Source organism: Trifolium pratense, linkage group LG3 (assembly GCF_020283565.1).
Source record: "Trifolium pratense cultivar HEN17-A07 linkage group LG3, ARS_RC_1.1, whole genome shotgun sequence".
NCBI classification, from domain to species: Eukaryota; Viridiplantae; Streptophyta; class Magnoliopsida; order Fabales; family Fabaceae; genus Trifolium; species Trifolium pratense.
The window spans coordinates 36,378,887-36,439,114 of record NC_060061.1 but is presented as its reverse complement, the minus strand read 5'-3'; the positions used below and the strand labels follow the sequence as shown (position 1 = coordinate 36,439,114).

Genomic DNA, 60,228 nt, shown 5'->3' with positions numbered 1-60,228 from the left:
GAATGGAGTCTCTGAGAGGAAGAATAGAACCATTATAAATATGGTTAGATGTATGATCAGTGAAAAGAATGTTCCAAAAAGTTTTTGGCCTGAAGCTGTGAATTGGGCTGCTCACATACTCAACAGATCTCCCACTTTTGCAGTCAAAGATGTGACTCCTGAAGAAGCTTGGAGTGGGATTAAACCATCTGTAAGCCATTTCAAAGTGTTTGGATGTATTGCTTATGTACATGTTCCAGATAACTTGAGAAAGAAGTTAGATGAAAAAAGTACAGTCTGCATTCACTTAGGCTTAAGTGAAGAATCTAAGGCTTACAAGTTGTATGATCCAGTTAAAAGGAGAATTGTTGTCAGCAAAGATGTCAAGTTTGATGAAAGCAAACAGTGGAATTGGGATGATAAGAATACTGAGAATTCCAACAAGATGAAACAGTTAGTTGACTGTGATGATGTTGAAATCCCTTCCACAAGTTATGCAAATGAGACAGACAATGATGCTGAAGAACAAGCCAGCAATTCTCAGAGTGAAGATATGGATCTAGTTGTGTCTGATTCAGAAGAGGAAGATGGAAACAATGAAAATCCATTGGGCAAAAGAGTTTCAAAGAGGCCTGACTACTTGAATGATTATGAAACAGGTGACATTGAGATTGGAGAAAGCAGCAACAGTCAAGCTTTTTTCAGTCCAAGTGAAGACCCTATATCATACAATGATGCTGCAAAGCATGATGTCTGGAGGCAAGCCATGGATACTAAAATTACAGCTATTGAAAGTAATGATACTTGGGAATTAACACATCTTCCTTCTAGAGCTAAGAAAATTGGAGTCAAATGGATATATAAAACAAAGTATAATGAACAGGGAAAGATAGATAAATACAAAGCAAGATTGGTGGCAAAGGGATATACTCAGCAGCAGGGCATTGACTACAATGAGGTCTTTGCTCCTGTGGCTAGATGTGGATGAGGAAGTATATGTTGAACAGCCTTTAGGCTATCAGAAAGCAGGGAAAGATATGGTTTACAAGTTGAAAAAGTCTCTCTATGGATTGAAGCAAGCCCCTAGAGCTTGGTATAGCAAAATAGAAGCCTATTTTTGCAAGGAAGGCTTCATGAAGTGTGCTCATGAACACACTCTCTTTGTAAAGAAAGAAGCAGAAAGTAAAGTGATCATTGTAAGTTTGTATGTGGATGATCTGATTTTTACTAGTAATGACCAAAGACTGTTTGATGAATTCAAAAAGTCCGTGGAAGAGAACTTTGCTATGACTGACCTGGGAAGAATGAGGTACTTCCTTGGAGTTGAAGTAAAGCAGACCAAGGAAGGTATATTCATGTCCCAACAGAAATATGCTTTTGAAATTCTCAAGAGGTTCAATATGGAAACATGTAATGGTGTGTGCAACCCAATAGTGCCAGGCAACAAATTAATGAAAGATGAAAATGGAACAGCATGTGATGCAACCAATTACAAACAGATGGTAGGATGTCTAATGTATATGCTTGCTACTAGACCAGACTTGGCTTTTTCAGTCTGCTTAGTTGCAAGGTTTATGGAGAGGCCTACAGATATCCATGTTGCTGTAGTCAAGAGAATTCTCAGGTACTTGAAGGGCACCATTAGCTATGGTCTGTGGTATGAAAAGGGAAATGGTAAGGAACTATCTGGCTGGTCAGATAGTGATTATGCAGGTGACTTAGATGACAGGAAAAGCACATCAGGTTATGTGTTCATGATTGGTTCTAAAGTAGTATCATGGTCCTCTAAGAAACAGCCTATTGTAACACTATCCACCACTGAGGCAGAATTCATAGTAGCAGCCAATTGTGCTTGTCAAGACATTTGGTTGTCTAGGGTTCTTGCTCATATCTGTGCAGGCAAGGAGGAATGCATCACTATATACTGTGATAATAGCTCTTCAATTAAGCTATCAAGGAATCCAGTGATGCATGGAAGAAGCAAGCACATTGATGTCAGATTGCATTTTCTTAGGGGTCTAACCAAGGATGGCAAGATTCAAATGCTGCATTGTTCATCCTTTGAGCAAGTTGCTGATATCATGACTAAGGCTTTGAGCCTTGATAATTTTTGCAGGATCAGAGATATGTTAGGTTTGTATAAGGTTGAAGATGTAATTGTAAACTGAATCTTTGTATAGTATACAGTTTAGGAGAGGCATTGTTAGAGTATGAGCTGCAGGAATGCTCATTGGCAAGCTAAGCCCGCGTGTGAGCCAACTGCAGCTGCTAGGCCTGCGCGCGCGTGGTTGCTTAAGGCCCAAGTTAGTTGGTTAAGTTTGTTAGTTTGTTGTAACCACTTTGCAAGTACTATATAAGGGCTTGCCTATGTCTAATGAGAACTAGTGATTGCATTTGCCTTAACAACCTAGAGTAGATCTTTCGTTGTTCTGATTTTATTTTCACCAAATTTTTTAACATATATATTATCATCATTTATTCTTTCAATTTTTTTGTATGTAGTAACATTTACGGATTTATGTAGTTAAAAGAATATTTAATAATTTATAGCAGAAAATGTTAGATTACAACTTTGAAATTTCACTGCGAAATTTTCCCAATCTAAAAGCAGCGTTTTCTTTCTTGTATATTTAATACATTTTTGTTTTATTTAATAATTTCTTTTTAGAAAAATACACTACCTCCTCTAGTCTCACACCTCCTTTGACTTTTTTTTATCTATATGTAACAAACACTCCTTTATTTTGTCACCGAACACAAACCTCACTCACTCGCCACTTTCATTAATTTTTGGGTATTATCTCATTTTTAATTAATTGAGTGGTGTGTGTGTGTGTTTATTTATGTGATAATTGGGTTAGTGTATAAGGGGGTGTTGGCCCAGAGTGAGGGGATGAGTTTAGAAAGCCCAATTCTAAATAATTTATTGTTTTGTTCTCAGCTTCATCATGATTCTTCCTAAATAATTCACAACTCCTTGGGGATGATTTTTGGGCTTGAATGAACTTAGTGATGAACGGTTATGGATGCTATGAAAATCTAAATTCGGGATTTAGACTAGAGTTTCAATTTGTTTAAATTTTATTTTAGTAATAATAAACCTTGACCTCCTACTATCAAACCCAAAATTCATGCTTCCTCTTTCCAGTGATTTTGGATAACATCTTAACGGTTATAGGTGTCGTTGGTCTCAAAACTCTCACCGATGCGGAAACAGAGCGCGTTGTTTTTTTCTTTTTTTGGTAAAGCAGTCGTATATTTCGTAAATAGATTTTTCGTAGGATTAAACATTATTCAAAACGAAAAGGTATTAATTTTAAATATTGAAAAGTTAAATAAAAATGATAATTTTAAATTAAAAATGAAATGTTTAAAGCCACGTCAACAAAGAAGTATGGTCAACATCTGTCAAATAATTATAAATTGCACTTGTCATAAAAAATTCTAGGTCAGAGACTTTTTTAAAAGTTTTGAGATTTTGCAGAGACTAAAATCAAATTTTTTATTTTACAGGAACTAAAATCAAAACAAGACGTAATTACAGAGACCATTTTCATATTTAAGCAAAAAAAATTATATGTTTATCGTTATTTCTTCCTACTTGATATTTTATATATTTTGCTTGCATTTTAAAAATAAACACAAAAAATAATTGACAACATGTTTTTTTTTATTTTTTTGACAAATATAATTGACAGCGTGTTAAAACATAGTATTCTCTTTAGTATATTGTTGTGGTATGTATCACTAATCACTATAGTGTTAGACTAATTAAAATATGAAATTATGAATGTAATCCAGGGGTGTGAAATGCACTATGTCTATGCCTATAATCCATGTACCTGTAGTGGTCCTCAGAGAAAGAAACAAACCATCTAGACTTGGAGTAATCTCACCATCGTCATTGCTCAAATTGCTGATAAATACAGACATACTATAAAAAACAATACTATACTGTATACAACTAGCTATGATCATGAAAAGATATATTGCATAGTACAAGTATTATTAATTATTGTGAAAAGATATTGCATAGCTATGGAAAATAAGAAATGCTAATTTAGACATTGTTTACGTATGTAAACATAAGATTAATATAAGAGGTGAGCTGCCCTAGAGAATTCTAGAGCACTCAAGAGAATGAGTATTACAATATATTGTTTTTAACCTAGAATGGATCTCCCCTTTTTTCTTCTAAGTGTCTCATTTTATAGTGCAATATTCCTTGACCTAATGGGCCTTGTTTTGGGTTGAGGTGGCTAGGCCCAATAAGCTATAACACTGAGATCCATAAGCAGCTCGTCCGTACAGGACACGTGGAATTAAAACATTCATAGCTCACGTGACTCGTTCATGTAGATCACGTGGAACTGCGTAGCTCACGTCATGATGGAGGTTGGGCTCACCATAACCTGAGGTGAGCTAAAAATGTTTGAAGGTGGAGCTCGTGATGGGGTTGAGTTGGGCTGGAGCTCATGATGAAGTTGAGCTAGCCCTACGGAGGTGGATCTCACGATGACATGGATGATCAAAGTATAATATAATTTGTTCTGGGCCGAGCTTAGAGCTCGAGCATCAGAGGGTGTCGAACACATATACCATCCGAGCACGTCCTAACGGTCAGATACCCTTGCGTATTGTAACGGCCGTAAACCGGAATGATGAGCATTTACTGCGCATCAAGGCCTCCAAGCCGTTTTCCGGCAGCCACTTGATGGCCATTAATGTCATCAAGGGCCTTAGCCCAGCGCTGGGGGCTATATATATGCATCTCCACTTCATTTGCAAGGTACGCATTTTTATAGCTAAGAAAACCTTACACACATACTGACTTGAGCGTCGGAGTGCCTGCAGGTACACAACCCCCCTCCGCTCCAACAGGGGTCTCAAACGCTCTCAACCACCGCAAACGCCGGCGAGGTCGCATCTTTCTGGTCTACACGATCAGTGGCGCCGTCTGTGGGAATCCGCACCTCGAAGTCTTCGGTAGGAGGAGTCTGAATATCCGTGCACATTGTCTCTGGGATGTCACTCTCGCAATCCTGATAAACTGACTCCGTCTCTCGGGGTTCATCCGCCACCCACGAAACGTCGGCTCGGATGCGAATTGAGGAGGAAGGCTGTTGATCTATGAACGTGAAGTCACTTTGAGATCCCTCAGCCATCTAGAAAACCTGAAAAAGCAGAGGAAGGAAAAATGAATTCGACATTCAAATCCACCCTTCCACCGCCAAATCAAGCGAAAGGGCGAGGGTCTCAAACAAAAGATTACTCGGAAACTAAAGGTGACAAATCATCTTTCCGAACGCGAAATTCATGTAAACAACCGAGCACGAAATGCATATGGTGCTCGACACTGTTCTAAGCTAAAACCCAACCGTCAGTTGGTGAAAACAAGCGATTTCTCGCCTAGAAACCGCAAAAAAAAAAAAACCCTTCTTTTGGGGGGAAAAGGGTGCTAATCACCACCTACAACCATCAAAAAGGCTACCCAAACTACACAGGAAACCAAATTACAAAACCCCTACCGTGTAAACTATCTACTCAATCAAAGTAAAATCCAAAGCCAAATCTTCAAAAGATTAACAAGGATAAAACACTTACTTGGTGATTAATGGAAAAGAAGACGCTTGAAGTATAGCAACAACGAAAATGTGAATCGCCGGAAGGAATGGAAGCAAGGAAGTTGGTAAGGAGTGAGTAAGAAACTGTAAAGTTTCAAACGAAAAAAACCTCCCTCCTATATATAGGCCAACGCATCCGTACAGGAAAATCCGCGCCGCTTCCATCTGAACCACGGGATCGATCCAACGGTCCGAATCAATCACGATCAAGTGGCTCAGATTTGATCTCAGGAGAAACGAAAAGGCGCGAAAATCCAACGATTCAGGACGACCTCGAGATTCAAATCTCAGTAATAGCCACTCGAGTACTATTTAATAGTCTTTACACGTGGCGAGAGGAAACGAAGCGACTCGTCCTTTCAAGTCACATCCGTCTGCTCGCGCAAATCTCGCGAAATCCAAGACACCACATCCCGAGAAAATCGCAACCAAAAAAGGTAATGCAAGATCCTCGGAACCCATTCCCCTTATTTCTTTGCTAAAAATACGGGGAAGGCCGCAGCAACCGAATAAGAACACCGCGCTCCTCGACAAATTCGTAAATTCGGAAACATGCTCGAAAAAGGAGTACGGTTTTTCGATCGAAAGTCCGCTCGGAATCGTTCGGAAAATCCACGACGTTATTAAATTAAGAGCATACATAAAGCATGAATGCAAATAAAATGTGCTCGAAATATTTAAAGTAAAAACGGTCTTTTATTAATGATAATCCATTACAAAGGGAAGAGGATTACAAGGGGAACCGAGCACCTAATCCTCATGCTCGGAACCTGAGCTAATTGCGGAATCCGAATCAGTCCACAGCACCTCCTCTGGCCATATCTTAGCCTCCTTCCCGACCTGGGACCCTCCTTCACCAGAGGCAGGGCCAGGAGGATAGAGGTGGGGAGATTGACGAGCCCTCAGGAACTCCTCGATTGCCCCAATGAAATCCGCCGATTCGTCGGAACTTGAGGTATCAGAAGTATCCGAGGAAGGGAACATCACCTTAGCTTCTTTCCCCTTTTGAGAACGAGCCGGCGCAGGCTTAGGAACCTCCGCTCTCTTTTTTCCTCTTCGAGACTCAGAGCCATCAGCAACAACCTTCTTGGAATCCCTATTATCCATCGCTAGCCTTCAAACTCAGGATATGGGAAGCCAAAGGATAAGCAAGTATTTATAGCAAAACTTGCCGCCCAAAGGACCAGTCACCACACCTGACATCCCATAAATGCGAGAGGCGGCTGCAGAAACCTAGGATTGCCTACTTGGAATAAACGATTTTCCCTTTCCAAAGCTTGACTTTGACCACAGGAACACTGCGAAAATTCAGCTGCCCAACTCGGATCTGTTGTGTTCGGTAAATCGAGATGAATCGATAAAGCTTCAAGTCATTACCCTCGTCTACGAGCATAACGACTTGGGGGGCTCCTGTTCTGGGCCGAGCTTAGAGCTCGAGCATCAGAGGGTGTCGAACACATATACCATCCGAGCACGTCCTAACGGTCAGATACCCTTGCGTATTGTAACGGCCGTAAACCGGAATGATGAGCATTTACTGCGCATCAAGGCCTCCAAGCCGTTTTTCGGCAGCCACTTGATGGCCATTAATGTCATCAAGGGCCTTAGCCCAGCGCTGGGGGCTATATATATGCATCTCCACTTCATTTGCAAGGTACGCATTTTTATAGCTAAGAAAACCTTACACACATACTGACTTGAGCGTCGGAGTGCCTGCAGGTACACAACCCCCCTCCGCTCCAACAGGGGTCTCAAACGCTCTCAACCACCGCAAACGCCGGCGAGGTCGCATCTTTCTGGTCTACACGATCAGTGGCGCCGTCTGTGGGAATCCGCACCTCGAAGTCTTCGGTAGGAGGAGTCTAATAACTAATAGAAAGATTCTATTCTAATAAATAATAGAGAGATTCTAATGCTAAATAAGTTGCAAGATTTAGTGAAAAATAAATCAGATACTCAACTAAAATATAATCTGTAATAAAAATCAGATACTCAACTAAAATATAATCTGTAATTCCGTATGAATATTATTATTATTTTTTAACCCGGGTTGGTCTACTGTTGTTGGCTTGAGTCTTTGGAGTATGTTCTTCTCAAGGTCTCAAGTTTGATTCCCCTTGATGCCAATTTCGATTGACTAAGTTTATACCGAGCAAAAAATATCTAGCTTTAAATGGGGTTCCCGCAAGTGGGCGGTGTGATTAATCCCCTTGGACTAGTCGGTCCTATGGCTGGATACTAAGTTTCAAAAAAATATTTTTTTTTGGGTACAATGTATCAATATTATAATAACATAAAGAAATAAAATGATAAATTATACTCCCTCTGAACGGCCAGTGACGGAGCCAGAACTTTTAAGTAGTAGAGGCATTATATATAAATTTGTCAAATTAAATATGTAAATAACATTTTATTTTATTTTTTAAGCCCACTTATATATCATATATTGTTTTCTACATGTTTTATATTCTCAAATAGTTGATAATTTTCTTATTATCAATTAAAAAATTTCACTATGACAATGGAGTTTTCACCGTTACTAACACAAATTCAAGGACGGAAACTAAAAACTTGCGAATTTACAGGGACAAATTGATTATTTAAGCCTTATTGTTGTAAATGGAATTCAAATAACTTTTTTTTTTTGACAAAATCAAACTTAATGCATTTCATTAATAATAATAGGTTTAATACAAGATGGACAATGATTAAAAACTTAGGAGACTAGCATAAAAGCGAGATGCATGAGTTAAATCATGAACAACTCAGTTAGTTTGATTCAAGACTAATAAACTACGACACTTATTCAGTATTATTCTTTTGCCTTAAGTGAATTGCTTGTACTGCATGCAAACAATTAGACTCAATTATTATTGGAGTTGTTTTCTATTTGAGTCACACAACCAATTCAACACATCTATGATCCCATGTGGTTCAGCTTCTGCGATGAGTGGTCTGCCATCAAACATTTTATTTTATTTTTTAAGCCCACTTATATATCATATACTATCCTCAATAATTTCCTTCTAAACTAACTAACATTGCATATTAAAGAAATTCATCACTACTAATTATAATAAAATATGCAGGATCACATGATTTCAAAATATAGCAACAATTATCATATTAATTTGAGCTTCAAAACACGTTCAATTATTTTTAACCAATGGGAGTTGAAATCAATCTTAGCTCTATACTTGCATCCACACATGCTATAGAAAAGCTCTTCATATATGGAACTAGAAAAGCATGACTATATTTTACTGAAGAGTAGTATAGGAACCTGAGCTCTCTTCAGTGAACATGGAAGGATTGGATTTGTATGAGTAAGCTCTCAAAGTCATTTTACTAAGGTTTTGAAGTCGGCATATTGAAGTGTTCAAGGTCCTTTGATATGAGCTGAAGAGTTATGTGTGGACCTTATTGCATTCAAATTCTAAAGCCAACACCAACATGTTGAGGTGTATAGGTGCTCTCAGCCGAGCTGAATAGCTAGCAGGGGATGATGCGCCTTTCTTTTATTTCAATTTTCTACTTCACAGTACGGGGAAATATCACAAGATTCAAAATTCTCCATTTATTTATTTTAGTGAGTGAATTTTTTGTCACTGGATTATTTAACAAAAACAATATCACTTTACATATTAATTTATTAGTAAATACTATATAGTATAATCGCTTTGCAATATTTATTAAATATAAAATACAAAGTTTATCTTCTTTTTTATTTCTTAACTATATATTAGTACTAGTTAACATGAGGTATAAAAATATTGCAAATATATAAATAGAGCTAGGTTTTAGTAAGTCAAATTCCAGTCCAATGAAATCTTAACTTTCATTGGTCCACTTACAAACAAGTCACATTCCAAGAGTTTATATCAAACCAATAAAGACACATAAGACTGATAGGGGTACACTACAGTAGTATAGAGTGAATTATCATTAATAGAAACCTAGAACATTACTTGTAGTAAAGAGTCAATTGCCATTAATAGAAACCTAGACACTACTAAATTACTAATACTCTTTACAATGTAGTGAATTCAAATCTCAAATAAAAAGAAAAAGAGTATATATAACACAATAATCTCATAATGTTTGTTCAGAAAAACAATAATATCATCACAACCACCACAATCTTTCAATCCATAACCAAAAAGAAAAAGAGATGAAAACTGAGCAACCCAAAAATCAAAGAAGCAAACAAAATATGAAAGGTTGAACAAAACACATCTCCACCTCCATTATCTTCAACATCAAACCATCACAACCACTACCATGTCTCACCTCCCTCTACTCTACCAACCTAAAATCATCAACAAACCACCTCTCATTTAAAGTAAAACAAACAAACAGAAGAAAAACCAAACAAACAGAAACAAAATGAAGAAGAAGTGAGAAAGAAGATTTTGTCGCGGAAACCAAACACCACATACACTCGCTGTCATTGTTGCTCCCACGGGTACCTTCTCACTCTCTCTAACGTTCCCGAGTTTGTGTTGTTTGAGATCTGATTTGTTATAATTCATCCACGTTTTTATTTTTTATTTTTTATTTGGTGAGTTTTTCACAATCTTGTGTAGTGAAGTTGTTTCATGCAAAATATGTATGTTTATCATTTTTCATCAGCATGTCTTCTTGTTGGAAAAAATGTAGTCATTAGTTGTTAGATTGTTGATTTAGGAATAGCATAGTATTATACTTTGTAGTGATGTGTTTTTCTTTTTCATGAATGGATTAAATTATTTTTCAGTACCACTAACCAATTTGTTACTCTGTCAAAAAATAAAAAATTGTTTCATGAACATAGAAACTGAATAACTGTAATTTTAGTTTAGAAGCTCATGAAAATCAAATGTTTTGTTAGATCAAGCATTTATTAGAATTGGAGATATTTGTACTTGTTCTTTTGATCTGTGTTGTTGTTGTTGGAATTTACATAGTTTTGTCAATTCTTGTGTGATTTTTTAAAAATCTCCATTTATTCATTTTAGTAAATGAATTTTTATTCATTAAATTATTTAACAAAACATTTATTATTTATTGATCATGTTAAATAGTATCTTTGGAACAATGATCAATGAAACAAAATGAAAATAAAAGAAAAAATTGTAAATAGAAAATATTAAATTTTAAAATTTCATCAAGAAATTGATTATACTATTTTTAAAATTATATTATGATTTTTATTTCTTTAAAAATTATCTCGGAACATTGTTTGACATTTTTTCATTACATAATACATAAAATATTGACGGTTCAAGAGCAAACCATCATGGAAATAAAAATAAAAATTTGAATTTTAAATAATTAACAATATAAGTGGTGTTTAGAAAGTACTGTACATTACTTAGCTAATTTATCTCATGGTACACTATTTTTCTGTAGCAAGCAAACAATCACTCAGTACATTTATTTATTATAAGTAGTTTGAAATTAAAGAAAGAGGGCACCCTAGCTAGGCATGCTCACCAACCTTTTCAACATCAAACACTATATATATCTAAAATTTAATTTAATATCACCACCTAACAGTGCAAATTTAATGCCTATATACGTATATCTAAAGAGTTTTGCAGTTCAGGCATGAAAATGGAAAGTTCATAGGGAATAAAGAATTGATTTTGCTGGCATTTTCATTTGATCTATGATGATTTTAATTAATTAGATTATTTTTCAGTACCACTAACCAATTTGTTACTCTGTCAAAAAAAAAATTAAAATTAAAATTTGTTTCATGAACATAGAAACTGAATAACTGTTGATCTTAACTGTTCTGGACTAGACTAATGCTAGTCCACCTAGACCCTCACAAAGTCCACATGGCTTGCCCAACCACCTCCATGTCAGCATGGCACAACCTCTCCACCAAGATAGGGTAAAATTACTACTCTACCCACTATCTAAGGGTAATATCTTGGCAGTCCCTCTTAATGGGCCTTGGCTAGTCCAGCCCACTAAGAGGACCTTTGGCCCAGAGCTGGGGGCTATAAATACTCTCCCTCTTGGGAGAGCAAGGTAGAACACTATTCAATATCACAATTACTCTCTCTCTCTAACTTCTCTCTAGTATCTCTTTTGCTCTCTACCTTTACTGACTTAGGCATCGGAGCACCTGCAGGTACAACCCCCCCCCTCCGTGGATCATCTGCTCGGACCTGCAGCCTATCACCTGCTCAACGGACTTCCAGCTGGCCTTCTACCTGTTCTGATCAACAGTTAAGATCAGTGGCGCCGACTGTGGGGATCTGAGTTCTCCCCTTCTTTGTTTCGAGCAAGAAAACCAAAGAACAAAACCAATCAATCACTTTTTCATCATGGCCAGTTCATCTCATTTCAACAATGACGTTGAGGACGCTGCTCCTCCATCTTCTCCCCGTCTGTCTCCTGCTCTCATCACTGACCTCCAGGCCCTCCCCGAGTCAGACCCTAGAGACGGGCAGGAAACTTCCTGGACTTCTGAGGATGGCGACTTGGTCGTCTTGACTGAGAAACAGGCAGGGAAGCGCCCTCAGTCCGAGCAGGGCAAATCAGCAGAGACCGACTTGTCCGCTGCTTCAGTTACCAATGCTGAACTAGCAACACTCATAGCTGCCCTGAAACAAACCACCGAAGCTCTCCAAGGCCAGAATCGCCGAATGGACGAGCAGAATCTGAGACTCGATCGCTTGGAAAGGAATCAGCGACTCTCAAGGAACAACTCTCCCCCGAGGAGAACTCCTACTTCTCAATCCCCTCCTCGTCAGGAAACTGTCAGGCAACGACGACCTGCCCTTGAGAGGATTGAGCAACCTGGCAAGAAAAGAGACCATGTCTCCCCTCCCCGCGAGGGTATATCTTCTCCAAATGTGAAAAAAGGAAAAATTGTGGACCGAACACCTCCTCGTCGTCATTCTCCCCAGGGACTCAGCTTGATGACCAAACAAGGGCAGCCAGTAAGCCGCAGCCATCACACTGACCAATTCTCCAGGAGCCCAACTCCTGATCGTGAGGGCTCACCTCCCCTAAACTCACAAGAGAGTGACGAGGATGATCCCCGCTGCCCTTTATCCCACAACATACTTCAAGCACCCGTTCCAAAGGGATGTGAGCGACCACCTCCTCTCCCAGCTTATGATGGACTTACTGACCCAGATGAACACATCGCATCAGTCAATGCTACCCTGAACTTCTTAAGGGTCAGCGGAGCAATTAGATGCAGAATCTTCCCAACGACACTAAGAAAGGGAGCTATGGCCTGGTACCACAGCCTAGCTCCTCGCTCCGTTATCTCATGGATGGATCTGACCGACCAGTTCTGCAGGCACTTCACTGCTTCCCGCAAGCAGCCAAAGACTGAGGCAGTCCTGGACGCCATCTTCCAAGCTGATAATGAATCTCTCCGCAGTTTCATAGAGAGGTTCAACAAGGAAGCCGTCCAGGTAGAAACAACTGATGACATGAAGAAATACCTGCTACAAAGGGGCCTTAGGCCAAACAGTGACTTTGCAAGAGCCGTGGGAATTGAAAAACCACGCACCTTTAGCGACCTCCTCCTTAAATCTCAAGCCTACATCCAATATGAGGAACAACAAGCTGCAGATGCTGCCCGTTATGGGCGAGCAGGAAACAACCAGCCTGCTCCTCATTCAAATGCTGAACAGTCCAGCCGAGGAGGAGGAAGACGAAGAGGCGAAAGGCCTAGAGAACCCCGTGGACCTCCCAGCACTTTCAGCAACTATACTCCCCTTAGTAAAACTCGGGAAGAAATTTGGAAAGAGTGCAACTCAGCTGAGTTCACTAGAGCAGGAATTAAATTTCCAAGACAACAACCCACAAAGCCTGGCCAAGACAAGAGCAAATACTGCAAGTACCACAAAGGCTACGGCCATCTGAATGACGACTGCATCCAATTGAAGGATGCCATTGAAATTTTGATTAGAAATGGGCAAATCAAACAATACGTGAAGAGGGGCAATGCTCCCCGGGCAGAAGCTGCTGAGACCAGCAACACTGAAGAAGCTGCACCAGAAAAATCCGGGCACAAGCCAGTTGCCCTTGCCATCTCCAGACCTGAAGACTTCTTTGTCCCTGACTACTTGGACGACACCTATGTTGCTCCCACACTGAACAAATGGGACGCACTTGCCCAAGCTATGGTTATCTCTGGTGGAGGTTTTGACAAACAGACTGTGGGATCCATCAAGAGAAAGTTTGAAGAATTGATAGATGGCTCCTCCAACCTGAGCGCAACTTTAGATAAACCGAAAGGGCAATCAAAGCCCTTAGCCTTCTATATGGAAGAGCTGCCCGGTGGAACTGCAAACTCCCAGATACCCCTGCTCATCAGAGTGGACATGGCAAATATGGACGTCCGCAGGGTACTGGTCGACCAAGGAAGCTCCTGTGATATCATGTATTCCCAACTTTTCAAGACTCTGCAACTAGATGAAACCTACCTCACTCCTTATTTTGGATCTGATCTCTCCGGATTTAATGGAGCAACAACTAAGCCATGGGGCTATGTAGACCTGCTAGTCACCGTTGGCTCTGAAGAAACTGCAAAAACTATCAAAGTGAAATTCCTGGTAGTAGACTGCCCTTCTCTCTACCAGTGCATCCTGGGCCGAACAGCTATTGCTGACTTAATGGCTGTCCCTTCAACTGCCCACCTCAAGATGAAGTATTATACTCATAAAGGCCAAGTTGCGACACTGCATGGAGACATTGAAGCTGCAAGGAGAGTCTTCAATGCGTCCTCCAAAGGAAATGAATATATCGGGCAGCTCCCCGAGTCCAAGAAGTCCAAGGCAACAACTTCCCTGCCCTTGCCAGAAATCAGCTTCATCGACCTCGACAGCCGCTTTTCCAAACAGGAAAACAAAGATGAGAAGAAGCTCCGCAAGGAGAAGAAGGAAGACGACGAGGCAAGCCAAGAGCACCGTCGTCCGGTTCCAGACGGGGAGTTCGAGCTGATGCCCTTCGGAGAAGACCCGAGCAGGGCAGTGAAGATTGGGACTGGGCTCCCCGAACTTGCTAGGAAGCAACTTGAAGCCTGCTTGAAGGAAAATGCTGATCTGTTCGCCTGGCACGCCTCCGAGATGCCCAGCTTGGACCCCAACATAGCATGTCACCAGCTGACTATTGATCCCGCTGCACTTCCCATTGTACAACGTAGGCGTAGGCAGTCTCCTGAGAAATCGGAGGCTGCAGAAAAATGTGTAAAAGACCTCCTAGAGGCAAATTTTATTTCGGAGGCCAGGTATACAACCTGGCTGTCCAACGTTGTACTCGTCAAAAAATCTAATGGAAAGTGGAGGATGTGTTGCGACTATACCGATCTTAACAGGGCTTGCCCTAAAGACTCTTATCCCTTACCTTGCATTGATAGACTTGTTGATAATTCTTCTGGCTTTAAATTATTGTCTTTTATGGATACTTATTCAGGTTATAACCAAATTCCAATGGCAGTAGCAGATAGAGAAAAAACAGCTTTCATGACCGAGTCGGGCAACTATTACTACAACGTAATGCCCTTCGGTCTCAAAAATGCAGGAGCTACATACCAGCGAATGATGAACAAAGTCTTCCGAGGACAAATAGGAGACATGCTCGAGGTATACATGGACGACATGATCGTAAAATCCCCCGAGGAACTCGACCATGTCGTGCACCTTCGAAAGGTGTTCGAGCAGGCCAGGAAATACAACATGAGGTTCAATCCAGAGAAGTGCACCATCGGGGTCCGAGCAGGAAAATTCCTGGGGTTTTACCTAACCGAGCAAGGAATTGAAGCCAACCCTGACAAGTGCAGAGCTTTTGCCGAGCTCCCCACTCCGAGCGATAAGAAGTCCATACAAACTCTTAATGGAATGCTAACATCGCTTTCCAGATTTGTATCCAAATCAGCACAACATGCACTTCCCTTTTTCAAACTACTAAAGAAAGAAGCAGTCTTCGAATGGACAGATGAATGCGAGCAAGCTCTCCAACATCTGAAAAAGGCCTTATCAGAGCCACCTGTCCTCTCACGACCAAGTGACGAGGAGGTATTATACCTGTACCTTTCCGTCGCCTCGGAGGCTGTAAGTGCAGCTCTTATTCGTGAGACAAACGAAGGGCAGAAACCAGTATACTTTACAAGCAAAGCCTTGCAGGGTCCTGAACTAAGGTACCAACAAATTGAAAAAATAGCCCTTGCACTAGTTTATGCTGCGAGGAGACTAAGACATTATTTCTTGGCTCATACAATTGTGGTCCGAACAGACCAACCAATCAAGTCTTTGCTTGGCCGACCAGATATGGCGGGCAGGATGCTCAAATGGTCCCTCGAACTCTCAGAATTCGACATTCGTTACGAGAGCAGAAAAGCTCTAAAAGCCCAAGTCCTAGCTGACTTCGTCGCAGAGATGACGAGCTCCTCCCCTACAGTGGACGGAGCAGATAAATGGACAATCTTTGTAGACGGAGCATCAAGCGCTACAGGAGCAGGTGCAGGCATCATTCTTGAAAATGAGAATGGCTTACTAATCGAGGTCTCCCTAGCACTATCCTTCCCAACTTCAAACAACCAAGCAGAGTATGAAGCATTCCTCGCTGGACTACGTTTGGCCGAGGACTTGCAAGCCAAGGAGATAAAAATCTACACAGATTCGCAACTGGTCGCCTCACAGGTGCTAGGAGAGTATCAGACCAAGAATGATAACCTCTCTGAATACCTAGTGCTAGTAAAGGAAAAGATCACCAAGTTCAACTCTGTTGAAATATTACATGTCCCCCGCGAGCATAACAAAAGGGCAGATATCCTGTCCAAGCTGGCAAGCACAAAAAGGAAGGGCGGAAACAAATCTGTCATCCAAGAGATACTCCCTCGTCCAAGCATAGAAAAACCAAGCAAGGTTGTGGACATAAACGTCATTGGCGACAAAGACTGCTGGATGACTCCAGTATACAACTTCCTCGAGCACGGAACTCTCCCTGACGACCAGAAACAAGCAGCTGTAGTCAGACGAAGAGCCTGCTCCTATGTCATCCTTGATGGAAAATTATACAGGAGAGGATTTTCCATTCCTCTCCTAAAATGTGTGGACGAGGACACAGCAGATTACATCCTGCGCGAAGTCCATGAGGGCATTAACGCCCAACACCTGGGAGGAAGGTCACTTGCCAGGAAAGCTCTACGAGCAGGGTACTATTGGCCTACTATGCAACAGGACGCCAAAGACCACGTAAAAAAATGTGACAAATGCCAAAGGCATGGGGATATGCACTTAGCTCCCCCTCGAGAACTAAAATCTTTGTCTTCCCCCTGGCCCTTCGCCTGGTGGGGCATGGACTTACTTGGTCCTTTTACCAAAGGACTTTATCAAAATCGTTACTTAATAGTAGCAGTGGACTACTTCACAAAGTGGGTGGAAGCCGAACCCCTCTCCGACATAACGTCGCTCAGAATCCTGCGCTTCTTCAAAAGAAATGTGCTAGCTAGATTCGGAATACCACAGGTGGTAGTCACAGACAACGGAACACAGTTTACAGACAAAGATTTTCAAGCATTCCTTGTTGCCCTGGGCACCAAGCAGCACTTCACATCGGTCGAGCACCCCCAAACCAACGGGCAAGCTGAAGCAGCCAACAGAGTAATCCTGAGAGGGTTACGAAGAAGACTCGACCAAAACAAAAAGAAATGGGTCGAAGAGCTTGACAATGTACTCTGGGCCTATCGAACAACCCCACACTCCACAACCGGAGAGACCCCCTTCCGAATGGTATATGGAACGAAGGCAGTTATCCCCGTAGAGATTGGGGAACCATCTCGTCGGACTGAGCAACCTCTAGACGAGGAGCAAAATGACGAAGCACTTCGAGAGGAGCTTGACCTCGTCGAAGAAATTCAAACGGGAGCTTCCTTAAAAGAGGCCACCCTGAAGCAGAAAATAGCTGCCCGTCATGACACCAAAGTCATCAAAAGAGATTTGGTGTCATGACGGGCAGCTATTTTCTGCTTCAGGGTGGCCTCTTTTAAGGAAGCTCCCGTTCGAATTTCTTCGACGAGGTCAAGCTCCTCTCGAAGTGCTTCGTCATTTTGCTCCTCGTCTAGAGGTTGCTCAGTCCGACGAGATGGTTCCCCAATCTCTACGGGGATAACTGCCTTCGTTCCATATACCATTCGGAAGGGGGTCTCTCCGGTTGTGGAGTGTGGGGTTGTTCGATAGGCCCAGAGTACATTGTCAAGCTCTTCGACCCATTTCTTTTTGTTTTGGTCGAGTCTTCTTCGTAACCCTCTCAGGATTACTCTGTTGGCTGCTTCAGCTTGCCCGTTGGTTTGGGGGTGCTCGACCGATGTGAAGTGCTGCTTGGTGCCCAGGGCAACAAGGAATGCTTGAAAATCTTTGTCTGTAAACTGTGTTCCGTTGTCTGTGACTACCACCTGTGGTATTCCGAATCTAGCTAGCACATTTCTTTTGAAGAAGCGCAGGATTCTGAGCGACGTTATGTCGGAGAGGGGTTCGGCTTCCACCCACTTTGTGAAGTAGTCCACTGCTACTATTAAGTAACGATTTTGATAAAGTCCTTTGGTAAAAGGACCAAGTAAGTCCATGCCCCACCAGGCGAAGGGCCAGGGGGAAGACAAAGATTTTAGTTCTCGAGAGGGAGCTAAGTGCATATCCCCATGCCTTTGGCATTTGTCACATTTTTTTACGTGGTCTTTGGCGTCCTGTTGCATAGTAGGCCAATAGTACCCTGCTCGTAGAGCTTTCCTAGCAAGTGACCTTCCTCCCAGGTGTTGGGCGTTAATGCCTTCATGGACTTCGCACAGGATGTAATCTGCTGTGTCCTCGTCCACACATTTTAGGAGAGGAATGGAAAATCCTCTCCTGTATAATTTTCCATCAAGGATGACATAGGAGCAGGCTCTTCGTCTGACTACAGCTGCTTGTTTCTGGTCGTCAGGGAGAGTTCCGTGCTCGAGGAAGTTGTATACTGGAGTCATCCAGCAGTCTTTGTCGCCAATGACGTTTATGTCCACAACCTTGCTTGGTTTTTCTATGCTTGGACGAGGGAGTATCTCTTGGATGACAGATTTGTTTCCGCCCTTCCTTTTTGTGCTTGCCAGCTTGGACAGGATATCTGCCCTTTTGTTATGCTCGCGGGGGACATGTAATATTTCAACAGAGTTGAACTTGGTGATCTTTTCCTTTACTAGCACTAGGTATTCAGAGAGGTTATCATTCTTGGTCTGATACTCTCCTAGCACATGTGAGGCGACCAGTTGCGAATCTGTGTAGATTTTTATCTCCTTGGCTTGCAAGTCCTCGGCCAAACGTAGTCCAGCGAGGAATGCTTCATACTCTGCTTGGTTGTTTGAAGTTGGGAAGGATAGTGCTAGGGAGACCTCGATTAGTAAGCCATTCTCATTTTCAAGAATGATGCCTGCACCTGCTCCTGTAGCGCTTGATGCTCCGTCTACAAAGATTGTCCATTTATCTGCTCCGTCCACTGTAGGGGAGGAGCTCGTCATCTCTGCGACGAAGTCAGCTAGGACTTGGGCTTTTAGAGCTTTTCTGCTCTCGTAACGAATGTCGAATTCTGAGAGTTCGAGGGACCATTTGAGCATCATGCCCGCCATATCTGGTCGGCCAAGCAAAGACTTGATTGGTTGGTCTGTTCGGACCACAATTGTATGAGCCAAGAAATAATGTCTTAGTCTCCTCGCAGCATAAACTAGTGCAAGGGCTATTTTTTCAATTTGTTGGTACCTTAGTTCAGGACCCTGCAAGGCTTTGCTTGTAAAGTATACTGGTTTCTGCCCTTCGTTTGTCTCACGAATAAGAGCTGCACTTACAGCCTCCGAGGCGACGGAAAGGTACAGGTATAATACCTCCTCGTCACTTGGTCGTGAGAGGACAGGTGGCTCTGATAAGGCCTTTTTCAGATGTTGGAGAGCTTGCTCGCATTCATCTGTCCATTCGAAGACTGCTTCTTTCTTTAGTAGTTTGAAAAAGGGAAGTGCATGTTGTGCTGATTTGGATACAAATCTGGAAAGCGATGTTAGCATTCCATTAAGAGTTTGTATGGACTTCTTATCGCTCGGAGTGGGGAGCTCGGCAAAAGCTCTGCACTTGTCAGGGTTGGCTTCAATTCCTCGCTCGGTTAGGTAAAACCCCAGGAATTTTCCTGCTCGGACCCCGATGGTGCACTTCTCTGGATTGAACCTCATGTTGTATTTCCTGGCCTGCTCGAACACCTTTCGAAGGTGCACGACATGGTCGAGTTCCTCGGGGGATTTTACGATCATGTCGTCCATGTATACCTCGAGCATGTCTCCTATTTGTCCTCGGAAGACTTTGTTCATCATTCGCTGGTATGTAGCTCCTGCATTTTTGAGACCGAAGGGCATTACGTTGTAGTAATAGTTGCCCGACTCGGTCATGAAAGCTGTTTTTTCTCTATCTGCTACTGCCATTGGAATTTGGTTATAACCTGAATAAGCATCCATAAAAGACAATAATTTAAAGCCAGAAGAATTATCAACAAGTCTATCAATGCAAGGTAAGGGATAAGAGTCTTTAGGGCAAGCCCTGTTAAGATCGGTATAGTCGCAACACATCCTCCACTTTCCATTAGATTTTTTGACGAGTACAACGTTGGACAGCCAGGTTGTATACCTGGCCTCCGAAATAAAATTTGCCTCTAGGAGGTCTTTTACACATTTTTCTGCAGCCTCCGATTTCTCAGGAGACTGCCTACGCCTACGTTGTACAATGGGAAGTGCAGCGGGATCAATAGTCAGCTGGTGACATGCTATGTTGGGGTCCAAGCCGGGCATCTCGGAGGCGTGCCAGGCGAACAGATCAGCATTTTCCTTCAAGCAGGCTTCAAGTTGCTTCCTAGCAAGTTCGGGGAGCCCAGTCCCAATCTTCACTGCCCTGCTCGGGTCTTCTCCGAAGGGCATCAGCTCGAACTCCCCGTCTGGAACCGGACGACGGTGCTCTTGGCTTGCCTCGTCGTCTTCCTTCTTCTCCTTGCGGAGCTTCTTCTCATCTTTGTTTTCCTGTTTGGAAAAGCGGCTGTCGAGGTCGATGAAGCTGATTTCTGGCAAGGGCAGGGAAGTTGTTGCCTTGGACTTCTTGGACTCGGGGAGCTGCCCGATATATTCATTTCCTTTGGAGGACGCATTGAAGACTCTCCTTGCAGCTTCAATGTCTCCATGCAGTGTCGCAACTTGGCCTTTATGAGTATAATACTTCATCTTGAGGTGGGCAGTTGAAGGGACAGCCATTAAGTCAGCAATAGCTGTTCGGCCCAGGATGCACTGGTAGAGAGAAGGGCAGTCTACTACCAGGAATTTCACTTTGATAGTTTTTGCAGTTTCTTCAGAGCCAACGGTGACTAGCAGGTCTACATAGCCCCATGGCTTAGTTGTTGCTCCATTAAATCCGGAGAGATCAGATCCAAAATAAGGAGTGAGGTAGGTTTCATCTAGTTGCAGAGTCTTGAAAAGTTGGGAATACATGATATCACAGGAGCTTCCTTGGTCGACCAGTACCCTGCGGACGTCCATATTTGCCATGTCCACTCTGATGAGCAGGGGTATCTGGGAGTTTGCAGTTCCACCGGGCAGCTCTTCCATATAGAAGGCTAAGGGCTTTGATTGCCCTTTCGGTTTATCTAAAGTTGCGCTCAGGTTGGAGGAGCCATCTATCAATTCTTCAAACTTTCTCTTGATGGATCCCACAGTCTGTTTGTCAAAACCTCCACCAGAGATAACCATAGCTTGGGCAAGTGCGTCCCATTTGTTCAGTGTGGGAGCAACATAGGTGTCGTCCAAGTAGTCAGGGACAAAGAAGTCTTCAGGTCTGGAGATGGCAAGGGCAACTGGCTTGTGCCCGGATTTTTCTGGTGCAGCTTCTTCAGTGTTGCTGGTCTCAGCAGCTTCTGCCCGAGGAGCATTGCCCCTCTTCACGTATTGTTTGATTTGCCCATTTCTAATCAAAATTTCAATGGCATCCTTCAATTGGATGCAGTCGTCATTCAGATGGCCGTAGCCTTTGTGGTACTTGCAGTATTTGCTCTTGTCTTGGCCAGGCTTTGTGGGTTGTTGTCTTGGAAATTTAATTCCTGCTCTAGTGAACTCAGCTGAGTTGCACTCTTTCCAAATTTCTTCCCGAGTTTTACTAAGGGGAGTATAGTTGCTGAAAGTGCTGGGAGGTCCACGGGGTTCTCTAGGCCTTTCGCCTCTTCGTCTTCCTCCTCCTCGGCTGGACTGTTCAGCATTTGAATGAGGAGCAGGCTGGTTGTTTCCTGCTCGCCCATAACGGGCAGCATCTGCAGCTTGTTGTTCCTCATATTGGATGTAGGCTTGAGATTTAAGGAGGAGGTCGCTAAAGGTGCGTGGTTTTTCAATTCCCACGGCTCTTGCAAAGTCACTGTTTGGCCTAAGGCCCCTTTGTAGCAGGTATTTCTTCATGTCATCAGTTGTTTCTACCTGGACGGCTTCCTTGTTGAACCTCTCTATGAAACTGCGGAGAGATTCATTATCAGCTTGGAAGATGGCGTCCAGGACTGCCTCAGTCTTTGGCTGCTTGCGGGAAGCAGTGAAGTGCCTGCAGAACTGGTCGGTCAGATCCATCCATGAGATAACGGAGCGAGGAGCTAGGCTGTGGTACCAGGCCATAGCTCCCTTTCTTAGTGTCGTTGGGAAGATTCTGCATCTAATTGCTCCGCTGACCCTTAAGAAGTTCAGGGTAGCATTGACTGATGCGATGTGTTCATCTGGGTCAGTAAGTCCATCATAAGCTGGGAGAGGAGGTGGTCGCTCACATCCCTTTGGAACGGGTGCTTGAAGTATGTCGTGGGATAAAGGGCAGCGGGGATCATCCTCGTCACTCTCTTGTGAGTTTAGGGGAGGTGAGCCCTCACGATCAGGAGTTGGGCTTCTGGAGAATTGGTCAGTGTGATGGCTGCGGCTTACTGGCTGCCCTTGTTTGGTCATCAAGCTGAGTCCCTGGGGAGAATGACGACGAGGAGGTGTTCGGTCCACAATTTTTCCTTTTTTCACATTTGGAGAAGATATACCCTCGCGGGGAGGGGAGACATGGCCTCTTTTCTTGCCAGGTTGCTCAATCCTCTCAAGGGCAGGTCGTCGTTGCCTGACAGTTTCCTGACGAGGAGGGGATTGAGAAGTAGGAGTTCTCCTCGGGGGAGAGTTGTTCTTTGAGAGTCGCTGATTCCTTTCCAAGCGATCGAGTCTCAGATTCTGCTCGTCCATTCGGCGATTCTGGCCTTGGAGAGCTTCGGTGGTTTGTTTCAGGGCAGCTATGAGCGTTGCTAGTTCAGCATTGGTAACTGAAGCAGCGGACAAGTCGGTCTCTGCTGATTTGCCCTGCTCGGACTGAGGGCGCTTCCCTGCCTGTTTCTCAGTCAAGACGATCAAGTCGCCATCCTCAGAAGTCCAGGAAGTTTCCTGCCCGTCTCTAGGGTCTGACTCGGGGAGGGCCTGGAGGTCAGTGATGAGAGCAGGAGCCAGACGGGGAGAAGATGGAGGAGCAGCGTCCTCAACGTCATTGTTGAAATGAGATGAACTGGCCATGATGAAAAAGTGATTGATTGGTTTTGTTCTTTGGTTTTCTTGCTCGAAACAAAGAAGGGGAGAACTCAGATCCCCACAGTCGGCGCCACTGATCTTAACTGTTGATCAGAACAGGTAGAAGGCCAGCTGGAAGTCCGTTGAGCAGGTGATAGGCTGCAGGTCCGAGCAGATGATCCACGGAGGGGGGGGTTGTACCTGCAGGTGCTCCGATGCCTAAGTCAGTAAAGGTAGAGAGCAAAAGAGATACTAGAGAGAAGTTAGAGAGAGAGAGTAATTGTGATAATGAATAGTGTTCTACCTTGCTCTCCCAAGAGGGAGAGTATTTATAGCCCCCAGCTCTGGGCCAAAGGTCCTCTTAGTGGGCTGGACTAGCCAAGGCCCATTAAGAGGGACTGCCAAGATATTACCCTTAGATAGTGGGTAGAGTAGTAATTTTACCCTATCTTGGTGGAGAGGTTGTGCCATGCTGACATGGAGGTGGTTGGGCAAGCCATGTGGACTTTGTGAGGGTCTAGGTGGACTAGCATTAGTCTAGTCCAGAACAACTGTAATTTTAGTTTAGAAGCTCATGAAAATCAAATGTTTTGTTAGATCTAGCATTTATTAGAATTGGAGATATTTGTACTTGTTCTTTTGATCTGTGTTGTTGTTGTTGGAATTTACATAGTTTTGTCAATTCTTGTGTGATTTTTTTTACAAGTGATGCTAAGCTTTTGTCATTGTGGTGATGGAGATGGTGGAGAGAGAGAGAGAGAGAGAGAGAGAGAGGGAGGGAGGGAGGGAGGGAGGGAGGGAGGGAGGGAGGGAGGGAGAGAGAGAGAGAGAGAGAGAGAGAGAGGTGTAGGATAATAAAATATGTCTTAAATGAATCGATGGTTAAAATCAAATCACCCATGGTGGGAGACCTACATCACTCTCCCACCCTAGACTGAGCCTTCATAGCATCCAATATCCATAACCGTTCATCACTATAAGTTCATTCAAGCCCAAAAATCATCCCCAAGGAGTTGTGAATTATTTAGGAAGAATCTTGATGAAGCTGAGAACAAAACAATAAATTATTTAGAATTGGGCTTTCTAAACTCATCCCCTCACTCTGAGCCAACACCCCCTTATACACTAACCCAATTATCACATAAATAAACACACACACACACCACTCAATTAATTAAAAATGAGATAATACCCAAAAATTAAAACTAATAATGCGGAATCAGGGTGTTACATATATATAATTATATAGGACGAGAACGAACTAGATGAAAACATGTCACTAAGATTACGGGGACGGTGAGAACGAACTAAACGAAAAGGACGTTACGACAACAAACTAGACGGAAACGAATTAAACCTTATCGAAAGCACGACGAGAACAAATTAGACGTTATAGATAGGGCGGCAAGAATGAAAGTGGCGAGTGAGTGAGGTTTGTGTTCGGTGAGAAAATAAAGGAGTGTTTGTTACATATAGATTAAAAAAAACAAAATCAAAGGAGGTGTGAGACTAGAGGAGGTAGTGTATTTTTCTAAAAAGAAATTATTAAATAAAACAAAAATGTATTAAATACTACAAGAAAGAAAACGCTGCTTTTAGATTAGGAAACTTTCGTAGTGAAATTTCAAAGTTGTAATCTAACATTTTCTGCTATAAATTATTAAATATTCTTAATTTTCTTAATTTTATAATAAAAAATTAACAATAAATTTCATTGATTTTTTACAAAAAACCCTTCCATATTTAATCATGGTATCACTCCCACAAATTCACACAACAAAATAAGAGCGAACAAGACCAATTTTCTCAAAGGTTGAAAAACCCTAAAAATAGAAGATTAAAGAACACATAAGAGAAATAAGAAAAACCTAAAAGCATTATTTCGGCGGTTGTTCTTCCGTGGAGAGAGACGCCGTTGCCGGAGTGAGGCCAAAACTTAAGAACAGAGAACAGACGAGAGAGAAAGAAACTGTTTCACATAGAATAGAGCTTTTGAAGAAACTACTTAAACATGTTTTAAGCTTTTAAAATTACAATAATCCCCGTGGTATCATTTTGAAAATTTTGTAAATTAAAAGAGTAATTTAGAAAATTTATAAACAAGTCTTGAAATTATATGTTAAATTATCATTACATGTGGATCAATTAAAAATATACACCTTAACGATATACTAGTATACGTCCACCCAAAAAAATGTCACAAGAAAAGTGAATAAATTGGAAGATGAAAATATAAGATGTGTAGCTAATTTGAGACTAAGGGCAATTTAGGTATTACGATAAAATAACATGATATTATTGGGTGTAACGGATGTTTTATAGGTGTAACTAAAAAATCTTTACAAAATTAGATTCCCACATGTAGTTTACATATATATATATATATAGTAAAAAGTTATAATTATATCAAATTTTACTTCATACCTTAAAAATGTAAATTCTGTGGACAAATCAAATCAAATTGACCAGCCCTTCAGAAAAAGTGAGTCAAAGACATTTTCCAGTAATTTATAAACATAGTATGCTTGATTTTCCTCTGTGACAACAGCTAGAGATCGATCCAAAGGTATGACTTCTTCTTCTTCTTCTTCTTCTTCTTCTTCTTCTTCTTTTAATCACTATTAATGTGTTAGTGGAACAGTTTGTAGACTCTCACCAGCTCACATGTTTGTAAAAATTCTTTTGTGCAATACTGTTGTATTCCTTGAACTCATGGACCTTTGCTTTATTAATATCATTTTGCTTTATAACCAAAACCTAAAATTAAAGAATTTTAACTTGTGAAAGTAGGAAATTATAACACTTTAGTCATTGGATGTGATCAACGGATTGAAGTGAGTATAACACTTTTAAAATTACACTGTTGTAATTTTATCTTTCTAGATAAAATTATTGCTATAATTATGTGATTTTAAAATTATAGAATTTAATATCAAAAGCTTCAAATACTACTAACAACTTATTTTCCAAAATTACTACTAACAACTTAATTTCCAAAATTAGAATAATTTGAAATCTTTGTTAATTTAGTTTATACCATGTTTTGTAGCAAGGATAACTATGAATCCTAAAACTGGTAAACGACGTGGCTTTATCACATACAATTCAGTTGAGGAAGCGACGTCAATTGCTCTTCAAGCATCGGATGGGCGGGTAATGCACAAACAAACTTGTCAGTTGTCACTCTTTATTAAATAAATAAATTCTTTAAAATATTAAAAATTTTGATCATTTTCTTTTGATTTTGCATATTTAATTAATTAATAGCAATATGACATCATTATTTGCGTGTGAATATTTTCAGGACCTTCATGGTCGTCAGGTTCAAGTGAATTATGTTGATGTTAGGCCTCATGAAGGAAGGCCTACTAGGGTTTACAAACTCCCCGTCCCATCACCTCCTGCAGTCGATTTGGTCTCTGACCAAGGCAAGGTTAGTGCAGCAGCATACTTCTTCGAACCTTTTTTGTGCCATTTTATCACGTATATACAATAAACCTAAAAATGTGATTTTACTTGTATATTGTAACAATATTTTTGTTTTGATGCATGCATATGCATGTCACACTGTTGTTACTTGTATTGTATGTGTGGATGTTACTATGAGAATGATATTTTGTATGATAAGATATAAATCACGATTATTAGATTTAATAATAATTAATGCTTAAAATTTAAATGTGAAATCATGCGACATTTTTAAAAGTTAAATGATTTTTTTAATTAGTCACATGACTATTTAAATCGATGGCATTCACAACAACAAATTGATGTATAAATTGGTTATGGAATAAAAGATTAATTGTCACGCATCACAATACATCATATAACATGTATGTAATGTATCACAAATTAGTCCACAAAATCACAATTTACACTTGTTAAACTTATTAAGATCTTAAATGTGTAATTCAAATTCAATGGCTTGATCGCTAATTTAATTTGATTGTTGTAATATATGTCAGCAACTTTTTGGTGAAGCTATTCAAGATGGGACTATGGAAGGGTTTTGCAAATTGATGTCATATTTTGTGACGCAGTACGAGGTAACCTTTTGTGGCCTCGCTACCTTATCTATGGTCCTCAATGCTCTTGCCATTGATCCTGGCAAGCCGTGGAAAGGTATATATGCTACTTCTTTGCATTTTTACATCTCTAGAAATAGTTTTTGCATTTGATACATCTCTAGCTTTAGCTTTTGTTTTGAATTAATGTATTTGACTTTGGGTGATTGATCCATCTATAGCACCTTGGAGATGGTTTGACGAGTCTATGTTGAAGTAATTTTAAGTGTTAGGTTGACTAAAACCTGAAACTCAATTTTTTTTTTTTAAAAAGGCCACAAGAAAATCAAATTACATGAGGCTTCATCCTTTCATAAAATAGACAAAGAAGTAACGCAATTTTGTGTCCAAGACAAAAGCAAATTAACCTAAGCCACAAAACAGACAAAAGCAAGACAATAAGTACCATAGCTTGGTTTACTACAACATTCACAATAAGCTCCCAGACCATTTCCAAAGTAATTAACCTAAGCCACCGATTGATGTTCATAACACTAGTGAAGAAAAAAAAAACTAATTAACCTAAGCAATCCTCTACCATTATCCAAACCAAAATCAGCATATCTTTGTTGTTTTCAAGAAGTCCCTAAAAAATTAAAAAGAGAATGATAAAGTTTAGCGGTAGCTTATAAATAATATACATGATAGAGAAACATTTTGATGCATTGTTTTTAAACCACCAACAATTTGAAACTATGATACAAACAATTGTAAAGCAATACCAACAGATAACATCAAAATACCAAGTTATAAGACATTAAAAAAAGAAGTACTATGAATATTCAAAGAAGAACGTAGATACAAAGAAGAACTCCAAAAGTTCTGATTTCCAATTTTGGGAGTCTGTGATTACTTCTCAACACTATGAATATCCAAATTTAGCCAATGAACATTATAATAAATAAATAAATACTAATAATAGTAATAATATTAAATAATACTAATAGTAATACTATTAGGCACGTACCCTATTGAGCAGCTGGTCTACTGTGGGCATTTCCCCATAAAACACATAAAAGGCCCATTGAGATGATCATTGAGCCTATCACACTGTAATATTATATATTTAATTAGTTAACCAAGAAAAAAATCTTTTGAAAACTTAATGATTTCAAATATTACTTAATATAATTATAATTACCTTCCAAGTGAGAGCAAATTGCCAAATAGGAAGGTGCTTGCCACCATAACCATGACCATGCATATGGGACCGAAAGCTGAGGAAAAATTTGCATCTCTAGCTTTGATCACTTTTAATCTCAAAAAGTAACCCAAACCAGAGCAAAATATGCCCTATATGTGAAAAAATATTATCTAATTAAATTAGTTTAATTAATTATTAAAATGGGAATATGCTAGCATAAGTTATTAGAACTATTTTGAGTAGTTTGATTGGATCCTTACCGAATAAAGAGTTGTCTCTCTTCCATGATGAAAGCAACGATTATACCTTCAATAGTCCCAAATAAGCACACCAATGCAGTGATAGAGAGTTTTGGGTAATTATCACTCCAGGGGATCTCAGAATTATTAAATGCACATTTCTAGAAAAAGAAGAGTTGTCTTAGTATCAAATAAATAAATAAATAAATAAAAGAACTTTTTTTTTTAAATTATTTAATTGGTATAATGTAATTGTTCCTAGGAAATTAAGGGCAGATTTTGAAAAATTAATTTTGATCACAATTAAATATAAAATAATTTAGTGACAATATTTTTATTTTCTAAAATCACTTTTATTTCTCTCAAAAATATATTTAAAGATGATTAAAATCTTTTATAAAAATAAACAATGACACAAAATAATTTTCTTTTAATCAACAAACAAAGAAACATATAATAAATTAATCATTGTTATAGCTTAGCACAAAATATGTACAAACTATAGCCAAACAAAACAATTCACATGCAACTAATCTTAAAAATGACCCAATAACTTACAAAGAAGATTGTAGAACTAGCGGTGGATAAACATCCCAATAGAAGGTACAGTGTTCCAAGTAATGAAATACCGCCACCCTGATGATGGTGGCTATTGGCGCCACCACTTCCATACAGCACATGACCTTTAACCAGTGTCATAATCATTACACCGGTAAGAGTGACCAATGTTCCCACCACATTTGCTTGACTGGGTCTATTTCTTATAATTAAATGTTCCCTCCTAAGCACAAACAGTAAGAAAAAGAAAACCAATAAGTAAAAGTTAAAATAAAGTACTTTATGTACCAAAAAAATAAAAAAAAAAATAAAGTATTTGAAAGTTAAAGATATAGATTAATCAAAATATGCAACATTTAGTAATTTACTTGTGATACGGTGCATAGTTGATTTTACAGCAGCGAGTAATTTCAAATATTAAACCATTACTTATTAATAATGAACTAAACCATTTAATAATAAAGAACCATTTTGTAACAAAAAATAATAATAATAAAGAACCATTTACTTATGAACTATTTACTTTTATTTATTGTTAAAATAAATAATAAAATTTAATTATGATCATGTGGATTAATAAAATTTAGACAAAAAAAAATGTATATTAACAAAATAAATGGTTCCATTTATCAGGTGTTTATGGTTATAATCTAACGTTGCAACTAAACTAAACTAATGCTCATTTAGTTGGATCTTAGTCAAACTTAAATTTTTGTTTAGCTAGCTAAGTTATGTTCTTCACCGGTCTTTTACATATTGCTAAAGTGAAAAACAAAAGATTTATATGAAAAGTTAAATTGCTTTCAAATTTGGAGATCTGGTGTGTCAGAGTTGCTTTTGATGCGTATACATTTTGGTATAAGAAGTATTTATACATTGACACACTAACAAAACAGAAAGGTGAGAAGTTCAAATGAAAGTTACCTGAAAATAATAGTCAATACGAAGGTGATGGTAGGGATTGTATTGGACAAAGTCGTGGCAAATGTTGGCGTGGTGAGTTTCATCCCTGCGTAGCATAGATTCTGGTTGAGAATGATCCTGTCCATTGACACATTAAATATTAAAATTAATAAAAAAATGTCCTCGATTAAATAACATCATGTTTAATAAATTAATAATATACCCTAGCAGACTCAGCACAATTATCTTTCCGAATATACGGTTTGTCATTGCTGGCCTTATGTTCCTATTAAATAGAAAGAAAGAAAAACACATTAATGCATTATACTTAATATTTTCACGCATATACAAGATAAAAATAAACATAATAATTAGGTGTTCATCATCATGGTTTGATTATATCAAAAAAAATTATACGAAACTGAAGTTAGCCACAATAATTAGAAGATGATATTATATTGCCTACCTATCAACAAAAAATCCAATTGGCCCCATAAACAAGGACGCAACTCCATTGCGATAAACAACGAAGACATAATAGCTTATGTCGTTGTTTATCGCGAGCTTCATGAGAATATTCATGACGGCATAGAGCACTTGTACTATTAGCATAAATATATAGGGGTACTTCCTCCGCATCAAAGATTGAGGAGGCTCGGATGGCTGGTTCTCTGTGACTGGGAATCAAAAAACAAATAATTGTTATTATCAAAATGTGATAAAAAATAATTAAATTGAAAATTGTACAATTATATACATACCAGTTTGAATTTCAAGAATTGAATGTTGTTGAGAGGAGGTATCATCATGTGAGTAAGTTGGAGCTGGAACAATTTCTTGACAGGAGGTATCATCATGTGAGGAAGTTAGAGCTGAAATAATTTCTCTTTCAGTCCATGTTGTTTGTTGAAAGGAGGAAGTTGGCAGGGAGTTTATTGTTGTGATGATGGACTGTTGTGTGAAGGCTTCTGTCTCTGTTATTGCTTGAGAGAAGGGTGGTGGTGAATGTGGTGGGGAGTTTGTTGTGGTGGTGGTGGTGGTGGAGGAGGAGCGAGGAAGTTCTATTTCTTGTTGAGTGGTTGTTGTGGGGGTGGGGGTGGTGGGTGGTGGAATGTTGTCCACCACCACCACCCCACCACCACCACCCCCACCCCCACAACAACCACTCAACAAGAAATAGAACTTCCTCCCTCCTCCACCACCACCACCACCCCCACCACAACAAACTCCCCACCACATTCACCACCACCTTCTCTCAAGCAATAACAGAGACAGAAGCCTTCACACAATAGTCCATCATCACAACAACAAACTCCCCGCCAACTTCCTCCTTTCAACAAACAACATGGACTGAAAGAGAAATTATTTCAGCTCCAACTTCCTCACATGATGATACCTCCTCTCAAGAAATTGTTCCAGCTCCAACTTACTCACATGATGATACCTCCTCTCAACAACATTCAATTCTTGAAATTCAAACTGGTATGTATATAATTGTACCATTTTCAATTTAATTATTTTTTTATCACATTTTGATAATAACAATAATTTGTTTTTTGATTCCCAGTCACAGAGAACCAGCCATCCGAGCCTCCTCAATCTTTGATGCGGAGGAAGTACCCCTATATATTTATGCTAATAGTACAAGTGCTCTATGCCGTCATGAATATTCTCATGAAGCTCGCGATAAACAACGGCATAAGCAATTATGTCTTCGTTGTTTATCGCAATGGAGTTGCGTCCTTGTTTAGGGGTCCAATTGGATTTTTTGTTGATAGGTAGGCAATATAATATCATCTTCTAATTATTGTGGCTAACTTCAGTTTCGTATAATTTTTTTTGATATAATCAAACCATGATGATGAACACCTAATTATTATGTTTATTTTTATCTTGTATATGCGTGAAAATATGAAGTATAATGCATTAATGTGGTTTTTTTTCTATTTAATAGCAACATAAGGCCAGCAATGACAAGTCGTATATTCGGAAAGATAATTGTGTTGAGTCTGCTAGGGTATATTATTAATTTATTAAACATGATGTTATTTAATCGAAGATATTTTTTATTAATTTTAATATTTAATGTGTCAATGGACAGGATCATTCTCGACCAGAATCTATACTACGCAGGGATGAAACTCACCACGCCAACCTTTGCCACGGTTTTGTCCAATACAATCCCTACCATCACCTTCGTATTGGCTATTATTTTCAGGTAACTTTCATTTGAACTTTTCACCTTTCTGTTTTGTTAGTGTGTCAATGTATAAATACTTCTTATACCAAAATCTATACGCATCAAAAGCAACTCTGACACACCAGATCTCCAAATTTGAAAGCAATTTAACTTTTCGTATAAATTTTTTGTTTATCACTTTAGCAATATGTAAAAGACCAGTGAAGAACTTACCTTAGCTAGCTAAACAAAAATTTAAGTTTGACTAAGATCCAACTAAATGAGCATTGGTTTAGTTTAGTTGCAACGTTAGATTATAACCATAAACACCTGATAAATGGAACCATTTATTTTGTTAATATACATTTTTTTTTGTCTAAATTTTATTAATCCACATGATCATAATTAGATTTTATTATTTATTTTAACAATAAATAAGTAAATGGTTCTTTATTATTATTATTTTTTGTTACAAAATGGTTCTTTATTATTAAATGGTTTAGTTCATTATTAATAAGTAATGGTTCAATATTTGAAATTACTCGCTGCTGTAAAATCAACTATGCACCATATCACAACTAAATTACTAAATGTTGCATATTTTGATTAATCTATATCTTTAACTTTCAAATACTTTATTTTTTTATGGTACATAAAGTACTTTATTTTAACTTTTACTTATTGGTTTTCTTTTTCTTCCTGTTTGTGCTTAGGATGGAACATTTAATTATAAGAAATAGACTCAGTCAAGCAAAGGTGGTGGGAACATTGGTCACTCTTACCGGTGCAATGATTATGACACTGGTTAAAGGTCATGTGCTGTATGGAAGTGGTGGCGCCAATAGCCACCATCATCAGGGTGGCGGTATTTCATTACTTGGAACGGTGTACCTTCTATTGGGATGTTTATCCACCGCTAGTTCTACAATCTTCTCTGTAAGTTATTGTGTCATTTTTAAGATTAGTTGCATGTGAATTGTTTTGTTTGGCTATAGTTTGTACATATTTTGTGCTAAGCTATAACAATGATTAATTTATTATATGTTTCTTTGTTTGTTGATTAAAAGAAAATTATTTTGTGTCATTGTTTATTTTTATAAAAGATTTTAATCATCTTTAAATATATTTTTGAGAGAAATAAAAGTGATTTTAGAAAATAAAAATATTCTCACTAAATTATTTTATATTTAATTGTGATCAAAATTAATTTTTCAAAATTTGCCCTTAATTTCCTAGGAACAATTACATTATACCAATTAAATAATTTTTTAAAAAAAATAGTTATTTTATTTATTTATTTGATACTAAGGCAACTCTTCTTTTTCTAGAAATGTGCATTTAATAATCCTGAGATCCCCTGTAGTGATAATTACTCAGAACTCTCTATCACTGCATTGGTGTGCTTATTTGGGACTATTGAAGGTATAATCGTTGCTTTCATCATGGAAGAGAGATTCCATGGTACACTATGGAACTATTTTAAATGGGATATGTTGTTATTGACAGCTCTTTATTCGGTAAGGATCTAATCAAACTACTCAAAATAGTTCTAATAACTTGTGCTAGCATATTCCCATTTTAATAATTAATTAAACTAATTTAATTAGATAATATTTTTTCACATATAGGGCATATTTTGCTCTGGTTTGGGTTACTTTTTGAGATTAAAAGTGATCAAAGCTAGAGATGCAAATTTTTCCTCAACTTTCGGTCCCATAAACATGGTCATGGTTATGGTGGCAAGTACCTTCCTATTTGGCAATTTGCTCTCACTTGGAAGGTAATTATAATTATATTAAGTAATATTTGAAATCATTAAGTTTTCAAAAGATTTTTTTTCTTGTTTAACTAATTAAATATATAATATTACAGTGTGATAGGCTCAATGATCATCTCAATGGGCCTTTTATGTGTTTTATGGGGAAATGCCCACAGTAGACCAGCTGCTCAATAGGGTACGTGCCTAATAGTATTACTATTAGTATTATTTAATATTATTACTATTATTAGTATTTATTTATTTATTATAATGTTCATTGGCTAAATTTGGATATTCATAGTGTTGAGAAGTAATCACAGACTCCCAAAATTGGAAATCAGAACTTTTGGAGTTCTTCTTTGTATCTACGTTCTTCTTTGAATATTCATAGTACTTCTTTTTTTAATGTCTTATAACTTGGTATTTTGATGTTATCTGTTGGTATTGCTTTACAATTGTTTGTATCATAGTTTCAAATTGTTGGTGGTTTAAAAACAATGCATCAAAATGTTTCTCTATCATGTATATTATTTATAAGCTACCGCTAAACTTTATCATTCTCTTTTTAATTTTTTAGGGACTTCTTGAAAACAACAAAGATATGCTGATTTTGGTTTGGATAATGGCAGAGGATTGCTTAGGTTAATTAGTTTTTTTTTTTTTCTTCACTAGTGTTATGAACATCAATCGGTGGCTTAGGTTAATTACTTTGGAAATGGTCTGGGAGCTTATTGTGAATGTTGTAGTAAACCAAGCTATGGTACATATTGTCTTGCTTTTGTCTGTTTTGTGGCTTAGGTTAATTTGCTTTTGTCTTGGACACAAAATTGCGTTACTTCTTTGTCTATTTTATGAAAGCATGGAGCCTCATGTAATTTGATTTTCTTGTGGCCTTTTTAAAAAAAAAAATAATTGAGTTTCAGGTTTTAGTCAACCTAACACTTAAAATTACTTCAACATTACAATGATAATTAGTACAATGATAACCAACAACTACAGCTAATATAAGCAAGCCCCTACAAATCTTCAACTTAAACTTCAATTCATCATCATGCTTCAACTTCATATTATCATTCTTCTTAAATTTCAAATTATTGAGGGTCAACAATCAGTCAACAAAGGTGTATCAAAGCAGAACTCCTATCTATGAACCCAACAAGGTTGTTGTAGTTATATATTGGGACTCAAATATGCTTCTTATAACATCCCATATCGAATATCTAGAATACGATATAGAATATACATAATGGTACTGGAATACATCAAAAATTACAATAGGATTCACCTACATCCAAAGTTCTTAACACATAAATAGTACTGATGTCTTAAGCTTAATACATAAATGTCACAAGTGTACTACAACATGTCTGAAATACATGATACATAATACAAGGAAATGTGAAAATAAGCAACTGAAGCAACTTCATCAGCTACTATTCCATGGACTTCTCACCACGTCCTGTAGGCCTATCTGAAATCAATAATAGTGGGATGAGACTCCTAAGCCTCAGTGAGTTTCTTACTACCCTCTACTTGGTGTACTAACACCGGGGTTTACTGAACTTAATTGATTATTAGCAATAAGCCAAAACATAAATAACTTTGCATTATAAAGTGTATCACACAAAAATGATCTTATTCATTTTAAAGGAAGCTTCCGAGGTGAGTATATCTCGAAAGATCCACTGAGGATGTACTCCACTGAGGATGTTCTCCACTTAGGATGTTCTCCACTACCCGTTGTGACATATCTATGCCACGTTGGTCTTACATTAATTATTTAACTCATGAACTACTAATAAAATAAGAGTCCTCTCATAGTATGAAACTATGCTAGGTTGTAGTTTGGGATTTACCACCATTACTCTTATGATCTAATCTAATTCTAATTTTCTTACTTAACCATCAGCCCAGGGGTCCTAAATGATCAATTAGATCCATGCATAGTTACTATGTTGTCTAGTGTTAGAGTAACTATGAGTTATTTCTTTGTTAAAGTCACAATGTCAATGGCAAGGGTTTAAATAAATTGAATGATGTTTAAAACGAGTGAACTGTATATTTAAAATAAGCAGCGGCATTAATTCATTGCTTAACAACCAATTAATCCCTTCTGCATCAGTTTTGAAAAAGGATCTGCAGTTTCTATACGCTCGCCGGGCGAGTATTTTAGCTCGCTAGGCAAGAGTTGAAGAAAACAAAGTTTTCTCTGCAGAATCAGTAAAATATTCATTTTATTCACCTACAACATCATTCCATTCATTCTGAGCAATTGATAACTTTAATAAACAATAACTCTAGGTGTGAATTTTGGGATTAAACTCACACAAACACTAACACCCTATTTATTCATAACCAACAAAACTTAATAAACAAAAACCCTATGCTTTGGACTTATGGTTGCCATGACTTTACTTAAACAAACCCACCTTAATTTCTAGCATTGCCGAGTCGTTCAGTACATTCTCGAACATCTGTTCGTGCCGCTTGAAGCGCAAACCCGCAGTCCCAAAACCAGAATTTTGACAGCATCAGTACTCTGACTTCAGAAGCGTCTACCGACTTCAATACTGATCCAAATCTCACGAAACTTGTACCTGAAACGATGGAAATTTCGTTAGCTTTCCAAACATGTAAGTACCATACGAAACAGAGTTACGGTTTGTCATCTACAGCTCAAATACTGGACTCAGGTCTAAACGAAATTATGCAGAAAATTCCTTACCATGTACCTCGGTCATTAATCCCTTCAATTTCTTCTTAGGCTTCGATTCCAATTATGAAATTCTCAATGTTCTTCAAAGCCAGTGTATGCATTATTTCTTAACTTGAACCTTCTCCCTTAACTTCCCAGTATTAAATCCTCATATGCTATCCCATAATGTGTGCGACAAGAATACACGTGTCATTTGTAAATTTTTCCATTGTTCAGACAACTTGTAATTATAATTTACAATCTAATGACAAGAGGAAAATTGATTTAGTTACCCCACTCACGAACTAGGTGAGACCAAAACGAGACTCTTTCATCTTTTCACTTCGAATTTGACCCCTTAAAGCTTAATATTGGAAGAAACAGCCACATGCATCTTGAACATTAAAGAAAGATGAAGATTGGGGGTGGAAGATAGTTGTTTTCCAAGAGGGACAGAATAGAGAAATTGAGAGGTGATTCTTGCTTCATCTTGTCCAATTGATTGTGGATTGAGTGCTAAGTTGCATGCAAGTCTTGTCCAATTGATGTTGTTGTTGTTCCGAGAGAGAGAGAGAGAGAGAGAGAGAGAGAGAGAGAGAGAGAGAGAGGAAGAGTGAATTGAGGGTGAGTTTGTCTCATTTGGTAAATGAGGAGAATGAGTCAAAGTATTTGATTATGTGTGGGTCCCACTAGGTGTAGTGTTTCACTCTTATACATGTGTTGTCTTATTTTTTCCTCCTAATTTAATTATTACTTGTATTGATCAAAGCTGGGATGTTTGTTACACTTCTTTATATATTGGGACTCATCTTTTCCACATATGCGCCGGAGCTCGTGTGCTGCAGCCAATAAGGATTCTGTATAGGAGGAAGACGCAACATAAGAAGCAAGAAATATGTACTCACATAAAGCATCTTGGTTCAACAACATAAATATGTCGTACAAATACACAAAACACAACAAATGTCCTGTTTGGATTGACTTATTTGATCTTATTTACTGGTATAAGCATACACAAGCACTTGTGAGACTGTTTGGAAGAGCTTATGACATGTATATACTATATAAGTCGTTTTCAGCTTTTTTTATTTCTTAAGTTAAACAGCCTATAGCTTATATGACAACATATGACTTTATTTCATTGTTTGCTATAGAAATAGCTTATACATGAGCACTTATATGATAAGTGTGTGTACTATAAGAACTTAATTAAGTTGATTATCCAAACATGGTCTAAGTATTGAACAAGATATATTACCTTTCCAGATGCGGAAGGATTTCTGATTGATAGGTGAACCAGTTATTGTTTGAATAACTTCAAATAACATATAACATATTCTGTGGAGTTATCCTGAGTTCTTGTACCACTCCATATATGGTTTTCCCATTCTCAAAGTAAATATGATTATTTGGGTGCTTTGTCTTGCAACCAGCATGCCGTTCAAACTCGAATGCGTTAATAACCTGAAGAAATGCAATATTAGAGATAGCAAGTTGGCTTCAAAAGGATTCTCCTCTATGATGACTAAACAAACTTGCCTTAGAAAAACTACACGACGGACAGCTGCACAAATACCCAGCACCTTTTATAACAGCTCGAAGTTCCTTCTATCAGGCATAGGAAAAACCAGACATGTGATCAAAGATAAGCTACTGGAAAGATGAACTCGTCAGGAATACTAAATTTTACCTCCCGTGACCATGCTTTATACTTTACAGAGACGCCATCCAGTAATACCAGTGGATAGCAAACTTCTAACGTTTGAAGGGAAGTTATTTGAAGTAGCCTTTTTACACATTTTCATCTCCTCTTTTGTCATGGTAACATTTTCAGTTTCGGATGCAGATGTCTGAGCTGTACTTGGAAGTAGTTTAGTGCTTGATCTAACCAACTCTTTTTCATTCGCAAGTTGTGACATATGCGACATACACAAAGGTGCTTGACCCATAAACAGTCCGTAGTCGGAAACAAATAAGTCAGATGGAGTTACATCGTCATTTTCACAGTCACCAAAGGATATGATAGTCCTTCCACCTTTATTATAAGAATGAGCAAAAAAACAGCATGTCATTTCCCCTCTGATGGTGAATGTGGCCCATTGATATGGTGCCATCTTCAACCTTATTGAATAAGTGGTTACTTAACATAGAATTCCCATGGGCCTTGTTAGGTTGAGCAATAGACATGACATTACTATCTTCATGCCTGTATCCTTGATCCATTGATATTGAATTACAAATATCTTTGCATGTTGAAGGTATTGATAAGTTGCCATCTCCCTTATTATAAGATTGACTCATCAACATTAAATTGTTATCTGCCCTGTAAAAAGCGTCATCCACTAATATTACATCGGCATCCCCTTGGTTGTATGTGAGACTTGTTGATATTGAATGATCGCCTTCCTTGAACGCATGAGTGTTTGACACAGTTTTGCAAACTCCTCCATCATGGGGATTATTAGTTGGAACAGACGAATAATGCTACCAACACACTATTTAACAAACACACTCCAACACACTTTCTTTTATTGGTTGAAATTCACATGGGTCCCATAAAAAAATATGGACCCATATAACTTTTATGGAACCCATATAAATTTTAACTAATAAAAAAGAGCGTGTTAGAGTGTGTTTGTTAAAGAGTGTGTTGCTAGCACTCCTTTAGAACAGACATGAAATTCTCATACTCCTTCACCTCATTAACTTTGACTTTTCTAATACCGTTGTGATTAAAAACTAGTTGAGAATCTTCTAATGTAGTTGACATGGATAAACCAAATGAGACATCACCCCCAAAAGGATCCAAGATATCATAAAAAATGGTTGATTGTCGAACGACTGTCACAAAACAAAAAAATTAGAAAAATGAACCCACCAAAATAAACTTCAGGATGCTTCTTATTACAAATAGGGGAAGAGGACCAGAAATACCAAGGCCATATAAAATCATGAAACTATGCATCAAATTTATTAAGGAACTTTTGAAGTACACTAACAATAAGTCTGAACAAAAAACCTATTTAACTGATAAAACAGTTATTGTTCGGAATTACATGCAACTAAAAGAACTAGTTTTCCATATTGTATAACTAAAAACATGTCAATCTCTAATTAAGAATGAGGTTGGAACTAAAAGTGGATCATAAAGCATATGCAAAATGTTTTTTAATTCTTTCAAGTTATCACATTTAAAACATTGGTAAACACTTGAAATTCAAAGATCAGAAGTTTTAACACCACAAATATAATCCATTTATGGACAACAATGTTAATTTGAAAATGCATCTAAGTGGCATGCAATGGAGTGAGAAACATACCATTTCCTTTCTTAGCTACAAACTCGATCGTATAAGCTCATAAAAAGCACAGTCACACACAACACAACCAGCCCACAAAACCAAAATGAAATCCCTAAGACAGTCCGCTACAGTATGAATTGGAACTGTGCAAAACGGAAAGAGAGACTGAGCAATTGAAACACACCTGAGAGGAACTTCAAAATCGGTGACAAACCGCGACAGCGCCGACGGTCGGAGGAGCTAGAACCCCGATTGGGGATTTAGGGTTCGCAGCATCGCAGTTCAACTGATCGCCGATTCAAGGTTCCTCGGTGAGACTCGGGGTGTTTGTTTCATGGATTATAAATGTATTCCCGGGAATGTGACTTTGGGAATCTTTAATTCCTATGTTTGTTTCAAGTTTTAAAAAATTATGCCTAGGAACTTTTTATTCCTTGGAATATGAATTACACATGATTTTCCCACTTTTTATTCCCATGTTAAATGGTGGGAATCTTACATTCTCATAAGAATAAGAAGTAACCACCCATAACTCCCCACTCTCCAATTATTTTTAACTCATTTATTTTTTTATTTTAATATTTTAAAATATTAATTAATTTATTTTAAAAATGTTCCAAGGAACTTTATTTATTTACCAAACATATTGATAGGAATAATATTCCCAGCAATAATATTCCAAGGAATAATAATCCTAGGATTATAATTTTAATCCCCGAAACAAACACACCCTGATCAGATGAGAAATAAGACTCGCTGATAACTTTTATTCAATTAACTTATCTCAAAAAAAAAAAAATTATGTCAAGTGTTTGTATATCCTTATTAATGATGTAATTGGACCAGTTTTTGAGTGAATCCAATGTTCGAACCAATTAATTCACGATTGGTTCGGTTTTAGTGTTTTTCAAATATGAATTTGAACAAAACTCATCGGTTTTAAGGTTTCGTAAAAAAGCTTCGAGGTGGACTTGAATTACAAAAATAAAATAAAATATGTATATCGATATATGAGTAGAAATATATACTACACTATAAATAACAAAAAAAATCAATTCCCGTAATAATAAAGTAGAAATAAATATAGGTTCCCGTTGAAGTTTAAAAAAAATAGTCTCCCTATTAATATATGACTAAAAATATATATAGATCCCGTAAAAATAATAAAATAATAAATAGGTCTTAGTATTAGTATATTAGTAAAAATATAGTCCTAAGTAGAAAATATAAAAAATAAAATCATCCGTATTAATGCATAAGTAGAAATATATGTTTTCGTAAAAATTACAATAAAAAATAAGCTCTCGTATTAATATATGAAAAGAAATATAAGTTTATGTAGTAATTATAAAAAAAACAGTCCTCATTTTAATAGGAGGAAAAATATAGTTTTAAAAAAAATTATTAAAAAAAAAAGAGATTGGTCTCGTATTAATTAATTAATTAATTAATACAAATATAAGGTTAATTTTGGCTTGAAATCATCCTTCAAATCGTGTATTTTGTTATCCCATCTTTGTTGAAACATTGATATCGATATAGCGTAAATTCAATTAATTTCGACTTTAATTTCTTCAGCTCTACCCTGAAGCATGGGTATTTCGTACACTTCAATATAATAATATTTTGTACACTTCAATACATTAGATTTATCTTTCTTTTTTCATGTAGAGGGACATTAGTTATAAAAAAAAATTATATGACATAAATTTCTCCTTAAAGCAAGAGAAGTCAAAATCGTATAAATTAAAAACATTATGCTAGAAATTCAAATACTATACATTATTAGGTATGCTTAATTTGAATCCGTCATTTCACATGCTAATATAAGATTACAACCATTATGTTTTGATGTCAATGTATTCTGAGTTCAAAGCTTTACCAAACTTCACCATCATGACCATCATTTGCATGTATGAATGTTTCTGTAAAATAAGGGGGTGTATTGGATTAGGATTTTGAAAGACAATTTTTGTATAAAAAAGTCTTGTTGATTTTAAAAGATTGTGCATGATTTTAATGACTTTTAGGATTTTAAAAGACTATTAAGATTTTTAATTTGAATTTCAATGGATTTATATGGTAAAATTTTATAGGATTTGGAAGACTTTATGGATTTATTGGATTTTAAAAGACATTGAATTTTAAATTAAATATAGCAATTTTGTTTAAAAAAATCCAAAATTTTTCTCTTTTTTGTTATCAATAGTGATTTTTTTTTTATCAAAGATGAAGTCATGGAGATTCTTTATCGGTACTCCCTGTTCTGACGGTGGAAGAAGGCATAAACATGATTCACAATGGGTACTTAATAGTTTTTTTTTTTATTGATGATGGGAATACTAATATAAAGGTGACACTATCTATGGTAGCAGAGCAACCATGAGGAGGAAACATGATAGAGAGGTAGGGAGAAAATAAGCGATTATTTAAAAAACATGAGGTAATCAGCAATGACAATCCGTATATTCGGAAACATATTTATTAAACATGATGTTATTTAATGGAAGACATTTTTTTATTAATTTTAATATTTAATGTGTCAATGGACAGGATCATTCTCGACCAGAATCTATACTACGCAGGGATGAAACTCACCACGCCAACCTTTGCCACGACTTTGTCCAATACAATCCCTACCATCACCTTCGTATTGGCTATTATTTTCAGGTAACTTTCATTTGAACTTTTCACCTTTCTGTTTTGTTAGTGTGTCAATGTATAAATATTTCTTATACCAAAATGTATACGCATCAAAAGCAACTCTGACACACCAGATCTCCAATTTTGAAAGCAATTTACCTTTTCATATAAATTTTTTGTTTTTCACTTTAGCAATATGTAAAAGACCGGTGAAGAACTTACCTTAGCTAGCTAAACAAAAATTTAAGTTTGACTAAGATCGAACTAAATGAGCAATAGTTTAGTTTAGTTGCCTCGATTCCCTGTTCGGGAATAGCGGCCTTGGAAGCTTCGCTTCATTTACACAAGCTCCTAATATGAAGGAATTCCGGGGAGTAACCTCCCAATTAGCTCATTATGGAATTCTGGCCCGGTGCGCGCGCGTGCGAGCGTGCGTGCGAGCGCGTGTACACGAGTGTACGCGTGCACCGAGTGCCCTTATTTTAGTTGATATATATTTCTTATCTTTTCAGCAACATTGTTAACTTGAAGATATATGAATATTTCTTATCAACTTTATTGTATAATGTGCTATCAGTTATGATTTTAAATTTTGGTTGATGATTTTGTAAATTTTTCTATTAATTTTAACTTTGGCATTGTTGTAGAATCAAAATAATGGATCATTCATCTCCACAACATTCCACCACCACCACTCCCACCCCCACAACAACCACTCAACAAGAAATAGAACTTCCTCCCTCCTCCACCACCACCACCACCCCCACCACAACAAACTCCCCACCACATTCATCACCACCCTTCTCTCAAGCAATAACAGAGACAAAAGCCTTCACACAACAGTCGATCATCACAACAACAAACTCCCCGCCAACTTCCTCCTTTCAACAAACAACATGGACTGAAAGAGAAATTGTTTTAGCTCCAACTTCCTCACATGATGATACCTCCTCTCAAGAAATTGTTCCAGCTCCAACTTACTCACATGATGATACCTCCTCTCAACAACATTCAATTCTTGAAATTTAAACTGGTATGTATATAATTGTACCATTTTCAATTTAATTATTTTTTATTACATTTTGATAATAACAATAATTTGTTTTTTGATTCCTAGTCACTGAGAACCAGCCATTCGGGCCTGCTCAATCTTTGATGCAGAGGAAGTACCCCTATATATTTATGCTAATAGTACAAGTGCTCTATACCGTCATGAATATTCTCATGAAGCTCGCGATAAATAACGGCATAAGCAATTATGTCTTCGTTGTTTATCGCAGTGGAGTTGCATCCTTGTTTATGGGTCCAATTGGATTTTTTGTTGCTAGGTAGGCAATATAATATCATCTTCTAATTATTGTGGCTAACTTCAGTTTCGTATAATTTTTTTGATAAAATCAAATCATGATGATGAACACCTAATTATTATGTTTATTTTTATTTTGTATATGCGTGAAAATATGAAGTATAATGCATTAATGTGGTTTTTTTTTCTATTTGATAGGAACATAAGCCCAGCAATGACAAGCCGTATATTCAGAAAGATAATTGTACTGAGTCTGCTAGGGTATATTATTAATTTATTAAACATGATGTTATTTAATCGAAGACATTTTTTATTAATTTTAATATTTAATGTGTCAATGGACAGGATCATTCTCGTTGAGAATATATACTACGCAGGGATGAAACTCACCACGTCAACCTTTGCCACGGCTTTGTCCAATACAATCCCTACCATCACCTTCGTATTGGCTATTATTTTCAGGTAACTTTCATTTGAACTTTTCACCTTTCTGTTTTGTTAGTGTGTCAATGTATAAATACTTCTTATAAGAAAATGTATACGCATCAAAAGCACCTCTGACACACCAGATCTCCAAATTTGAAAGCAATTTAACTTTTCATATAAGTTTTTTGTTTTTCACTTTAGCAATATGTAAAAGACCGGTGAAGAACTTACCTTAGCTAGCTAAACAAAAATTTAAGTTTGACTAAGATCGAACTAAATGAGCAATAGTTTAGTTTAGTTGCCTCTATTCCCTGTTCGGGAATAGCGGCCTTGGAAGCTTCGTTTCATTTACACAAGCTCCTAATATGAAGGAATTTCGGGGAGTAACCTCCCAATTAGCTCATTAAGGAATTCTGGCCCGGTGAGCGCGCGTGCGAGCGTGCGTGCGAGCGTGCGTGCGAGCGCGTGTCCACGCGTGTACGCGTGCACCGAGTGCCCTTATTTTAGTTGATATATATTTCTTATCTTTTCAGCAACATTGTTAACTTGAAGATATATGAATATTTCTTATCAACTTTATTGTATAATGTGCTATCAGTTATGATTTTAAATTTTGGTTGATGATTTTGTAAATTTTTCTATTAATTTAACTTTGGCATTGTTGTAGAATCAAAATAATGGATCATTCATCTCCACAACATTCCACCACCACCACTCCCACCCCCACAACAAATACTCAACAAGAAATAGAACTTCCTCCCTCCTCCACCACCACCACCACCCCCACCACAACAAACTCCCCACCACATTCACCACCACCCTTCTCTCAAGCAATAACAGAGACAGAAGCCTTCACACAATAGTCCATCATCACAACAACAAACTCCCCGCCAACTTCCTCCTTTCAACAAACAACATGGACTGAAAGAGAAATTGTTTCAGCTCCAACTTCCTCACATGATAATACCTCCTCTCAAGAAATTGTTCCAGCTCCAACTTACTCACATGATGATACCTCCTCTCAACAACATTCAATTCTTGAAATTCAAACTGGTATGTATATAATTGTACCATTTTCAATTTAATTATTTTTTATTACATTTTTATAATAACAATAATTTGTTTTTTGATTCCCAGTCACTGAGAACCAGCCATCCGGGCCTGCTCAATCTTTGATGCAGAGGAAGTACCCCTATATATTTATGCTAATAGTACAAGTGCTCTATACCGTCATGAATATTCTCATGAAGCTCGCGATAAACAACGGCATAAGCAATTATGTCTTCGTTGTTTATCGCAGTGGAGTTGCATCCTTGTTTATGGGTCCAATTGGATTTTTTGTTGATAGGTAGGCAATATATTATCATCTTCTAATTATTGTGGCTAACTTCAGTTTCGTAAAATTTTTTTGATATAATCAAATCATGAAGATGAACAACTAATTATTATGTTTATTTTTATTTTGTATATGCGTGAAAATATGAAGTATAATGCATTAATGTGGTTTTTTTTTCCTATTTAATAGGAACATAAGGCCAGCAATGACAAGTCGTATATTCGGAAAGATAATTGTGCTGAGTCTGCTAGGGTATATTATTAATTTATTAAACATGATGTTATTTAATCGAAGACATTTTTTATTAATTTTAATATTTAATGTGTCAATGGACAGGATCATTCTCGACGAGAATCTATACTACGCAGGGATGAAACTCACCACGCCAACCTTTGCCACGGCTTTGTCCGATACAATCCCTACCATCACCTTCGTATTGGCTATTATTTTCAGGTAACTTTCATTTGAACTTTTCACCTTTCTGTTTTGTTAGTGTGTCAATGTATAAATACTTCTTATACCAAAATGTATACGCATCAAAAGAACCTCTGACACACCAGATCTCCAAATTTGAAAGCAATTTAACTTTTCATATAAGTTATTTGTTTTTCACTTTAGCAATATGTAAAAGACCGGTGAAGAACTTACCTTAGCTAGCTAAACAAAAATTTAAGTTTGACTAAGATCGAACTAAATGAGCAATAGTTTAGTTTAGTTGCCTCTATTCCCTGTTCGGGAATAGCGGCCTTGGAAGCTTCGCTTCATTTACACAAGCTCCTAATATGAAGGAATTCCGGGGAGTAACCTCCCAATTAGCTCATTATGGAATTCTGGCCCGGTGCGCGCGCGTGCGAGCGTGCGTACACGCGTGTACGCTTGCACCGAGTGCCCTTATTTTAGTTGATATATATTTCTTATCTTTTCAGCAACATTGTTAACTTGAAGATATATGAATATTTCTTATCAACTTTATTGTATAATGTGCTATCAGTTATGATTTTAAATTTTGGTTGATGATTTTGTAAACTTTTCTATTAATTTTAACTTTGGCATTGTTGTAGAATCAAAATAATGGATCATTCATCTCCACAACATTCCACCACCTCCACTCCCACCCCCACAACAACCACTCAACAAGAAATAGAACTTCCTCGCTCCTCCACCACCACCACCACCCCCACCACAACAAACTCCCCACCACATTCACCACCACCCTTCTCTCAAGCAATAACAGAGACAGAAGCCTTCACACAACAGTCCATCATCACAACAACAAACTCCCCGCCAACTTCCTCCTTTCAACAAACAACATGGACTGAAAGAGAAATTGTATCAGCTCCAACTTCCTCACATGACGATACCTCCTCTCAAGAAATTGTTCCAGCTCCAACTTACTCACATGATGATACCTCCTCTCAACAACATTCAATTCTTGAAATTCAAACTGGTATGTATATAATTGTACCATTTTCAATTTAATTATTTTTTATTACATTTTGATAATAACAATAATTTGTTTTTTGATTCCCAGTCACTGAGAACCAGCCATCCGGGCCTACTCAATCTTTGATGCAGAGGAAGTACCCCTATATATTTATGCTAATAGTACAAGTGCTCTATACCGTCATGAATATTCTCATGAAGCTCGCGATAAACAATGGCATAAGCAATTATGTCTTCGTTGTTTATCGCAGTGGAGTTGCATCCTTGTTTATGGGTCCAATTGGATTTTTTGTTGATAGGTAGGCAATATATTATCATCTTCTAATTATTGTGGCTAACTTCAGTTTCGTATAATTTTTTTGATATAATCAAACCATGATGATGAACACCTAATTATTATGTTTATTTTTATTTTGTATATGCGTGAAAATATGAAGTATAATGCATTAATGTGTTTTTTTTCTATTTAATAGGAACATAAAGCCAGCAATGACAAGCCGTATATTCGGAAAGATAATTGTGCTAAGTCTGCTAGGGTATATTATTAATTATTAAACATTGATGTATATTATTAATTATTAAACATGATAATTGTAACTTTCATTTGAACTTTTCACCTTTCTGTTTTGTTAGTGTGTCAATGTATAAATACTTCTTATACCAAAATGTATACGCATCAAAAGCAACTCTGACACACTAGATCTCCAAATTTGAAAGCAATTTAACTTTTCATATAAGTTTTTTGTTTTTCACTTTAGCAATATGTAAAAGACCAGTGAAGAACTTACCTTAGCTAGCTAAACAAAAATTTAAGTTTGACTAAGATCGAACTAAATGAGCAATAGTTTAGTTTAGTTGCCTCTATTCCCTGTTCGGGAATAGCGGCCTTGGAAGCTTCGCTTCATTTACACAAGCTCCTAATATGAAGGAATTCCGGGGAGTAACCTCCCAGTTAGCTCATTATGGAATTCTGGCCCGGTGCGCGCGCGTGTACGTGAAGGGATTTAAGAGGGGTTTTTCAAAATTAATCCTCTTAGCGGAACAATCCCGATGAACGGATCTTGATTAAACCATTAATCACAAATCAACGAACACAAAACCACAAGTTTATGTGTTTACCTCTTGAAGTGCAGAACCTTTGAAGTAGAAACTATTTCTGATCACGAGCAAAGCAAAGTAGCGATGCATCTACTCAGTCCACACGAACAGAACTTCTCCGATGACCGGTGCTAGCCAATTCCACCAGAGATTCAGAGAGAACGGGGTTTAGAGAGCGGCGGCTAGGTTTCTTAATTTTAGGACTAACTCTTAGGTTAAAATTCAGCACATAAGTGTATTCTTTTTATAGACTTATTTGAGTATCCACCGTACCTTACGGTGTGCTGTATTTTACTTAAGTGCACCATACTTTACGGTGTGCCGCGCTTCTCTAATTAAATAATAAGTCATACTTAATTATTTAATTACTAATAAGTCCTACTTATTATTTTATAAATAAGTCTTACTTATTTATTTCTCTCATCTATCTGTCCTTTATGTGTGACCCTATAGGTTCTCGTAACGTTGGCAATAATATTAAATCACATATTTAATATTATAAACAGTGAGCGGTATCTAGCAACACATCACTGCTACCCAAGTGACGAGAATGTCATGTGATCTGACGAAACCTTTCCATGATAACGATCGTGTGTATAATTACCCATTTGCCCTTATATCTATATTGAACACAAGGCATAGATCGTGTCATCCTTGTATGGTTCAATATCTTATTTCTTGATCCCAGAATATACTGAGTAACGAATAAGCTCAATATCTCATATTGACTTAGTTCGGCGTGGCCACGCATTTTATCAGTCATATTCCATCAAGAGGCCCGTAGATATTACTCCTGTTATGCATGAGGGGCAAATTCCATCTAGGTCACTCATGTCCCTCAGCATGATTTGTGGAGTACCCATCAACCGACTTTATAGTCATCCTGTTACGGACAATGTTTGAACGACAACTAAGTACTCTACTCCACATCTAGGGTCCATAGTGGTTTCAGGTCGAAGGGTGGCATACACCATTATCACTATGAGAATAACTTATGACACTTTTCATAACACGCTATGTAGTATTCTCATGGTGGGTCAATCCAATATAAATATTACTCATAATATTTATATCTATGTGAAGACTTGATATCTCATATCCATGACACGTGAGATGAGGTCATCAGTTTACTCACATAATAGTCTCTATGTTTTACTGTTATCCCACATCATAGTAAAACTTGACTACGGATACTTTAAGAATAGTGTCCTTATGTTTAATGGAGTCTCACTATTAAGTCACACTTAATGTTCCATTAATTAGACTAGCTATTCTAGGGACTTTATTAGTTTGAAACAAACATAATAAAGAAATGCCTTTTTATATATATTAAATATATAAATCAAAGTCATGATACAAAAGAAGATTCTATCAAAACGGATTGGCTTTTAGGGCTTACTCCAACAATCTCCCACTAGCACTAAAGCCAATCAGATATTAACTCAACATCTATTGGACTAGCGTGATCATCAAGCATCTTCTATGCAAGATTTTCTATTAGTGGATAAGGAACTCTTTCCTATGTTGGTACCCGATACATCTTCCAATTTACACTTTTGATCTTCTATCAAAAGAAATAAAGTGTCAAAAACTTGTATTTGAATCGTTGGTGAGATCTGGTTTTCTGTTGCTTGCAAGATTAAACCATTACCATCTTTAATGAGGTCAAGGGAATCTGCAACGTAAAGAAAACAATTTTCTGCCTCATCCTATGAGACAAACGATTCAAATCATATATTTGACCTTTGTAATAGATATATCAATCTTCTGAAGCTTGTAAGCTTACAGATTTGACATCCGAGCATAAAGTTTATTCCAGACTACAATCTGGGTATACTATTCTTCGGTTTTGGACAATCAGTATCATTGTAACTCATTTACAATGATCATTTCCAGATCCAATCAAGAAGCCATCCTTAATCCTTTTAAGATATCCATGGATATTCTTGATGGTGATCTAATGACAATCACTAGAAATAATTTGGTACATATTGTTTATGCTAATAGCATATAGTACATCTGGTCTAGTACATATCATGATATACATGATCAACCCAATTGCCAAAGCATTTGGTTACTTCTCATGCATCCCTTTCTCATCCAATGAGGTTGGATATTGTCTTTGAGACAAAAAATACATCATGTGACGTGTGCAATAATTTCAATAAAATTAAGCACATGAGGTGTCTGTACACTTCATCAAATTTGTACATAGGCTAAGGTTGAGATATGTCAATAATCTATCTATATAGATCTTGATTCCTAACTTTTAGGAAGTCTCGCCTAAGTATTTCATCAAGAAACAATTACCTAATCATGTCTTACATGTGTAGTGTATGAAAATTGTCTTGATGATCAGTATGTCATCCACATACAATACCAGATTAATTTAAATACTCCCACTGACTTTCTTGTGTGCACAAGAGTTCCTTTATTAATCTTAGTTTTCATAAAACTTGATCAATAAAACTGATAATTCAACTTTGAGAAATTTGAACAAATTCATAAATGAATTTTGTAATTTATATATTTTTCTAGCATCCTTTAGATTAACGAAACCCCGTCCATATGTCAAATACATATGTAAGGTCATTCCAATTAAGGAATGTAACCTCGTTGTCCATCTGCCAGAACTCGTAGTAAAACATACAATAATTGCAATTGGAATCAAATGAGTTTAAGCACTATGATTGAAATAAAGGTTTCATCATAATTGCATCATGATTTGTGTGAAACCTTTCACATTCAATCACACCATAAAGGTATTCACAATACCATCCATGTGAATCTTTACAACAAGACTCATATTTATCCTATGAGTCTTACTCAATTGGATGACAAAACAATATCCATATATGTTTTGTGTACATGGACTCTTTATAAGTCACATTCTCATCTTCCATGAGCATCATATATCACCTTGTCGAGTCATGGTAAAACCGTGACTCTCAACTGTGTGATATGACATATCCGACTTATATAGGTCTTGTGCTACTCGAACTGGTGATCCAACAACAACTCTTGTTGAACCGATTCATGTTCCATTCTCAAAAACATGTGTTTTGTGGTACTCGAATTTACTCAAGTTCTACATCACTCCCACTATCTCTTCTAGAGACACATTCCTTCTAAAGGAATATTTTAATTCTAGTAACAAAACAACTTTTGTCCTAGAGAGTGTTGTAGAATTAGTATTTCTAAGTTTCTTTAGGATCCCTCCACAAATACACATTAATCCAAGTTGGAATTATGTTTATCTTATAAACCGTACAATCCCAAACTACCATAAAGTCAAACTAGGTACTTTTACCTCCATATCAAATATGGTGTCTTTATGATTTCTTTTATTGGAACTTTTGTGGGTAAAGAATAACTCTAATTAAAATAATTTTTCGAAAGACTCGCTGGAGATATAAACGAACTATCTTATTTGTAATCATGTCGAACATGATGTAATATAAATAGTTGTTACTATACTCCTTATCTAAGTATTTACCATTACGACTTGTTCTTATGGTCTTAATACTTTTCAAAATTATTCATTTACTTCATTCATAAATTCTTTGAACAAATTCAAAGAATCATAGTTTGTGTCAACCACACATATTCACATCTACTAAGCTAATTAGTAATGTAAATGAAGTAAAAGAAATAAAATTATATCTAGCAAATAATTAGTTTAGTGGTTCATATACATCTCATATGTATATATTTCAAATAGATCAAATGTCACTTTGCCTTAGTTGGTAATTGACATACCGAACTATTTTCAAAAGTGGAACTCACATCCTTCAAATGATATAAATCAAATGAGTCCAAAAATTCCTATCCATGGAGTATGGAAATGTGTGTCTCACCTATTAGTACTAAACAATATTAATTGCCACTAATTTACAAGGTTCAAATCTTATTTGATCCTTATTCATCATTGTTATAGATAAGATTATCAAGTTGATGGAACTCAATTCCATTACTCAATTAGAACAATAGAATAGAAAACATTATTTGGATAATGAAACAACACTTGTCTATTATTCAAACAAGCAGTCCTTTTTCTTGTCAATACAAGGTTTAGGTCCAATATTTCTATTATTAAATGAAACATAATAACAATTATTTGGTTCCATGTCAAACTCAACTTCTACGATCAATGAAACTATTTCATTCTAAACGTAAGTTGACTTTATCTATACTCAAAATTTTTACTTCTTTAAAACAATTTCATATTCCAACAAATATGAAATTTGCATCTAGTATCATATACCTTAGATGTAAAAGTAAATAATTTAACTTTCTATAACAAGATGTATGAAGAAGTCTTACTTCTTTCTTCCATTTTGACTCTTTCAAAACTATTAGTAGTTTTTCTCGTATTTGAGAACAATTCTCAATATATGTACCAATTCAGAAACTCTTTTCCGAACCTTATGTCCTTCGTAAGGACCTTTAGTGAAATATAAACTATATGCCAAATATATCTAATTATGAAGATAAGAATATTTGTATCATGATTAAAACATATTTAACTAGGTCTTTAATTAAATATGCTCCCACTATTTTACTCAAAACAAATGACCCTCGACATTTGATTCGGAAAATCCCGTTAAAAATTTTCTAGTGGGAATGAGATCCATATTTCACTTTGTTTTAAGTCAGCGTTGGGCTGATTACACAAAACGTAGTTATTTAGGTAGGAAACTGTTTCCAATTGTATCTCATACAACTCTCATATCATTTCCGTTGGGTGAATAACACTTATTTTAATCCATCATATGGAATAACCCAACATTTGCTTCTAAAGTCATATAATCATATTATATTTTTCTTTAGTTAAGTTAAACCCAATAAATAGCAATCGGATAAACTGGTTATCTCACCGCAACTTATCAATATTGGCAATGCACTTTACGTTGGCAAAACCTACATTAATCGATATTGATCTTGAAGGGTGCTATTCTTTGGAAAGCATAAAACTTAATATAGACACATCTTACTAGTATAGAAAATGCACCTTGCGTTGGCAAAACCTACATCTTCAATATTAGTCTTTATGAGTACTTGAAGGATTTTTAATTAAATTTGATCTCACCGACATGTGTATCTTATACACGCGTTTCACTTTACATGACATTCATGTAAATATGCGTTTAATAATTATATAAAACATACATGGCAAATATAATTAAAACACTCATCTCATGCATCACATACATAACATAAACTAAGGTAGTATAGTTATGGCCTCCTAAAACGAAAGAATTAAATAAATTAATTTATTACAATTCTTTGACCCTCGAGCAAACTTCTCAAGTTACTCCGTCGACATCCTTCGTTTGGCTTTGTCTCCCGTCATCACGAGCAATTACAATTATTTAAAATAAATAAAGTAAATAAATTGTCACGACACGCAGGCCGTATTTATAAAATAATAAACCACGACACGCAGGTCGTATTTAAACCAAATAAAATAAACTCCAAACACGCTAAGGCCATAACTATATACCTCTAAGAATTAATTGATTAAAATTTAATCAATTAAAATAAAATAAAATAATCAATTATAGTGTTACACTATTATTATTAATCTCAAAACTTGAATACATAAAATTAATTCAAATAATTAATTTTAAAACAAAATCAAATTATTGATTCAGATGAATCACTTTTAAAATTATCAAACCAATTTTATTTGATTCAAATCTCTTAATTCACAATCAAATTCTTTTGAATCAAATCTTTGACAATTCTCCAATCATCAAATATGGTAATTTATTTATTCAAAACACTTTTGAATTAAATAATTAATTTAAAACAGAATCAAATCTTTTGATTCACTATTGTTTCTAAAGTAACGATCAATTAATTGATTCAAACCTTTTAATTCTTAATTAAATATTTTGAATCAAATTTTGACAATCCAATTATCAAATATGACGATTTATTTATTCAAAACTATTTTGAATAAGATATTTGCCAAAACAGTATTATCTTTTATAACAAACAAATTAAAGAACCGCAAATTGATTCATATGTCCTTTTGAAACAATTTTAAAATTCATATGTAGAATCAGGTATAAAAATTGATTTCAAATTCACTAATTCAAAACCAATATATAGTTTAAAAGAATATGTGACCATGAATTGGCAAAGTCACGCATCATGATACAGAGTATATCCTTATAAGAACAACACTTGTTACTATAAGAAGAATAAATCTCACATGATTTTGAAAGGAGAATAAATCTCTTTTGAAAAACAAACTTTCAGAATTACTATAATTCAAAACGATGATATACTCTTTTAATTACAAATCATATTCGTGACATCATGTTATCAAAATAAAACATCATCAAATAAACTCGTTCTTGATCAGTGATCACGCAGACGCATATAAACATGAATATATCACCATATAATCATTATATATTAATCCGATTTGAATGTAATGATTTAATCGAAACCGATGCTCTGATACCACTGAAGGGATTTAAGAGGGGTTTTTCAAAATTAATCCTCTTAGCGGAACAATCCCGATGAACGGATCTTGATTAAACCATTAATCACAAATCAACGAACACAAAACCACAAGTTTATGTGTTTACCTCTTGAAGTGCAGAACCTTTGAAGTAGAAACTATTTCTGATCACGAGCAAAGCAAAGTAGCGATGCATCTACTCAGTCCACACGAACAGAACTTCTCCGATGACCGGTGCTAGCCAATTCCACCAGAGATTCAGAGAGAACGGGGTTTAGAGAGCGGCGGCTAGGTTTCTTAATTTTAGGACTAACTCTTAGGTTAAAATTCAGCACATAAGTGTATTCTTTTTATAGACTTATTTGAGTATCCACCGTACCTTACGGTGTGCTGTATTTTACTTAAGTGCACCATACTTTACGGTGTGCCGCGCTTCTCTAATTAAATAATAAGTCATACTTAATTATTTAATTACTAATAAGTCCTACTTATTATTTTATAAATAAGTCTTACTTATTTATTTCTCTCATCTATCTGTCCTTTATGTGTGACCCTATAGGTTCTCGTAACGTTGGCAATAATATTAAATCACATATTTAATATTATAAACAGTGAGCGGTATCTAGCAACACATCACTGCTACCCAAGTGACGAGAATGTCATGTGATCTGACGAAACCTTTCCATGATAACGATCGTGTGTATAATTACCCCTTTGCCCTTATATCTATATTGAACACAAGGCATAGATCGTGTCATCCTTGTATGGTTCAATATCTTATTTCTTGATCCCAGAATATACTGAGTAACGAATAAGCTCAATATCTCATATTGACTTAGTTCGGCGTGGCCACGCATTTTATCAGTCATATTCCATCAAGAGGCCCGTAGATATTACTCCTGTTATGCATGAGGGGCAAATTCCATCTAGGTCACTCATGTCCCTCAGCATGATTTGTGGAGTACCCATCAACCGACTTTATAGTCATCCTGTTACGGACAATGTTTGAACGGCAACTAAGTACTCTACTCCACATCTAGGGTCCATAGTGGTTTCAGGTCGAAGGGTGGCATACACCATTATCACTATGAGAATAACTTATGACACTTTTCATAACACGCTATGTAGTATTCTCATGGTGGGTCAATCCAATATAAATATTACTCATAATATTTATATCTATGTGAAGACTTGATATCTCATATCCATGACACGTGAGATGAGGTCATCAGTTTACTCACATAATAGTCTCTATGTTTTACTGTTATCCCACATCATAGTAAAACTTGACTACGGATACTTTAAGAATAGTGTCCTTATGTTTAATGGAGTCTCACTATTAAGTCACACTTAATGTTCCATTAATTAGACTAGCTATTCTAGGGACTTTATTAGTTTGAAACAAACATAATAAAGAAATGCCTTTTTATATATATTAAATATATAAATCAAAGTCATGATACAAAAGAAGATTCTATCAAAACGGATTGGCTTTTAGGGCTTACTCCAACAGTACGCGTGCACCGAGTGCCCTTATTTTCAGGTTATAACCAGAAACACCTAATAAACGGAACCATTTATTTTGTTAATATACATTTTTTTTGTCTAAATTTTATTAATCCACATGATCTTAATTAGATTTTATTATTTAAAATAAGCGTTTATTTAAAAAAAAAACATGATCTTAACATGATAGAGATGTAGGGAGAAAATAAGCGATTATTTAAAAAACATGAGATAATCAGCAATGACAATCCGTATAATCGGAAATATATTTGTGCTGAGTCTGCTAGGGTAAATAATTTATTACTACATATTATTAATTTATTAAACATGATGTTATTTAATCGAAGATATTTTTTATTAATTTTAATATTTAATGTGTCAATGGACAGGATCATTCTCGACGAAAATCTATACTACGCAGGGATGAAACTCATCACGCCAACCTTTGCCACGACTTTGTCCAATACAATCCCTACCATCACCTTCGTATTGGCTATTATTTTCAGGTAACTTTCATTTGAACATTTGTTTCCGTTTTGGTAGTTTTGAAGGAATCTATATTTTATTTATACGAGAATTATTTTTTATTTAAATGAGAACCTATATTGCTATTCATACAAGAGATATTTTATTTTTATAATTTATATTGTAGTAGTTTATATTTCTACTCATGCTAATACGAAGACCTATATTTCTTTTTTATTTCTACAAGATTTAAAATTCTACTCATACATCAATACGAGTGCTATTTTTTATTAAAAATGTCTATGAGTACATATATTTTTACTCACATGTTAATATGAAGGATATTTTTATTGTAATTTTTATGGAATCTATATTTTTACTCATTTTAATATGAGAAATATTTTTTTTAAGGATTTGTCTAACATGTGTACATGTTAAAACAACTAAAAGTAGTAACTTTTTTTATTTATTGAAAAAACAACAATTATTTAATAAAAAATTATACATTTTATATAACATTCACAACTTGAAATACAAACTTACATTTTTTTTCTTTCACCACCGGTTGAATCTGGTTTGGGTTCAGTTCTAGCATCAAGTGGTTTCAGCTCCCTCCCGATCGCTGTTGCGGGGGATCGATCCGCGGTCCTCCCTACCAAGTTCAGCGCCAATCACCACCGAACCAACTAACGATTGGTCACAAACTTACTATTTTAAACTTCTTAACATGTGCAAATTTGAACATGATAGAAAAACCTTTTTTTAATTATTACATTAACTTATATTTCTTTTCATATATTAATATATGATCTACTTTATTTTTGTAATTTATACCGTAGTTTATATTTCTACTCATATATTAATACAATTTTTATTAAAATTTCCATGTGGCCTATATTTCAACTCATACATCAATACGGGAGCCTATTTTTTATTATAATTTTTTCGGGAACATATATATTTCTACTTATGCATTAATAAGGATAATTTATTTTTTTTATTTATAATTTCTACTTAAATCTATATTTTTGCTCATATATTATTATGAAAACCGATTTATTTTATAAATTTTACGGAATCTATATGTTTAGTCAGATATTAGTTGGGAATTTTAATTTTTTTATTAATTTCAACAAGAACTTATATTTCTGCTTATATATTAATATATGAATCAATTGTTTTTGTTATTTTATTGTAGCCCTTATTTCTACTCATATATTGATACACAAACCTTTTTTTTTTTTGTAATTCATATCTACCTCAAAGTCTTTTTACGAAACCTTAAAGTCTCTTCCATATATTTCATAGATAAAATATTTTCCGTCAACTTTGTAATTCTTTTAGTGGAGAATAATAGAAACAACTATGATGCATTTTTAATTTGATAAAAATACAAACTAAAAGTGTCTTCCCTAAGGGTCTGTTTGGTTCAAAATAGGGGGAGGGGAGGTGAGGTATTTTTATAGAGGGGAGGGGAGGGAAGGGGAGGGGAGGGAAATTTTTTAATTACATATGTGTTTGGTTCAAAAGAGGGGAGAGGAGGGGAGGTGGGGTATTTTAATTAAATATATGTTTGGTTCACAAGGGGAGGGGATGTATTTTAAAAGCAATATACTTTTTTACCCTTAAAATCTTATAAAACTCATATTTTTAAAACTAATATCTCTTTGATCAAATTATTAGTAATTTACTTGCTTAAGGAAGACAGCCTCCCATTTGCTATCTCCTTGCCTCAAGGATCTTATCATCGTTCCATCCAATCCCTTCTTTCTTTTTAACATAAACGCAAGTGATTATGTATGTACAGGATCTTTTTAACATAAACGCGAATTTGAGTAATATGTATGTACAGGAAAACGTCATATATATAAACGCAAGTGATTATAAAAAACATGATACATATATGCATATATACAAACACATATATAAACGCAAGTGATTATAAAAAAAAAAATACATACTTGATGAGAAGCAACGACACCATATAGAAACAGAGGTAGACAAGGAGTACATACAATACAAAGTACAGACAACAAAGACCTAATAATAAAAATGGTAATAAGGATAATATTGGAATTCTAAAATATATTAAGGATAATTTTGTCAGTTTAATAAACTTTAAAAAAGCTTCCCTCCCCTCCCCTCCCCTCCAAATCCCCCCAATTTGGGGGGAAGCAAAAATTGAGTTATGAGGGATTCTGCTCACCTCCCCTCCCCTCGTATCCCCTCCTAAAAATTGAACCAAACACAAAAAAATTAAAATATTACCTCCCCTCCCCTCCCCTCCAAAACCCCCGAACCAAACAGACCCTAAGAAAATATATGACCCTGTGCATAAATTTTAAAGTTAGTTTTTATTACATAGTGTTATTTATTTATTTTTTTTTGTAGAATACATTGTGTTATTTTAATTATTAAATTTTATATGATTGTAAATATTTATGTAGTTGTCATTAATTAATTATCTTTCATTTGCAATTAAAATTTAAAATTTCCAGTTAAAAATAAAAGGCTTAAATGCAATTTTAGTCCCCAAAGTTTCATAATTGTGCAATTTTAGTCCCCAAATTTCTTTTGAGCAATTTTAATCCCTCAAGTTTTATAATTGTGCAATTTTAAAGCCCTCTACTTTATGTGGTTGGATTTATTGAAAGGTCTATGATATTAACACGCACTCTCTACACCTAATAATCATATATTCTCTTCCCAACTCCCCCAATTCTTTCTCTAACCAACCTATCCGCTCAACCCAAATTCTCTTTCTCATTGTCTTCTTCTTCCTTTGATGCATCGAACCACACCAAACAACAACACAAACATGCACTGATTTTTTCCTCAAAAAAATGCATCAAAGTTGAAAATCCAAATGTTAATTTGGTCGGATTCAATTGTATTTTACCTGCAAAATTCTCATAATTTTCACTCTTTCACTGTGTTGCTGAATTTGAGTTTCTATGGTTGATCTGTTTTTGGGTGTTGTGTTGAAGAACTCTTCTCACGGTTCCATTGTTTCCATAGGGTTTATATTTGGTTCATCACTTCTCTTAATTTTAAAGCTAATTTGTTATCTTTTTTCAAAATTTGAGGTGACCCATTTTAATTTCACAGTAGAGAAGAGAAAGAGAAAGAGAAACTAATTGGGAGTGTGATTGGTTCGTAGAAAAGAACGAGGGAGATGGGAATGCAAGAGACGATTAGGTGTATAAGGTGTATGTTATTATCATAAACTTCACATCAATCTAACCACATGTGAAGAGAGGGCTTTAAAATTGCACAATTATGAAATTTGAGGGACTAAAATTGCTCAAAAGAACTTTGGGGGACTAAAATTGCACAATTATGAAACTTGGAGGACTAAAATTGCATTTAAGCCAAAATAAAATATATTATTTATAAATCAATAAATCTACAACGTATTTTTACCCGTGCTTGACACGGGTTTGGATACTAGTTAAAATATAAACAACAACGAAAAAAAAATATAGAATAGGACTGACATAAATAAAAAAGGAAATGCA

The 60,228-nt window shown here is 36.5% G+C and overlaps 3 protein-coding genes and 1 long non-coding RNA gene across 10 annotated transcripts; 3 read left to right on the top strand and 1 right to left on the bottom strand.

Moving 5' to 3' along the window:
- The first annotated feature begins 31,739 nt into the window (after window positions 1-31,739).
- Window positions 31,740-34,210, top strand: LOC123915027 (WAT1-related protein At2g37460-like). The gene is made up of 7 exons (XM_045966187.1): window positions 31,740-31,855; window positions 32,032-32,094; window positions 32,179-32,295; window positions 32,970-33,192; window positions 33,585-33,773; window positions 33,885-34,036; window positions 34,129-34,210. The coding sequence occupies exons 1-7, from the start codon at window positions 31,740-31,742 to the stop codon at window positions 34,208-34,210; spliced, it is 942 nt and encodes a 313-aa protein (XP_045822143.1).
- Window positions 34,211-35,209: 999 nt separating this feature from the next.
- Window positions 35,210-40,388, bottom strand: LOC123918002. Of its 7 annotated transcripts, none has more exons than XR_006812652.1 (6): window positions 40,031-40,359; window positions 37,969-39,551; window positions 37,004-37,567; window positions 36,741-36,886; window positions 36,445-36,612; window positions 35,210-35,486 (listed from the first exon to the last, which is right to left on the bottom strand). It is a non-coding gene; the product is annotated as an uncharacterized LOC123918002 (long non-coding RNA). The 7 variants fall into 7 exon arrangements; XR_006812648.1 differs by having other exon boundaries at window positions 36,741-37,567; window positions 37,969-38,318; window positions 38,401-39,551; window positions 40,031-40,358; XR_006812650.1 differs by having other exon boundaries at window positions 36,741-37,567; window positions 37,969-38,315; window positions 38,401-39,551; window positions 40,031-40,358.
- Window positions 40,389-42,450: 2,062 nt separating this feature from the next.
- On the top strand, window positions 42,451-43,684 carry LOC123915026 (integumentary mucin C.1-like). Its single transcript, XM_045966185.1, has 3 exons — window positions 42,451-42,455; window positions 42,566-42,682; window positions 43,303-43,684. The coding sequence occupies exons 1-3, from the start codon at window positions 42,451-42,453 to the stop codon at window positions 43,682-43,684; spliced, it is 504 nt and encodes a 167-aa protein (XP_045822141.1).
- A 183-nt stretch (window positions 43,685-43,867) lies between these two features.
- Window positions 43,868-45,250, top strand: LOC123915025 (WAT1-related protein At2g37460-like). The gene is made up of 4 exons (XM_045966184.1): window positions 43,868-43,983; window positions 44,160-44,222; window positions 44,307-44,423; window positions 45,055-45,250. The coding sequence occupies exons 1-4, from the start codon at window positions 43,868-43,870 to the stop codon at window positions 45,248-45,250; spliced, it is 492 nt and encodes a 163-aa protein (XP_045822140.1).
- Window positions 45,251-60,228: the final 14,978 nt, after the last annotated feature.

Coding starts and splice junctions, on each gene's coding strand:
- LOC123915025 (XM_045966184.1), top strand. CDS start 43,868: ATGAATATTCTCATGAAGCTCGCGATAAATAACGGCATAAGCAATTAT. Junction 44,223..44,306: donor ATTGTACTGAGTCTGCTAGG/GTATATTATTAA, acceptor GTCAATGGACAG/GATCATTCTCGTTGAGAATA. Junction 44,424..45,054: donor GTATTGGCTATTATTTTCAG/GTAACTTTCATT, acceptor GCATTGTTGTAG/AATCAAAATAATGGATCATT.
- LOC123915026 (XM_045966185.1), top strand. Junction 42,683..43,302: donor GTATTGGCTATTATTTTCAG/GTAACTTTCATT, acceptor GCATTGTTGTAG/AATCAAAATAATGGATCATT.
- LOC123915027 (XM_045966187.1), top strand. CDS start 31,740: ATGAATATTCTCATGAAGCTCGCGATAAACAACGGCATAAGCAATTAT. Junction 32,095..32,178: donor ATTGTGTTGAGTCTGCTAGG/GTATATTATTAA, acceptor GTCAATGGACAG/GATCATTCTCGACCAGAATC. Junction 34,037..34,128: donor AATTTGCTCTCACTTGGAAG/GTAATTATAATT, acceptor ATAATATTACAG/TGTGATAGGCTCAATGATCA.